Source organism: Brassica napus, chromosome C8 (assembly GCF_020379485.1).
Source record: "Brassica napus cultivar Da-Ae chromosome C8, Da-Ae, whole genome shotgun sequence".
In the NCBI taxonomy this organism is placed as follows: Eukaryota; Viridiplantae; Streptophyta; class Magnoliopsida; order Brassicales; family Brassicaceae; genus Brassica; species Brassica napus.
In genome coordinates, this window is record NC_063451.1 from 36940828 (window position 1) to 37009756 (window position 68929).

Sequence of the window (68929 nt, forward strand, 5' to 3'; positions counted from 1 at the left end):
CTAAGTAGAGGTTTGAGTATAGTAGTCAGTGATTTTATGTGGGTTTATTATGTATAGTTCTTACCGCATCTTGGGTGTTGTACTATGTCACTGAGATAAAATTGTACACTTGCAACATATGATTAAGATTATATTTGAGTTTAGATTTAGTAACTAGAGGGTTTGTCTAGGGTTTAATATTTAAGTGGGTGGGGTAGGATTTAATATGTATGTTCCATAATATGGCTGATAAATTTTAAATATATAGTAAAACAGTTATAAGTTATATTTGATTTATAATTTACTGATTATACAATATAAATTTACTAATTAGATGTAAAAAAACAGTGATGTCGATGATTTTAACACTGTCGTTGTCAATAATGTGCACTAAATTTTAGCCACATCTCATTTTGTTGACATCATATTTAAATATCTTATTCACCATATATTTTTTTGGCCACATCATCTCTAACAACACAAAGTCACTGGATGATTACACGAAGAAATCGTAGAACTAGATAATAAATGACATAAATGTTAATTATTACATTATGTCAAAATCAATTACATGCTCTTAATTTATTTTGCAATCTTAGACATCTAGCAAATTCTCTCTTCTTTTTAGTTGCAAATCTGTTTTTTTTTTCTCCATAGAAATATCAATTGAGTTACACTTGCTTCACATAAATTAGTGGAACAACCCGCCACAATAATGTGGGATAGAATAAATCCAAGCATATGAAAGTGGGCAAACCATTGAAAATAGGTTTTACTTTCTTGTTTATTTGTCAACTTCAAATAGGGTTTCTTTTTCTTTTACCAACAAATAAAAGTGTTAAACTTTTGTATCTTTTTTTTTTGTCAAAAGGGTTGCTGATAATGATTTTATATCGAATTTTTTTAATATTTTATGCTTTTATTCATCCAAAATCTTTACTTTTTATTTGCTTTTTCTTTTGGGTGTATGTATGGTGGAGTCAGTCTGGCTGTTAGCGTTGATGTCAAGCCAAACCGCAAAACCCATTTATCAAAAGAGAGATGGAGAGAGAGAGAGAGATGGTATGGGACAAATGGTAGTGGGGTTTACTCGTGTCGCTCTCTCATCCTTTCTATCTTTCACTCTTTTTCTTCTCTGGAAGATCCTATATTCGGTGTTCTACTTATTATAACTTGAAAGTGTACATAGTATCTTGCAAATATTTATGAGATTTTCGGGTTATTGATCTAACAAACAATGCTAGCTTTCTCATTATAGCACATGTCTTAACTTGTATCTAATTCCCATGTGTTGCTGGAAGGTATGCGCGTGAATATTGCTTAAGATGCTTAAGTTGAGATCTTCAAAAATGTGTGTTTCAGTTTTATTTCCTACAAGAATCTGATATATATATATATATATATATATTACGTACATCATAATGTTTGAATGAAGATGTTAACTTATATAAAATCAATCATAACCAGTTGACCAATCTAATAAACTATGGTTGAGTACACCACTATATGAAAATTCAGTTGAAACTTTTGTTGCTTTGTGTTTGCATGTCAATCTCTGACCTCTTCATTAGTCACTTGCATCATTGAGGACCACACTTTACTTTCACTTGTGTCAGAAGTGAATGCAACACTTGTAGTTGTAACAGAGAATAGCAAATGAAAATTTAGAGTAGAAAGATAATACGAAATATCTTTAATGTATAATGTTTTCAAATTCAAGAAGTCTAAAAAGCGATAGATAGATAACACGGAATCAACCCAAAAACAAAACACATTCTCACGCACAGATTAAATTAGGTGCATGTTTCACGTGAAATGCCGAGCCTGGAATTGGGAAGGTCGATGAGGACACGGTGGTTCTGTTGCTGCATGCTAGCAATGACGTTAAGGACGGAGTTTACGTTGTTCGGAGCTGCGGCCATGGCGAGACAGCTTGTGCTACCGGAGGAGCTGTGGATGAGAAGATTGTCCGGAGGCAGAGTCACGTTCATTCCCGCGAACATAAACGTGACCGATGGGAACACGACGGAGCCGGAGTAACAAGTGTCGAAACCTCCGAGTGATGTTGCGTTGGCGTTCTTGACCCGTCGCCTGAACTCATTTCTCACGGCAACGTAAGCTGGTTCCACTAGCCTCGTGTAGACCGTCCCTGCATAGGTACATTGTAAGTGTTTTTGTTTAACAATATACTTTTTTATTGAATATCTAGAAGTTATGGATAGGGAACTATTTTAAATTAAATTTTGTTATAAAATAGACTTAATCCAACAGAAATTCACTAGTATAAAATTTCTCTAGAATCATCGAAAACCTGTGGCTATACAAAAATGTCTGTACCTATGGACAAAATTTCTATAGTGAATTCTTTGTATAACCACGTTTTGTGAAAAGAAATTTCTATAGCCACAATAATAGTGGCTGATCCAAGAACTTTTAGCCACTATATTTACAACTAGGTGAGATCATATTTTTGTTTAATATATAAAATTCACTTAGTGAAATTGAACCCTTTAGATTTTTTTTTTTTTTTTTTGAAACTGACCCCTTTAGATTTCTACTAGGTAATTCAAGAGTTCTAGTTACTAGGCATGTTTAACAGTATTTACGATTAGGTGAGATCATTTTTTGTTTAACATATACAATTTTACTTAATGAGAGTTAAACAAACCCATCACAAGGTGGAGTGGAAGGTACCAGCCTCCCGGCCCTAAGATTATATGATTTTGTTCTTTATTTCAGATCACAACAAATAAAATAATAAAGAGAGGATTGAGAAGTCAATACCGGAGTCAAAGATGGTGCCAGCTCCTGTGGCCGGGTTAAAGGCAAGTGCACTTGGAGGAATATCCACAATTTTATTACCAACACGAATCCCAACCATGTTAACATAGTAAAGCGATGATCTCCTTGGGTTCTTTAACAATGGAGTGGTCTTGATCCTAACTGGTTGAAACTTAGGGCCTAATCTTAACGTTCCGGAGAAACTGCTTGACTTACTATTAGGCAAGCAATACGAAAATGTAGACTTGTAAAGGTTTTGCGTCTGTGAGATTAAAGACAATGGACCACGACCTAAACCCATGAGTCCTTGCGCTGGCAACGATGTTCCGGTGGCTTTGTTGATGCACCCAAAAGTGTAGCCTGGGATGGCGTCATTGGCTAATGTTAGCGTATCTTGTGTCAGAGATGCTGTGATGGTTGATCCACCGTAAGTCATATTGAAGCCACATGATTTGCTCACCGTGCACGTTGGATTTGGAGCCTGCAAAAAGCAGTTTTATCAAATTAATATTTGTGTCAATATTCGTACTATCGTACTACTTTACAACGTATTTCGATAAAAAACATGTTATGAATGCATTGTTAAATGGGTTACGTTCTTTAATTTGTAAATGAACAGTCTTTTAGCAAACACTAACCAGCGTGACGACAAAAAATATATATCATACAGTAAAATGTGCCCTGCTAGTTGGTACAGTTTATAAAGTTAACGAATCTTAATACTGTATATACAATACCCGTGACTAGCTAGAACTGATTTTTGTTATAAGTGGTACATAGGGCCCGTGACTAGCTAGACTTCTTTACTTTTAAAATTCATTTCTTCAACGAAAGAGTCTCAAAGTTCGAATCTCGATGAGTGGGGGAAATGATTTAAAGTTACATGAATTTTCTCACAAACCTGAACAAGTTATTGTCAACAATAGTTCTGGTGATCCCAAAATAATAGCCTAGTAAGAATCGATTTACTCTTTTGGTTCGGTATCAATATTACGGTTTAAATATGGTTTGGTTTTGAATAATACAATCAGTAAATTAAGTTTACAAAAAAACAATTAGCATATAGTACAACGAAGTGCATTTTGTATATATACATATTTTGTAAGTTGCATTATATATGTATACTGCTGTAAATTGCATTTTGTATATATATATATATATATATATATATATTTTTTTTTTTTTTGACTAAAACATTTTGTATATTTACTTCTTTTTAACAAAACATTTTCTGTTTTCTATGATTTTTATTAGTTAATAATGATAAATTATAATTTTAAAATAATAATTGTATTTATTAATTTATATTAGTTTAACATTGTGAAAACAAATAATCATAGAAATGATACATTCATAACTAAAATATGATATAGATATTTTTATACCAAAAAAATATGATATAGTTTTAAAACAAATGGAGTTAAAGTTTGATTATTCATTTCGGTTTGTTCTGTTTCAGAGTATCGTTACCGTTCTGATTTGAAGAATTTACGTCCATCCGCAAAAGGCTATGCATCTAATCTATCCCAAGAGTATATAATACAATAACTCATTACCTGTTTACATTGGGAAGCTTCGCATTGAACAGTGCGAGAAGAGCTTGACTTTGAAGGGTCAAAGAGAACAGAGGAAGCACAACCAACGCAAGCAGAACAAGGAACCCAAGTAACGTCATTGCTAGTGTCAAGAGCCACGAGCATGGGCTGGGCCGGTGTCCCAATGTTAGCCCTCACGATGTAAGTCGGGCTCTGAACGATGGAACGTCCCGAGGCGATTGGGACCCAAGGTTTCTTACCAACGGCGAGGCTTGACAAGTACTGGAGACGAGCATTGTCTTTAGTAAGTGTGCTTTCCCATGAGACAGTGTTTGGTTGTTTGTATGGAGAGCAAGGACTGTCAATGTGGAACACTCTTAGATCTGAGGGGTGGCCTTGTGGGCTATTTCCATTGCAGTTTAGTGATTCAGAGTTCAAGATTAAGAGAGAGATGAATAAAAAGAGGAGTTGGATTCTCATTTTCTTAGATCTTATTTTGATCTTTGTGGGTTTTAGTGTTTGTGACTTGTGAGTGTTTATATAGTGAATGATGACTGAGTGTGTAGAAAGTAATAAGAATTAAAAAATGAAGAGTGGGTTTACTTGAGAGAACAGACTGTATCCCATCTCCTTTTTTCTTTCTGATTTTTCCAGGTCCTCTAAATATCTCATTACTAAGGAGTTGTAATTTGTAGTTTGCTTTGTGTATTATTCAATTGTTTTGTGCACTGATAGTTTAATATTAGTTAATTTTCTAAAATACCATAAATTAGTAGTGCATTGGAAAAGGCTTTAATAATAGTTTAATAACAGATTTATTTATATATTTTCTAAACCTATATAAAAATTGAATCAAACATGTTATTATTGTAACAATTTTAATGATGTATAACATGCTAGAAACCGATTTTAGTATTTTTTTTTGGAACACAACTTATTTTCGTTGAAACTTTAACTTTTTAGATACAATAACAAGAGACAATTACTCATCCTCCTGGATAATAAACATAAACTACAACAACAAAAAACTAATGAGATAATTTTTCAGAAAAAAAAAGATAACATCGAATTCGAGACGAACCTTGAATGCGTTGATAAAACTTCTGTAACCATGTTGGACAACTAAAATTTAGTCACATAACGTGACATTGAAGGCCAGCTCTCACATGCTAAAGCATCGAAGTATTCTTGATTGCATTTTTGACCCCGTAGAGACCGTAATATCCTGTGATAATCTCAAATCGATAAATATTTTTAAAATTTTTGCTTGGAAAAAAAAACGATAACAGACTAAAACATTACAGTATTACACAATAGAGATAACCATTTATCAGAACGTTTAAAAGCATCCAAAAGCTTAAAAGATTTGGTAAACGATGCTAGATTTTTGATAGTTATTCATATTTATTTGGTTAGAAACAATTCTAAGGAGTTATCCAAATTCATAGGAATGTGTGGAGCAGTCTTGCTTAAGAAGAGATCCGAGAAAATGAGTTTGATAGTGTATTCTTGAAGAAATGTCAAAGGGAATCAATCACGTGAGTAAGGGCTAGTGATGTATCGAAATAAATGCATTATGTTTTGTTGCTTAATATGGAATGTATCAAACTACGCAATACTCATTAGTTATCAGTTATCACCATGTGGTGGGTTACATCTCACACTGGCCTCTTTTCCACTCTATAGTGCTGTCAATCAATGATTCATTCTCGTTTCAAAATTAAGAAAAAAGTTTGCCGCCTACACTAACTATAGTGTAATATGGTCGAAAACATATCTTAAGTACGATAATATGTCAATAAATTTATAAATTTTATGTTAATCCATACCACATTTACAAATAAAAAACATTATGGTGAGAACTATATAATTAGGTTTAATTGATTTTTACAGTCTGTAATTTATAAACTCGAATTCAATTTAAATAAAAAACAATTGTCTTTACCAAAAAAATTGACGCCATTTCTAAGATTCTTCCAACAAAATTGATTTGGGGATTTCTAACACAGAAAAAGAGAAAAAGACCAAAGAGAGAGATATTACCAATCCAACCAACATCATTTCTTTTTCTTAGAGTTGATTTGTTATAAAAACAAAATAGATTTGGAGAAAAATCTAAAATTAAAGTGTTATTGGAGAAATTCGTGTGTGGATAGTGTGATTTTGGAGGATTCAGTTGCAGGAAGAGAGTTTATCATCAGGATACTGTCGAGATGTAAGAGTCATATCATATCACTCACTCAAGGTCATATGAAGAGATTGTACGTATGTATCTTCATCTTTGATTGTCTTCTACCTGCAGATATCGAGGAGTCTAGGAGATGAGGAACAGAAAACGCTTTATGCAAAGCTCGGAGACATTCTTCTGACACAAACTGCAGGGGAGGTTTTAAGAAGTGAATGTAAGTTCTTTCACCTCTGTTAAGTGTAGGTTTGTCACTCTGTTCTCAGTTCCTGTCCTAAGTTTCTGGTTAGATTAGACCATCTAAAACCTTAATTTATGTCTGATTAATATTATCTAAAACCTTAACTTCTCTAGTGCTAGTCAAGATTGAGAAGCTTCAATTCAGCCTCATGAAGATACAGAAAACAGACACAAAAGCAGGACTTTCCCTGCAAGTGCCATGTCTAGCAACTTGTGGGAGATTTTGTTCATCCAATGAATAACCAAATGACAAAAGAAAACTATGGCTGTTGATTAAAAAGAAAGAACAGTAGGCTGTTGATTAAAAAGAAAGAACAGGAGCCGATGACTAGAAATCTTTTTGGAAAATTTTAATACATAAGATATTGGTTGGGGCCTTTGTCTTCTTTTTAAAATGATCTCACTAGCCTCGCTATATTCGATCTATTCATTTAGGATGGGCCTAGAATTTTCTTGAATCGCTGACTTTCTGTTCTAGAATGTGAACAGAAACACTTTTTTTGCAAAGTCGTTGAATAGAAAAAGTCAACTATGAAGAATGTAAAGGTCAGGTAAACATCTCCATCGCACAGGAGACGACTTCTTCAGACTGTTCGGCCCTCTCTTATTATGAGTTGAGAAGGTAATATCAGTGGCCCGAGCACGTTCACACATTTACATTACGACTTTTCATACATCATTTCACTTTTCATACATCATTTCACTATATTTAGGCATAACACCATTACTTCTTCCACCATTCTCCAAACAAAAATCAAAATGTTGACTCACGCTATTTCTAAACCCATCCTTATAGTAACCATTCTATTAGTTATACAAACATTCTATACCACAACAAAGGCTCAAAACTGTGGTTGTTCGCCAGACCTGTGTTGTAGTCAGTTCGGTTTCTGCGGTAGCACTTCAGACTATTGTGGTGTAGGTTGTCAACAAGAGCCTTGTTTTGCCCCTCCTCCTGCAAACGGTGTCTCGGTTGATGAAATTGTCACACAAGAATTCTTCAATGGAATCATCGACCAAATTGAGTCTAGTTGCGCTAGTAATGGATTTTACAGCCGATGAGCTTTTCTTGAGGCCTTAGAGTCATATTCCCGTTTCGCTAGGATTGGTTCGGTCGATGATTCTAGGCGTGAGATCGCAGCCTTCTTTGCCCATGTCACGCATGAAACTGGACGTAAGTATACTTGATGGTTCATTTTATATACATTTTTGTTTTATGATACATGCATGCATGATTGAACAACTTTGATTGTTTGTTTCAGATTTTTGCTACATAGAAGAAATAAACGGACCCTCAAGGGATTATTGCGACGAGAACGCGACACAGTATCCATGCAATCCCAACAAAGGCTATTACGGCCGCGGACCGATCCAACTCTCTTGGAATTTCAACTACGGGCCAGCTGGAACCGCGATTGGTTTTGACGGTCTCAACGCACCAGAAACAGTAGCCACGGATCCAGTCATATCCTTCAAAACCGCCTTGTGGTACTGGACCAATAGAGTTCAGCCTGTTATCTCACTAGGCTTTGGTGCAACAATCCGAGCCATCAACGACGCTCTGGAGTGCGACGGAGCCAACTCAGCCACAGTTCAAGCTAGAGTTCGTTACTACACTGAATATTGTCGTCAGTTAGGTGTTGACCCCGGAAACAACCTCACTTGCTAACAAAAAAAATACATCTAGTAGTAATCCATATTATTTGTCTACACATTACAGAAATAAAGACAATGCTCAAGAATGTAATGACCCATTTATGTTATACTCTTTTGCTTCATTTTAATTGATATTTTAAGATTTAGTTTTGTTTCAGTTTAAATGATTTTTTAGATTTTTTTTTTTGCAATACTTTGATGTTATTTGGTGTTTTTGATCATTTATATTCTATTATCTAATTTTAATTGGTTATATAAAAAGAAACAAAATGAATTAAAAAATTAACAACTTCTTAGCATGTGTGCAAAAATCTTAAACACCAGCTAATTTAAATGGGAGTAGATTTTTGGTCCCTTAATTATATAAAATAACTTGGTTAATGTTTTAATGTAACGGCCTATGAACTTGTTACATCATTTATTAGAAAGACAGAGAAATGATTTGTTGTGATCAACACCATAGTAATGAAGAAAGCCTTTGAAGACATGACCACTTATGGTTACAGTCGCTTGATAACCGATCTCTGCTTGTTCGTTGTTGCTTACCGCTGTTACTCTCGTCCGTTTAAAAACCGCCGGAGCTTCGATTTTTCCCGGTAATCTTTCCTTGAAGCTTGTCTCTACAGTTTCCACACAAAATAAAATCCCAAATTCAGATTCAAAAAGGTTTTTTTTTTTCGATTTTCAATTTTTCATTACCTTGGCGAGAAGTGGTTGTCGGAACGATCAAGACACTTTTGGGTTTGTCGGAAGAATCGATTTTGAGCTTCTTGTTCCTGTCGGAAGACGAAGAAGAAGAGCGGCTCACGGAGCGACGATGAGAAGAAGGAACCCACGTGCTCTTCACGTGAGTGGCACAGTTGTATCCTCTGCTTTTGCAGCAAGTCCTACACCTTTCGAACAGACACTCTTTCTTTGCTCTGTTCCCACAATCTTTGCATACTTTCTCTTCAACATTACTGTTCCTCGACGACTTGTTGTTAACGTCCCCCCCCCCGTGAAGTTTACCAGTCACACTGTTTCCCTTAATCTTTTCAACAACAGTTTCCTTAACTTCCACATGGCAGCTCAAGTTATCTTCTTCATCTCCTCCAGCAGTGCTCACGATTGGGCATGAGAGATGATCCAAAGGGTTTGTTTCACATTGAAGCACACATCCATCAATCGTTAGCCTTCCACTCCTGTGAAGCAAGCAGCAGCCAAGCTCGGCTTTTACTGTTAGATTCGCTAGCTTGCAGGTTGATAGCAACTCCAGGGCACTGCAAGGGAAACCCAACAACAAAAAGCCGTATACCAAAGAACTTTCTTTGTGATAAATAAAGAAACAGTAGCTTGGGGACATAGAACGGGATGTCATAAATGCGTTAAGCAGCAACTTCTAGGACACTAAACCTCCAATGAAGCATTTAAAAGAAAAAAACTGCAGAGTGAAAGAGATGACTTAAAAGGGAATATGAGCTCCAAACCTGTCTGATCCTCTAGAACATACAAGGGTGGTTTCATCAGGAATCTCGCCACTACCAATCTGAACAAAGAAAATATGAGATGAAAACTGAAATACTATTTGATTCATTGAACACTGGTACTTATGCCTTAGCAGCACACAACCCATTCCTCAGCGAAGAAGGTTAAATACTATTTCAGCCTCAAGACATTGGGGCCTCCACTTTACCGCAACTAAGGAGGTCACTAATAAGGCAACCGCTGACATTCTAATGTACGTGCATCAATACAGTACTGATTAAATAAGTACCATCCATATTCTGTAACTCCATCTATTCATCCTAAATCATGCTATACTCTCAATTTCTTTCCGTTACAGCTAACCATCTTCCTATGTGTTGCCCAATATGAGAAAATTAGAACTACTATGTGGGAGAATCCATTAATCAATGGCTTGAAGACTCAAAAGAATCCCAAAATTTTCTCAGACTTTGAAGCCAGACTGAAAGTGAAGTAGTATTATTCTGTCTGCCAAAAAGACAAACTTCTAATTTAAACAAATTAATGCAAAATGAGAAATGAAAGATCATACAGAAGATATGGAAAATATAATTTTTTTTTTAATTTGGTTAGATTGATTCACTACCCTTCAATTATATGGGCATCTGGAAGCAGGTCATGTAGCAACCAGTAGGGTTATCTTCAGACTTCAGGAACATGATCAGGAGGAATGGAGGATCATTGGGGAAAAGGGTGCGCAATATTAGTGTAGATAGGCCGATCAAAGAAGCAATACAAAATTTGCTAGATACCAGAAGATTATAAGTGGAACCAACTCTCAGGTTACAGAACCATAACACACTACGCAGCCTCACTAAACTTCTATAACTAAAAAAGCTCCGTCGCCGGGACTCGAACCCGGGTCTCTCGGGTGAGAGCCGAGTATCCTAACCAGCTAGACTACGACGGATTTGTTGATGGTCATAAATGAAATAGAATTAGTTATTTAGTTATCATGAATTTAAAGGAAGTTATGGATTACGATTTTGAATAGAATTCGATCGGCCGAGAAAAATATATAGTAGTTGTTTATTAATGTCAGTTTCATTCCCCATATTCAGTAATAAACTGAATTTAATAACTACATTAAAATCTGATTGCTGCAAGCTGAAGTGAAGTTTGCTAGTTTTGGCCTTGAGTGACTAGTGGTGATGTAAAATAAAGATTAAGATTTGTTATCTATCTCTCAAGTCTTTGGATATTGAAGAATCAATTATAAAAGTCTTTCCTTGATTTGCTTACACACACTTTTAGATTAGTTTAGTTATAGTCTCAACATCAACAGGACAACAACCTTATAGTTTGTAGGTTTGTACCCTATTTTGTTTTTATGTGTAATACTTCTATCCAGATTCAACATCGCATATACTGTAATAAACAATCACACATTTACGTAGATAAACAAAGTAGAAAACTATAGGTTTTAAAATTAATTATTTCTTACTCGGAAAAGATTAGACATCTAGCCACAATCAGTATGCATTTACAAGTGAAATTTTATAAAGCTAAACCTTTAGAAAGCTTTCCGCCAAAGACTCTCATCATATGCAGTTAATAAGTATATGTATATATATAAAGAAACACATACAGTAGAAAGTTTTTCAAAAAAAAAAAAAAAACACATACAGTAGAAAAGCTTACCTAGAGATTATAGTCAAATCTCACAATATAAAAGGACATCTTCGTGATCAGAACAATCTCCCAACCTTTAAGAGACCGTCTAGATACACCCATAACAATCTCTCGATCGGAGCTTCCACGAGAAAAAGTTTCTCAGCCAGGACAACAACCTTATAGTTTGTAGGTTTGTACCCTATATTTTTTTTATGTGTAATACTTCCATCCAGATTCAACATCGCATATACTGTAATAAACAATCATACATTTACGTAGATAAACAAAGTAGAAAACTATAGGAGCATGGAGAGTATAGTGGAGCTTAAATGAAATTTTATCATACGAAAACCTTATTCAGCAATGAGTCGACGACAAACAGACACACTCTATTTTCAGCAAGAAGAGGCTAAGATGGGGAAAAGCTTGCAATGAAGCAAAGATAGGGAAAAGCTTGCAACAAGGCAATATCAATTAAATATTATCATTTCAAATCACCTAAACAATTCTAAAATTTTTGGAAAATATTTTACCAAATCACCTATAAATTTCATTTTTATTTTAAACTTTTACTGAAATCACTCAAACAACTTTAAATCTCACTTAAATACCACCAAAATTAAAACACTCCAAAATCTCCCAAAACACTTAATTCAATACACCCCCCCCCCTAATATTATATGGTATATTTATAGTATGCTAAGCCTTGCAGATTAGGTTGTTATTTCTTCCTAATTGCAATTACCTTAAACATAGGGGATAGAAAATCATAAATTACTTTTAGAGTGTTATCACTAAAAATAGCACCTAAACAAATGATTAGTACATATCATCTATGATACCTACGATTAGTGATCACCATATTTATAGGCATTTTATAACCACTGGTCACGTGAATTATAAATGCTAATTTGAGATTAGAATGATTCGGTTCGTGAGTTCCGCTAGGATCTTGAAGAATCAACACACAGTTTGCAAGTCCGGTCCATATCTTGCTTAGTTGCTAATAATATGGGAGCCGATGACCAGAAATCTTTTTGGAGAATTTTAATACATAAGATATTGGTTGGGGCCTTTGTCCTCTTTTTATAATGATCTCACTAGCCTCGCTATATTTGATCTATTCATTTAGGATGGGCCTAGAATTTTCTTAAATCGCTGACTTTCTGTTCTAGAATGTGAACAGAAACACTTTTTGTGCAAAGTCTTGAATAGAAAAAGTCAACTATGAAGAATGTAAAGGTCAGGTAAACATCTCCATCGCACAAGAGACGACTTCTTCAAACTGTTCGGCCCTCTCTTATTATGAGTTGAGAAGGTAATATCAGTGGCCCGAGCACGTTCACACATTTACATTACGACTTTTCATACATCATTTCACTATATTTAGGCATAACACCATTACTTCTTCCACCATTCTCCAAACAAAAATCAAAATGTTGACTCACGCTATTTCTAAACCCATCCTCATAGTAACCATTCTATTAGTTCTACAAGCTTTCTATACCACAACAAAGGCTCAAAACTGTGGTTGTTCGCCAGACCTATGTTGTAGTCAGTTCGGTTTCTGCGGTAGCACTTCAGACTATTGTGGTGTAGGTTGTCAACAAGGGCCTTGTTTTGCCCCTCCTCCTGCAAACGGTGTCTCGGTTGATGAAATTGTCACACAAGAATTCTTCAATGGAATCATCGACCAAGCCGAGTCTAGTTGCGCTGGTAATGGATTTTACAGCCGAGGAGCTTTTCTTGAGGCCTTAGAGTCATATTCCCGTTTCGCTAGGATTGGTTCGGTCGATGATTCTAGGCGTGAGATCGCAGCCTTCTTTGCCCATGTCACGCATGAAACTGGACGTAAGTATAACTTGATGGTTCATTTTATATACATTTTTGTTTTATGATACATGCATGATTGAACAACTTTGATTGTTTGTTTCAGATTTTTGCTACATAGAAGAAATAAACGGACCCTCAAGGGATTATTGCGACGAGAACGCGACGCAGTATCCATGCAATCCCAACAAAGGCTATTACGGCCGCGGACCGATCCAACTCTCTTGGAATTTCAACTACGGGCCAGCTGGAACCGCGATTGGTTTTGACGGTCTCAACGCACCAGAAACAGTAGCCACGGATCCAGTCATATCCTTCAAGACCGCCTTGTGGTACTGGACCAATAGAGTTCAGCCTGTTATCTCACAAGGCTTTGGTGCAACAATCCGAGCCATCAACGGCGCTCTGGAGTGCGACGGAGCCAACTCAGCCACGGTTCAAGCTAGAGTTCGTTACTACACTGAATATTGTCGTCAGTTAGGTGTTGACCCCGGAAACAACCTCATTTGCTAACAAAAAAAAACATCTAGTAGTAATCCATATTATTTGTATACACATTACAGAAATAAAGACAATGCTCAAGAATGTAATGACCCATTTATGTTATACTCTTTTGCTTCATTTTAATTGATATTTTAAGGTTTAGTTTTGTTTCAGTTTAAATGATTTTTTAGATTTTTTATGCAATAATTTAATGTTATTTGGTGTTTAATTGGTTATATTATATATAATTAATATAAAAAGAAACAAAATGAATAATTAACGACTTCTTAGCATGTGTGCATAAATTTTAAACACCTAACTCTTCTTTTTTTTGTCAACAAACACCAACTCATTTAAATGGGAGTATATTTTTGGTCCCTTAATCTATATTATAATGAGCCAGTTTCATCACTCCTGATGCGACACGTCATCACATTTGTGGGCTCCACTTTTAAAAAGTGTGAAAAAAATGTCAAGTCTTTGGCTCGAATCCGGGTTAATGAGATATAAACACCAACATTTATACCACTAAACTAAAGGATACTTTGTACATTGATGGTCGAAACTAATATATATTTATGATATGATACTTTATTATCTCCTTAAGGTATACACATGCATTTTATAAATATTGTGGGGTCCATGATTCTCGGTTTGGTTTAGTAATTCTGTTATGGCGTTTGGTTTTTAAATTATATGGTATGATTTGAGTTTTTCCGTTCAATTAATGTTTTATTATGTTATTAAACACATCGTTTTGTCGATTAGGGTTTTTTTAATTGTTCTTTGTCTCTTTACATTTGCAATCTCCGTTCAGCTTCTCTGCAAACACCAAACATTAATCTTCCCTATTGTTCAACGTATGTCTTTTGATTTACCAATTAATGTTTTCGTCATTTAATTCAGAAGCGATGTCGACCTCTCCGTTTCCTTCACGCCAAACCTATAAATTATAGATGAATCTTCAGAACCTCTGTTAGTTAATCTTCTTTATCAAGCGTTCATTGTTGCTCGACTTCCCCCGTTTTTGGAACTCGAAAAACGTCAAGAAGCATGGTGAATTCATGGGAACCACTCTACTCAAGTATTGTATCGACAAAAAATTAAGAGATTATTTACTTTCTTTTTTTTTGGTTGCTGTATGTTTAAGATTGTCTCTCATCACACTGCATGGAATTATATGAAGTCAAAGAAGACAAATAAGAAGTTTGATTTCAAGGTGTTCACCGAGACCGGTCCAAAAACAAGTATGATTACGGATGGTACATAACAAAGTAAGCGTACAAGTCTGATTTCTTTTTATGAATTAGAATTTCAAGAAGAAAACATCAAAAAGAAACATAAGAATTTTATCTTATTAATTTTCTATATTATAGGTTCAAGATAGATGACAGTGACCTTAAGAATAAAGGAAGCAAACCTACTGTTAGAGTTTCTAACGTTAGCCACGCATTGCATGTCTGGCTCAATGGAGAATATCATGGTAAGATTGAGAAGCTACAGTATTTAGATGTTATGTTTAGAGAACTGGAATACTTAATGAATTTGTTCAGGAAACGGACATGGTAGCCATGATGAGAAGAGCCCATGGTCATTGTCAGGACCTTGCTTCTGTTACTTTCTCTGTGCTAAGCCTAGCGATGCATTTCCATGGCTGGCTCTCCTTCTTCATTACACTATACTATAAGTTGCCTCTCAAACAAGATAGGACGGGTTACTATGAATATGTTGGTTTCTGTCCATGAACTCTTGGTTCTGGAGTGCAGTTTTCCACACTCGGTAATCATCTACATATTACTTTTATCATCCACAATCTTCTGGTGATCTGTCTCTATGGTTTCTCAGGGATATTGACATCACAAAGAGGTTGGACTTCTCATCTGCAATAGCTGTTCTCGGATTCTCATTCATCGTATCCATCCTAAGAACCTTTGATGTTCGGGTGGAGGCTGCAAGAGTCATGGTATCCGCTCCAGTACTAGCTTTAGTCACCACCCACATACTGTACATTAACTTCTACAAACTTGACTATGGTATACAAAGAACTCTTTCCCCTATTTGAAACCAGTTCCATTTTTTTTTCTCCACATTCTCTGTGAGTTCAATGTTGTTTACAGGTTGAAACATGATTGTGTGTGTGGCCATGGGAGTCGGTCAGCTTTTCCTATGGGCAAGATGAGCAGCTATTTTTAGGCATCCTTCTAATTGGAAACTGTGGGTGGTTGTGATAGCTTCAGGTTTAGCTATGCTTTTAGAGATATATGATTTCCCTCCGTATGGAGGCTACTTTGATGCTCACTCTATTTGGCACCTCGCCACAGTTCCTCTAACCATTCTTTGGTGGAGCTTTATTAGAGACGATGCTGAGTTCAGAACTTCCAGTCTTCTCAAGAAATCTAAGACAAAGGCGAAGTAAGTTTACTTACAGATGCATAGGTTTCTTGAGCTTTTTAATGTTTTTATTCAAAGATTTGACTAGGCCTTGCTTTTGGTCAATCGAGTCTTAAGACTTTTGTCAATCTTTTTGGAGTCTTAAGACTTTTGTTATTATGAGAAAATCTTGTGATCTATATATGATTGTGTTAATAAAATTTGATTTTACATAAATTGTGTGAATTGTAGGGTTTAATTTAATTAAACAAAATTAGCTTTAATGACCATTCATACAAAATCTAAAGTATTTCAATAATTTCATGACACCATATTAACCTTTGCGTAAAGTCACTTAAAACACTTGCAGTAAGGAACCACAAGTCGAAAGCCTTGGTCAGTTTATATACATTTACTCATGTTTGATACAATAATGTTCCATATTGAAAAAAAAATATTTTCGGAAGCGCGGGACTACGCTCCTAGATGCCTTTGGCGGGGTGGACGATCATTGAGTTGAATTAATAACTGAAAACCTAGAAGCAGTCCCGACGATGAAAAATAAAACGACCTAACGGTTGAGTTAGAAGCAGAGAAAACTAATGTTCTAAGGTCCACCAAATTTCAAACCTAAAAAATTTAAACCCAGTTTATTTTCTTGAAACATAAAGCTATACCAATTTCTTTTTTTGGTCTGCAATTGATTTTTTTTTTAAAAACCACAAAACCATTTTTATTAAAAAAAAATCGCTAAACCTCTATACTAAATAGTTATATAACAATATAAATATATAAATATATTCACGTATTACTTTAATTTTACAAAAAATACTACATTTGAGAAGTTTCACAATAAAATCCGTGTAAACTAAGAAAACTATTTTATTTACTGTACATATACATTTAAAAATTTTAAAATCAAAATTTAAACCTTTTTCCTTACACTATTTTAGCTGTAACTTAACAACTACAAAAGTTCGGTTATCTTTGATCATTTTTACGCTAGAGGTCAATCAAATCTATACCAATATAAGATTAAAAAAAATAACAACGAAATGAATACTATGGTCATTGTTAGATCGACCTAATCAACATGTATAACTTTTAATCCTCCATTCGTAGACAATTATAGACAACATGACAAAATTAACTTTTATCAAAAAAACAAACAAAACAACACAGCATCGACAACATACCTAGCTTGCGCGGGGGCTAAACCCCTGGTTATATAAAATAACTTGGTTAATGTTTTAATGTAGCGGCCTATGAACTTGTTACATCATTTATTAGAAAGACATGGAAATGATTTGTTGTGATCAACACCATAGTAATGAAGAAAGCCTTTGAAGACATGACCACTTATGGTTACAGTCGCTTGATAACCGATCTCTGCTTGTTCGTTGTTGCTTACTGCCGTTACTCTCGTCCGTTTAAAAACCGCCGGAGCTTCGATTTTCCCTGGCAATCCTTCCTTGAAGCTTGTCTCTACAGATTCCACAGAAAAAAAATTCCCAAAATTCAGATCCAAATAGGTTTATTTTTGGATTTTCAATTTTTCATTACCTTGGCGAGAAGTGGTTGTCGGAACGATCTCGACACTTTTGGGTTTGTCGGAAGAATCTAGTTTGAGCTTCTTGTTCCTGTCGGAAGACGAAGAAGAAGAGCGGCTCACGGAGCGACGATGAGAAGAAGGAACCCACGTGCTCTTCACGTGAGTGGCACAGTTGTATCCTCTGCTTTTGCAGCAAGTCCTACACCTTTCGAACAGACACTCTTTCTTTGCTCTGTTCCCACAATCTTTGCATACTTTCTCTTCAACATTACTGTTCCTCGACGACTTGTTATTAACGTCCGCCCCCGTGAAGTTTACCAGCGACGGCTGCGTAATCTGCGACGGTGGTTGATTTAAGAAGACGGTGTTGCGGAGGCCTAGCATGTAGTCTGGAGTACTGATTACCGCGGCGGAGGAGTGATCAGGGACGGTGGAGGCGACGGCGGAGAAAGGAGTTGATGATGGTGAAGGTTGATGGTGCTGTGGCCATGAGAAGAGAGAAGGTGGGTTAGCCACTGTGGAAGTAATTATAAAGCGCGTGGAGGTAGGGAGCTAAGTTTGTAGGCTGAAGAGCTCGTAGACTCTCGTAGGAGCGGTAGCTATGGCAGTGACTACTGAGAAAGAGAGAGATATGGCAGTGAAAGATGAGTGAAAAAGAAAAGATTTTTTTATTTTCTTTTACAAAGTTTTGCGGTCACATCTTACAATACTAAAAGTAAGATATCAAGCCCTCTAAAGGCATCCACGTCAAATTAAAAAATCAACCAATAAAAATGCTTTTGACTGCCATGTCACTACCGCTTTTGTAGACTGAAGAGAAAATGGGCTTTCGTTTGGTTTTAAAAGTAGTTAACCATGACCCGTGTGAAGCCTACCTCTCTAAACCTAATCTTCTTCGACGTAGAGTCTGGCGTTTCCATTCCCTGCAATCTCCGTTTCTTCTCTGTATTTATCATCACAACCAGTCTAGATCATTAAGTTCTGTTCTTCAATCCTTTTATAGTGGTAAAACGAAACCAAACATCTGTAGCAACAATGTTCTCACCAAAGTGGAGATGATAAAGCAACTACTGAGATTACCAAAGATTGGAATGGCATTGACCAAGTCCTTCTCTGAAACCCTCACAGCGCTTCTGCAAAGGTTTCAACTTTCTTCTTCTTCTTACCTCTCTCTCTCAGATTAGAGCCTTTCGTTTATGTGTTGTGGGTTTTTATTTTGCAGATTAGTTTACATGGAGGACAAGTGATTTCGTGGAGGAATTACCAGGGCAAGGAGCTTCTTTTCACTAGCAACAAGGTATCTTAATTGTATAGACCATAACCCCATCAAAGAAGGAAGAATAATAAAGATCTGATTTTTAACAAAATGTGAAATTGTGTACGTTCTCTTCAAACACCCAAAATCAATGCGTAGAGGGATACAGATTTGTTATCCTCAAGTAACTTTATCCTCAGATTTCTCATTGTTTGATTTGAACATTGTAATTGAGTTGTTTGTGTGTGTGTGTGTGTTTGAAGTTTGGAGATTGTGGATCACTTGATCAACATGGGTTTGCAAGGAACAAAATCTGGCTCATCGATGAGAACCCACCTCCCCTTGCCTCAAACGAGTCCTTTGGAAAATCATTTGTTGATCTTCTTCTCAAATCAACAGAAGAGGACTTAAAGCAATGGCCTCACAGGTTAGAAAGCATCATCATTTGCCTTTTATCTTCTTTCTCTTTACAGATACTAATGTATGTGTGTGTGTGTGTTTCCCTATGCAGTTTTAAGTTCCGTCTTAAGGTTTCACTTGCCATAGATGGCGACTTAACATTGGTTTCTCGGGTTAGAAACATCAATGGCAAGCCCTTTAGCTTCTCATTCGCGTTATGCAGTCTCTTTACGCAATAGCTTGCTCAGAGTAGAGACTTCTGTCATGATAATATTCTTTTGCCAAGCCTAGAGTCTCAGAAACACAATTTCCCTAGAGTGATGGATTTTTTCAACCCAAGGTAATTAGTAGTTAATCTCATAGATACGTGCTCAAATCTTTTTTGTGTTTTCTGTTTTGATTTTTAAACACACGGATCCTAAAAAAATGATTTGAAAAGCATTGTTTAGTGGGTTATGGAGATGTCCAGCAACAGAGAAACAACAACAGTTGTAAGAGAAGATTTAGAGCCAAACTCTCTAATGAAGCTTGAGATTGTTAAGAAAATGTTATATTCTATTTTTATAACATGCCTATTTACCCTGTTTTGCAGGTGATCCAGTGGGCAAAAGAGGGAGAATAACCACACGCTCTTTGTTTAAAACTTGGGTTGACCACATTGTGAAGAGTCTCCACATTTTTAAAACCGAGAAGTCTCAACTTTGATTGATAATTTTCCATACTTAAATGATAGAAAAGAATGTGCCACTGAGACATAAGATATTTCTGCAGTTTTTTTTTTGTTTTTTTGAACATCAGTCTGCAGATTTTCTTGATTGCATAAAGATTATTTTCTGGTATGGTAGGTTACTTGCAGAAGAGGTTAAATTCTCATTTACTCATTGTCGCTAAAAGTAATAATGAAAGTCATTGGAAAAAAATTTGAACACAAATCAGTAAAAAAAATATGACTGAAATTCATGTTTTCTTTTCACACTCATAGCAGCCACTTATTGCTGAAGGAATAGAGAAACAAATATGTTAGTTTATTTTCCTGAAATTTATCAGATTTTTGTTAATAATGAAAAATTATTATGTTAAATGATAATGGACGGGTGTTTGGTTTGAGATAGAAGATAAACTGAGAGAATCTGTTTAGATTCATCCTACTCTCAACCATCTCTAATTTATAGAATTTGAGGTGAATTTACGGTTTTCATTGTCTAATATGGGAGACGGAGAGTTCTTTTTTTTGGTAAGAAAGATCTTACCGCAAAATATTCTGAATGGAAAAACATTCATTGTCAAATTAATTAATGAGGAATACGTTGAATGAATCCAAATATGGACATGAACAAAGTAATGTACTAATGTTCATGACAATAGGAAATTATTATGTTAAATGATAATGGGGGTCCTAACAAAGTAATAGCAAAATAAATTAGTATGTCTAATGCTTAGCATTTAACTTATGTTACACTGCTATTTTGGTATTATAATAAAGTACGTAATGGACACCACTTATATAATATCATCTACGTCCATAAATTTCTGACTTATATATTGATAAATCTATCTGATTTTCAGTTACCTAAGACCAATGTTATAGTGCAACGATTATCGAAAGAACATCAACAAATGAAAACTCCAAAAAAAAGGTGAACACTTAAAGAAAGGTAAGAAAGATCTTACCGCAAAAAAAAATGATTCATCTGCGACGATCACACAAATCTAATATCATCACTATAAAAGAAAATTTTGTATTCATGATATTAAGTAAAATCTAAGAATATTGTATTCATTCGAATATTTAAACCAACCGACTTGCACGATCATAAAGTCAACATATATAGAACATATTAAATAAAATTTATACAAATTAGTATAGTTAAAACATTTACAATTTACATATATAGAACCACATGAGGAGGAAATAAAGAGATTTCCAAATAAATCAAATAGAAAACACTAATGAAACATATTACTTTCGCTTCTATTTTTTAATTTATAAAATGATCGACAAAATGGCAGACCGCATAAAAATTAATACGGTTATGTTTTCATTAATCACATAAACACAAAGCCAAAAATATAATAGTTAAAATAGATTATCGATTAAAAAATATTTGACAAAAAATAACTAAAACCAAATATTTCAATATAAAAAAAAATGATAAACTTAAAATATATACACTTGCATAGTCTAACAAAAACATAATATAAAATAACCGGATAATAAACAAATATAACATAATGAAATTAGATAATTTAAAACAAACAAATTAAACTATTTATACCGACATAAAAAATAGAATTCAAAAAATTGATTTCACATTAAAAACTTAATCTATAACACAAGTGTAAGTGCATCATTTGAGAATTGTTTTCTTCTAATTTATTTATCTATGAGATAGTTTAGATCTTTTCAGTTAAGATGATATAAACTACCGGCAAAAATAACACAAAATTTTTAAATTAATTATAAAAAATTTTAAAATATAATATAATTTCTTTTTTTGTACGGAAAAATATAATATAATATAAAATGCAATAACTCATATATACATAAAATTATAAAATTTTAAAATAAATAAACCGCGCATAGCGCGGTGAGAATCTCTAGTGTTTGTAACTGTAATGGTTAAAAAGTCAGCAAGAAAATGAAATTATTATATTTTCAAGTGGATGGGTCCCGCATTTATTGGAAAAGTACCCGCCTAAATTGGCTTTTTCGCCACATTAAAAATTCCACTTTGTGTGTTCTATGCGCATAAGCTTTTACTTTTTAGATAGTTTATGAGTGTTTTACATGGTGAATGTGTAAAAGCTTTTTTATCGTTGAGTGTAACTATTTCATAGTTTATTAGTAGGTTTCTCACTAGAGCATACTTTCAAGTCTAACTGAATAGCATTCAACTTGTATCCAAGAAGAGATTCTAGCAGGGAAGTTGATCCTTGTAGATGTACAAGACCAAAGTCCCATGCAGTAATCGGACACAACCTGAGAGAGAATGAGTATGGTTCTGGTGGAATCAGATAGTTATCATGGAAACACATGGTGCCTAGATAGCTATCGTCTCCCCCAACCACTCTGTGTTTATGGTCCAGATGCACTTACACTATACAACACATTAAAATGCAAACAAACAAACAATCGATGCTTAAACGGTGCTCAAGTGCTCCATAAAGTCATTTCATCAAAAGTACGGATAGATATCAAATCTTGAGATGATCTAGAGAATGTGGACAAGAAAAAGATTACTACCTCGATGGTTTGTTCCTTGATAAGATCCTCTTCATGTGTTGCACGAGTCGTTTATTTACTCATAAACGGGCATATGTTTATTTAGCGGGTATACCCGCTAACGAGACGAACCTAAATGGACGGACCCGTATAAACCTATTTATTTTTGTATCATAATAAATGGGTCACGGGTCCGTCCGTTTATACTAAAGCCCAATAGGCCCGCGGGCTTCAAGCTCATTTTAACATCTCTATGCACGACGAAGCTCAATATAGGTTGTATGGCAACTAGATAAAGCCTATGAAGCTGATGTTTAGACACCAAAGCATATTATAAACTTTGAGGACATCAGATTTTCTTATAAGGCATCAAACTGAACGAACCTGAATATATTATAAACCTTATGAATTTCACCAAGTTTTCTCATTTTACTTTTTCTTATAGTACTCTACTGTATGTCTGAGAAGCTAAGCCAAGGCTTTAGGTTGCTGAACCAGAAAACCAATAGCAATAGCCAATGAGCTGCATGCTTACTTGTTCTGCTGACCAGAGATTTGGAGAATCAAGTATAGCCACCTTGGGAGAAGGTCAATACCAACTTCTAGTATGCAGCCTCTAGGATGAAGTAAGAAAGAACAAGATTAGAGATCCTTCGAGGACTCTAGCATGTTGTCCATGCAACAGCTTGAAAGTGAAGTAGTATTATTCCGTCTGCCAAAAAGACAAACTTCTAATTTAAGCAAATTAATGCAAAATGAGAAATGAAAGATCATACAGAAGATATGGAAAATATAATTTTTTTTTTATTTGGTTAGATTGATTCACTACCCTTCAATTATATGGGCATCTGGAAGCAGGTCATGTAGCAACCAGTAGGGTTATCTTCAGACTTCAGGAACATGAGGAGGAATGGAGGATCATTGGGGAAAAGGGTGCGCAATATTAGTGTAGATAGGCCGATCAAAGAAGCAATACAAAATTTGCTAGATACCAGAAGATTATAAGTGGAAGTACTAGGGCTGTTCAATATGGTAAAACCGAACCGTACCGAACCGAACCGAACCGAAATAGACAATATGGTTTGGTTTTGGTATATACCATATAAACCGAATGGATAAAATTTGATAAAAACCGCAGGATTTGGATATGGTTTGGTATATAACCGATTAAACCGAATAAACCGAACAAAACCGACTAAAAGTAGAAACATGTAAATATGTATATGTTTTATAACAATACATGAATATCTATTTGTTATATAAGTTAAATTTGTGTTAATAACTATTACCATAATGTTATAGTAATAAAGAACAATTTGTAAAACAATTGAACTATAATTAAATAACAATACATCGCAATTCAGACATCTTATTTTTAAGTTTTTTTTATCTTTTTGCTTTATTTTAGTATTCACTAAATTAATATGAAGATTATAAATTTGATAGAAAATAATTAATGGAAAATTTTCATAACTTTTTTCTTATCTATAAACAAACAGAGTTTCGTGTTCAATCGAAAATCATGACTTTAATGAACACTCAATATGGAAGAGTGGAAAAACTTTTCTTTCATGTTTCTGTTTTGTTTCATATTTTTATTTTCAAAATTTCAGGCTCTGATTTTAGTTATAGATTTGATTATTTTATTTGATGGTAAAAGCATTTTTACTTTTTTTGTTCATTTATTTGAACATGTAATATGTTTTTAATAAATGACTGTGTTGATAATATGACTCTAAAATTCATTTTATATGATCTCAAACTAAATAATTATGTTTTTGGTATAAAACCGAATAAACCGAAAACCGACGGTATATAAACCGAACCGAACCGAAGTAAATATGGATTTAGAATGGTAGTTATATTTTACTAACCGAAATACCGAAAACCGAAAAAAACCGAACTTAAACCGAACCGATATCCAGATTGAACACCCCTAAGTGGAACAAACTCAAAAAAGCTCCGTCGCCGGGACTCGAACCCGGGTCTCTCGGGTGAGAGCCGAGTATCCTAACCAGCTAGACTACGACGGATTTGTTGATGGTCATAAATGAAATATAATTAGTTATTTAGTTATAAAGAATTTAAAGGAAGTTATGGATTACGATTTTGAATAGAATTCGATCGGCCGAGAAAAAGATATAGTAGTTGTTTATTAATGTCAGTTTCATTCCCCATATTCAGTAATAAACTGAATTTAATAACTACATTAAAATCTGATTGCTGCAAGCTGAAGTAAAGTTTGCTAGTTTTGGCCTTGAGTGACTAGTGGTGATGTAAAATAAAGATTAAGATTTGTTATCTATCTCTCAAGTCTTTGGATATTGAAGAATCAATTATAAAAGTCTTTCCTTGATTTGCTTACACACACTTCTAGATTAGTTTAGTTATAGTCTCAACATCAACAAGACAACAACCTTATAGTTTGTAGGTTTGTACCCTATTTTGTTTTTATGTGTAATACTTCCATCCAGATTCAACATCGCATATATACTGTAATAAACAATCACACACTTACGTAGATAAACAAAGTAGAAAACTATAGGTTTTAAAATTAATTATTTGTTACTCGGAAAAGATTAGACATCTAGCCACAATCAGTATGCATTTACAAGTGAAATTTTATAAAGCTAAACCTTTAGAAAGCTTTCCGCCAAAGACTCTCATCACATGCAGTTAATAATACCATCATTAACCCGGAGTTCTTAGAATATGATTTTTAGCGGAAGTTAAGAAACTGTTTCTTAACTTTTAACTAAAAAAACTAAGAACCGGTTCTTAAAGTCCTTATTTAAGAACCGGTTCTTAAAGTCCTTATTTAAAAACCGGTTCTTAGCTTTTTTAGTTAAAAGTTAAGAAACAGTTTTTTAACTTCCGCTAAAAACTCCATCCTAATAACCCCGTGTTAATCATGCTCTAAGTATATGTATATATATAAAAAAACACATACAGTAGAAAAGCTTACCTAGAGATTATAGTCAAATCTCACAATATAAAAGGACATCTTCGTGATCAGAACAATCTCCCAACCTTTAGGAGACCGTCTAAATACACCCATAACAATCTCTCGATCGGAGCTTCCACGAGAAAAAGTTTCTCAGCCATGGCAGATTCTACTTCCCTCATTGTCAACAAACAAACCAAAGGAGGATGGAACGCTGCCGTTTTCATCATGGGTAACACATCAAATGAGATTTGAATTTTCTTCTCAATATCGGCTGATCATTTGTATTTACGTACCTATATTATTGTCAAATCTTTGCAGTTGTGGAAATGACAGAGAGATTTGCGTTCTACGGTCTCGCAAGCAACTTGATGACATTTCTAACGAATGAGCTAGGCCAGTCCACGGCCACGGCAGCCAAACACATCAACACATGGCTCGGCGTTTCTTACCTTTTCCCCATTCTCGGGGCGTTTCTAGCTGACTCAATCCTAGGCCGCTTTAAAACCGTTCTCTTGTCGTCCTTTGTTTATCTCCTGGTCTGCACATATATACCTCTCTCTCTCTGTGTTTCAAAAAAAAAAAAAAATCTCTCGATCTCTTTTTTGAGATCTCAAACAAATATGAACGGCTACTAATATATATGAACGTTGATCTTAAAAATTAAAGGGAATGGTAATGTTACCATTGTCGGTGACGGTGGTGGCACCACGGCTAAGAGAAAAAGCGTTCTTTATGGCGTTGTATGTGATGGCGGTTGGAGAAGGAGGGCATAAGCCATGCGTCATGACCTTTGCGGCTGACCAGTTCGGAGAGGCTAGTGCAGAGGAGAAGGCAACCAAGACATCATTCTTTAATTATTGGTACTTGTCCATTGTCCTTGGTTCTTCCATAGCTGTTCTTGCCCTCATCTTCATTCAGGTATTATAATACTTCTCTAACTTTTTTCTTATTATGTAAAACCTTTATGTCTTTCGTTTATATATATCCCAAACCAAAACATCAATTTCTTCTTTTTCAATTTTATTAAAACTGTTGATTCTAGAAATGACTTAAATCTCAATGCACAGGTAGACCACATTCGTTAGTACTGAATATCTTTTAGGATTAGGAAATATTACTTTTAGAAGATAAGTATTTTTTCTAAAAGGAAATAGAATATCGAATTTTGAGTCTGTATAAATACATGTCTAATCGATTGTAAATTATTCATTCACATAATCAACCGCACTGGTACCTGATTTGTATTTTCTCTAATGTGTTTTTGTTTTCTTTTCTTTGTTATTGATTCGTGTTTGTTCATATATATTTATTTGTTTTTATAAATTACAAAGGAACGAGTGAGTTGGTTAGCAGGATTCAGCGTAATAGCAGGAAGTGTAGGAATAGCTGTACTCATATTTCTGATCGGTATTCCGAGATATCAAAAACAAGTTCCGGTGGGAAGCCCTCTCACGAGAGTTGCTCAAGTCATCGTAGCTGCTTCTAAGAAATGGCGACTAAGCACCACACGCCACCACTATGGCATATGCTACGAGGAAGGCACGGAGGAGGACAAGTCGGAGTCAACGAATGCCCATCTTCTTGCCAGAACCAATCAGTTCAGGTACTTGCTTAATTACTTTATTTCTATATTTGATCACCTCAGTTTCAACAACTGTTTGACATCTAAAGTGGTCCAACATGTTCGTTTTATGGGCACATCATATGCATTTTAATGCTAATATATTGTCATAGAATATTTACCTAAAACTACTTAATCCAACTGGAACCGAGTCATCGGACTAACACCTGTATTTATATTGTTTAAATATACATATACGTATTAATATTTAGAAAGGGTTGAGTTGTAGACGTCGAAAAAGAAGAAGAATGAATATTCTGAGGATTTATTTATCTTCCTTTGAACGTGCATGGAATCATGTGAAGCCACTTAATTTGAACTTGTACTATATACTAAACATTCAAAATGAAATGAATTAATAATTACGTATTAAATAAGGTTTAATGATTATTACATTTTACTCATGAAAACGTACAACGCCATGTTCCTAGTCATGATGATCGTTAGATGGATAATGACATTGGGTCCTGGTTTTAAGCATTGAATATATTGTTCTGAGTCATAACCCAATAAACATATATATGTATAATATAAATTAAACTCACAGAATGATATCTACCACTTATCGTATGATATCATTTTTACGTAATGCAGATTCCTGGACAAAGCTACAATCATTGATGAGGTTGATAATACGTCGAACAAAAGTAGAAACCCATGGAGATTATGTCCCGTGAACCAAGTGGAAGAAGTAAAGCTAATATTGAGGCTCGTACCGATTTGGATAAGCTTGATAATGTTTTCTGCTACACTTACTCAGCTCAACACATTCTTCTTAAAGCAAGGAAGCATGATGAATAGAACCATTGGTGACCACTTCACCATACCTCCTGCTGCTTTCCAAAGCATTGTTGGTGTCACCATCCTCATCTTCATTCCCCTTTACGACCGTGTTTTTGTTCCTAATGTTAGAAAGATCACGAATCACCATTCTGGAATCACATCTCTCCAGAGAATCGGCGTTGGCTTATTTATTGCTACTTTCAACATGGTAAAGTGTATCATCCTAACAACCTTCTGCCTATATTGCTAGCTAGTACTTTAGGTTTTGAATAGCAGACTATAACATTTTTTGCCTTGTCTTTTATGTGAGAATATAAAAGACGAGGCATCGCCAGAGACAAGAGACCGACACATCATGTGGTAACACATGACTAGTCTGGACCAATTCTGTGGGGCCAGAATACTCTTGTATAATTATAAAAAAAAAATATAAACTCACACATGGGAAGTTTCGATATGTCAACTTATATCTCACATGTTAAATATTCTAGGATTCTAACACAAATTCAATTGACAATAAATGAATGGTCTAAGTCACTTATATATATTTATATCCCATCGAAACTTCCGGTGCATAAACGTATATTCTTACACAGCCCCTGCGGAACATTACTCTGTATATATATTAATCTCGACAATATCTCAATCCATAATTCAGTTCGGTCAGATTGATCATACGAATTGAGGTCATCTCGGTTGAAGATCGATCAGGCCTGTTTTGATGGACTTGATCGATTTTGGTTCTGGGGTGGACATCGTATGTTCGGGCTCTGATACTATATTATATTTTCTGGACCTCCAATTTAAAATCAACAGATTATAAATGAATGGGTCTAAATCTCATATATTATTAGTGGGAGCTTATATTCTCACATTTTATTACTTTTAAAATGAAACTTATGAAAGTTGTGTGTTTTTAACAGATGTTGTGTGGTTTTGTGGAGGCAAAGAGACTTAGAATTGCGAGAGATCATGGACTAATTGACTCTCCAAAACAAGTTGTTCCAATGAGTAGCTTGTGGTTACTTCCACAATACATACTAGTGGGTATTGGAGATGTATTCACTATTGTTGGTATGCAAGAGCTTTTCTATGATCAAATGCCTGAAACTATGAGAAGTATCGGTGCAGCCATCTTCATGAGCGTTGTTGGAGTTGGGAGTTTTGTTAGTACTGGAATCATATCTGCCGTTCAGACTATCAGCAAAAGCCATGGTGAAGAATGGCTAGTCAACAACCTTAACAGAGCACATCTTGATTACTTCTATTGGGTCATCGCGTCGCTTAACGCTGTGAGTCTCTGCTTTTACTTGTTTATGGCTAACCGATTTGTCTACAAGAAAGTTCAAGACAAAGATGATGATGATGTTGAAGGAGAAAGAGAAGAGTGATCAAAAATTGTTTTCAAATGAGTAGTAGCTTCTTAATATTCTATGGATGGTTGTATACCGGCTTTATGGTTTATATCCATGATTGCTGTGGTTGTTCTTGTTGAAAGAAAAAATGCTTTAATTCTTTTTTATCTTTTTTTTTATAATACAAGTGCAGGATCAAAGTTCATAATCCCTCGGACCCAAAACCACATAGTATAATATTAGTTTCGTTTCAGCGGTTATTCGAACCGAAGATCCCTGATATAGTGGGTACAGTTTTTCTAGGTAAGCTAACAAAGAAAGTGTGGAAGCGAGTTTGTAAAATTTTCTTGAGGAGAACAATAGAGTTAGTCCAAAGCCTAAGCCTGGGTTTAAGGAAAGGTCGGAGATGTCTAAGAATCTGATTGGTCTCCTTCTTCATCATAACCTAATTGCTTCTTTCCCATCAGATTCTTAGACATCTCCGACCTTTCCTTAAACCCTAAAGGTTTAGGCTTTGGACTAACCCTACCATTCTCCTCAAGAAACTTTTACAAACTCGCTTTTCCACCTTCTTGAATCTCCTTCAAATGTTATGATCGGTTCTTTCGTTGGGTTTTGAAATATTCGAAATAATATAATTATAATGAATTTTAAAATGATTTTAGGAATATTGTGAAATTACAGTGATTTTTGTTTAAAAACATTCTAAAATTTCACTTAAACCTATAAATTTTTAAAATATGATTTTTGAAACTACACCAAAACACATTTCAATCACTATAAATCTGTTCAAATTTACTATTTAAGATATTTTCAATAACCTTCCATTTTAAAATATATTAAAATTACAAGTTTAGTAACAGTAAATTTTCATTTAAAAATATTATATTTAAATAACATCATTTATCATTTTAGCACAAATCAGTTTAATTGAAAATTTGAATACACTCCTTAATAATTCCTTTCTATAAGAGCGAAAAATATTTATTGTGTAAACACTTTCTAAGTTAAAAATATACAAATTTGAAAAAACTATGTATTATTTTTATATGATTATGTTAAGTACATTATTCTTAACATAATCATACACATTATGTTTTAAAAAGAAAAAGTAACAATAAAGAACAAAGGAGATAATAATGATAGATGGCCAGTTGACCACCATCCCACCTAATGTTACAAATGTTGCAGGTTGAAGAAAAAGGTGCAAGTAATTAATCTAACATACAACAGAGAGATCACTCTCACTCCTGATCTACATCAAACCAGAAATAGAGGTAATCCTTCGAGTACATGACTCGAACACGCTGCAATACCAAGTCTCCGCTAGTAGCAACAGCCTTTGCACCTCCCTCAATCCTTGTCTGCAAAACAGTCACACTGTTTCCCTTAATCTTTTCATCAACAGTTTCCTTAACTTCCACATGGCGGCTCAAGTTATCTTCTTCATCTCCTCCAGCAGTGCTCACAATTGGGCATGAAAGATGATCCAAAGGGTTTGTTTCACATTGAAGCACACATCCATCAATCGTTAGCCTTCCACTCCTGTGAAGCAAGCAGCAGCCAAGCTCGGCTTTTACTGTTAGATTCGCTAGCTTGCAGGTTGATAGCAACTCCAGGGCACTGCAAAAGAAACCCAACAACAAAAAGCCGTATACCAAAGAATTTTCTTTGTGATAAATAAAAAAACACTAGCATGGTGACATAAAACATGATGTCATAAATGCGTTAAGCAGCAACTACTAGGACACTAAACCTCCAATGAAGCATTTACAAGAAAAAACTGCAGAGTGAAAGAGATGACTTAAAAGGGAATATGAGCTCCAAACCTGTCTGATCCTCTAGAACATACAAGGGTGGTTTCATCAGGAATCTCGCCACTACCAATCTGAACAAAGAAAATATGAGATGAAAACTGAAATACTATTTGATTCATTGAACACTGGTACTTATGCCTTAGCAGCACACAACCCATTCCTCAGCGAAGAAGGTTAAATACTATTTCAGCCTCAAGACATTGGGGCTTCCACTTAACTGAAACCAAAGAGGTCACTGATAAGGCAACCCCTAACTCGGTGAACACACTAATGTGCATGCATCATTAGAGTAGTGATTAAATAACTATTATCCATATTGTGCAACTCCATCTATTCATCCTAAATCATGCTATACTTTCAATTGCTTTTTATTACAGCTTTGAATATGAGAAAATGAGGATTACTAAGACGCAGGTGGGGGCAGAATCAATTAATCAATGGATTGAAGACTCAAAAGAATCCCAAAAATCTTCTAAGACTTTGAAGCCAGACTAAGTCCTTTTTCTTCGAGTCCTCACATGGTCAAGGAACTTTAGTTCTCAAGTTTTTAAGTTTTTCTAACATTCATTAGTACTCTCACTCGTGCTGATTTCAGAAGCAACTCTGAAAATAATTTACCAAGTCACAAACAGCTCGTGCATAGTTTCCACTCTTACAGTTATTGGATTCCAGTATTAGCTGTCTTTCAACCCTATTTGGTACCTAAAATGTGAGATTGTTATCTTCTAAATCTTTTCAATGCATACTGATCTCCGTACCAAGAGCTAGGAGTAGATCTCCATCCTCTAATCAGATTAGATAGGTGGCTATTCATTCACATTTCACATGTTTTTTGGATATAAATTATTTACTTTACAGAGACGTTGGTACAAAAACTTTCACATATTTTTATTACTTTTGAAGATGTAAAACATAGGTACTTCAGTAATTCTAGATGAAGTTATATATATCATGGAAATGCAAAAAAAAAACCCATGAAATTAGATTAGAAATATGATAAGACATACCAGACAAAGGGGCTTTTTAATCTGAATATTGGAAACGCGATGACTTCCACCAGCCACTATTAAAATGGTATCGCCAGGTCTAGAGGTGACAAAATGGTCAGGGACACTTCATCTACTAATACCAAAGAGGTGTACATCACAAACCTGGCAGCAGACACAGCTGATTCAATGCTGTGGAAAACTCCAGGGAGGGATAAATCCTTCACGAAAGGGTCGACTCGTAGCCACAAGCGAGGGTGACAAGCCAGATATCTCCATCTGTGGCAAACGAGTGCTGTGTTATACCTATCTGCAAACTCATACCAGATACATAGAAAGCACTGAAAACAGATTGTAAATGGGTAACAAAATATGCCAAGTCTCATGCAAACAAACAAAACAATACAGATCAAAACATATGTATTCAATACAAAAAAATGCTGTCTTAGTAGTGAAGTTACATTGATATAAAGCTACATAACCGCAAGTGTTGTCTGAAAATGATCTGGGGCGTTAAAAATTTACAAATTTGAGTCTAAAGTTAAAAAAAATTAAGCTACAGAACCGTGATGGTGATCTGAATACGATCTGAGGAGTTTCAAAGTCGCAACCTTTGGGTCTTAAAAGTTTGAATTTTTGAGCTAAAGAACCGTAATTGAGTTGGTGTTAAATTCTAATTAGGAAAGACAATACAATTGAATCAATCAAGAGCGAAATTGAACAGAGAAACATAAGGGTATCGTTTAAAACGAATAGATATGCGTATGTTTACCAGGAATCGGAGAGAGGAAGCTGAGGATGTGCATGAGGCAACCATCATCGAGATTGTTAAGAGATGTGAGAGATTCAGGTTTCATTCTCTTCTTCTTCATCCTCGGCTCGGCGATTAGCTTGTCAACCTTTGAGATTTTAGGAATCTCCATGGAAGCAATCGATGAACCCTAAAGTCATCCCCCGTCGTTAATAATCGATCAGCCGACTCAATTATCTACCATCCCTGACTTCAACATGCTTCTCCTTTTGGTATAAGTTCGGTTTACCGTTTTTAAACCGGAATAATCGATTTTATTCAAAAACTAGCGTATTCGGTTTTAAAATACAACCAAAAAAAAAATCGTTAATTCCGCTGCCGGGCTTCGAACCCGGAATTCATCGATTTGAAGTTAACCTGTGTGCTACAGCGGATCTGTTGGTACCTCTGTTCCGCTAATATATATATATATATATTAAAATGAAACGTTTTAGAAAAGGCACAACAGAAAGAGATGTTAAATGGGCCAATCAGACTTAAAGTCTAGAAAGCCTCTCCTTTGCGTCCGAACATCCTCACCGTTGGTTGTTTTGATTATGTGGACTATCCAGGTCTCTGCAATCGGGTCAATTTAAATAATTAGGAGAACAATAACTTTTTCTTACCCATTCAGACTAAACCGGAGTAATCGATATTATTCAAAAAGTAGCAATTTTTAAATACAAAAAATTATATTCCGCCGCCGGGCTTTGAACCTGGATTTCAGAATCAAAATTAACCTGTGAGCTACAGCGGATCTGTTGGTACTTTTGTTTAACTAATATTATATAAATCGAATGAAACATTTTTGGAGAAGCAAGACGAGATGTTAATACACGACAAGAAGAAAAAAAGACACAAGAGCGTCACATGAAAGACGAGTTTGTTCAAAGAGATGCTGAGAGATGTTTGTCTACTCTGCTAATTTCCTCAAGCTCTCCTCTCTAACACTGCAACCTAAACTTAATTGACAACAAAGGCAAAACCTGTGCATCAGATACCAATGAATCCATATGCATATGAACCCTATGAATGTATATAATATGGGGGACATAATACACAGCAAGGAATAATGGTTTACCATTCTAGATTTCACAACTTTCTTTTGTTTCCTTGGGATGACTCAACAACCATCTCACCAACAGTACTATTGTATCCAGAGTTGGGTTCATTCCCTAAAGCAAGTGAACCTGCACGTATCACCTCCTCCTCTCATGCTTTCTGCTTATTTATGTGACTCTCTTGTCTGCCGCATTTAGAAAAAATCACTTTGTCTTCAGTTCCCGTCTTCGAAGAAGCTGGTTATTCTAATCCTCCTTCCATATGCTTTGCCGCCAACATATCAAAAGGCCTGCGAAAGAGCAAATGAGCCACAGTTCTGTCTGTGGGATTGGTCACTGTTTCTCTGTCTAGCATTCCGCCATATCTGTAAGAACAAAAAACCAAGAGCTAGCTATGTAAACCACCTACTGATTTTGACGATAAAGTTTATCAAAAGGACAATATTATAACATCACATAAAAGAGTGGTAATATTATTATATACCATATTGATTAATATGCATAAATTTGTCTCACCTATATCTGGATTTTTTTTCAGGAATAACCACCTCCTGGTCATCCTGGCTAGTCTTATCACTAGTGTGTTGTCTCTGACCAGCGCTATCAGCCAACCGGAATAAGCTATCTCGTATACAAGTCCTTGTTCCCATATCCAACTGCATGTCAATAAAGAGTATTAGTTACTCCCAACATAAAGGTCACCTACAATTAGCTTCATCTTTTTTTTATAACATAACAACCAACCAGCCATTTGAATACCTTTGCTACAACATCTTGAAGCCGATAAAGAACCGAGAATTCTGATGAACTATCAACACCATCAGCAAAGTTTCCAGAATCACCTGGTTCCAAAGATGAACTAGGATCAAAGGAAGGCATTGCAGTTAGACCTTGAAGATTAGCTGTGTCGACAAGCTGTAGTGGATTATCTTGACAACAGTTCTGAGTAATGTATTGATCTGCTAGAGGAACCTGATGGCAAAATTGTCTCTGAATGGCAAGCATTGCCTGCATTTGTTGTCTGCCCCTTAGCTTTTCTAGTTTTTCCTGTGGCGTCATTATTGAATGTCGTGCAGAGGCATCTGTTACCATGTTTAGGGAGATAGCAGTAGCAGGATTGTAGGAAGGATGCATCAGCTGATTACCAAAACCAGAAGTAGCCATGTATTGGTTTGATGGCATATGTGGATAGTGTCATGTCATAGCCCCTTGAGACTCACTCTGCAGATTAATAGCAATCAATGATGATCCTGACGGTGCCAACTGATTTACAAATTTTCCAGGTGAATTCCTGTACAGTGTCCTACGACCGTATAGATCATGAAATGTTCCAGTCCCAGACATTTTCAAAAACTTCATTTTATCTTGTTGATATGGCTGGATAGAAAAAGGAAATGAAACAAATGAGACTCAATGGAGCTGTACATATTAGTCAGTGCTCTAAAAATCGGTCTACGCAACACCTAGGCCCCTGCCTAATCTGCAAATCGGACTTAAACGAAAAAACAATTTGAAAAAAAAATCAGTTTATGCGTCTGCATAAGCAATAATCCCCTATAAAAGGTCCAACGCCTAGCTGTTTCTTGAACATTGCATATTACAATACATAAGAATCTATACTTATTTCCGTTCACTTTATCATAAACATGTGAGCAATATTCAGCAGTCTGTTGTGCATAGTACCTGGTCCTCATCTGAGGGTTGACCCTTATGCTCATGATACTGCTCAGGTCTTAGGGATACACCTACACTAGGGACACACTGGGATGATGGACCATTGGCTTTTCCAGTCAATGGGAATTGCTGGTTCTCTTGTTGCTCAAACTCAGCTCTAGTATCCAATCCTAGATCTTGCGAGTCCAAAACTGATGGTAATGGTTTTGATGGAGTATTGGATACATCTTTAGAAGAAGACCATAACTCATCCGCACCGCTGAGACTGCCACCGCCAAATATAGGGACATCATCATTGCTGCAAAGTCACCACTTGTGGGGATATTGTGTTAGATACAGACCGCATAGCTCAGCCAGGAAGCGAACAAGCTTTACCTGAACATTCGATCAAGATCATCAAAGCTACCAATGTTAGCCCACCCGCTCTCATCAAAAGCACCTTCCTCTTGACTCTCATCAGTGGCAGTGCTATGAAAAATATGAGGGCCTTTCCAAAGTTCAGATGTTTTCTCTGGTAAAACAGGGTGAGTGAGCATATAAGTTTAAACATGATTAGATTTTGAAAGAACGTACCCAAGCAAAACAGCACTGTTTCAAGAAACGCACCACCTGTCTTTGAACTATATCTAGCATGGGGAAGCGACAAGTCAGGCCATGAGCTCATACAGAAACCCGTTTGAGGAATCCCCTCATCGGTGGCATTATGTCGCGAACTGCTCCCCAATTTGATATCATGGAATTCAACTTTAGTCCCAGTTAATGTTTGCTAAGCTGGCTTAACTGCCTTATTAGATTCGTCGATGTGTTCCTTCCTCTTAAGTTGTTCACTTCTTACTTTAAAGGGCACAATATGGTCGCCTGTCTCACCGTCATCACCCCATATCATATTAGTAAGCTGAAAACACAGGTTAAGACCATAAAAACAAAATAAGAATCAGGCACAAGCAAGTATTAACATCCACATGGGAACAAAACCGAAGGAAAGTAGAATCATATAAGAACATGAATGTTAAGAAAAAATAGGCACACTTTCCACACAAAAAAAAACTGATTGATCAATGAAAAGTGAAAAACTTGAATATAAAACTAGATAACATAAGTAAAAGACATCTTTCCCAATCATTAGTCTCTCTGCTCATATGATTCTAGTACTCAACTACCAGACCCTAAATCCAATACTCAAGAAAAGCTAGCTCAGATCATTCTTTGTTTATGTGGGCAATGAACCTCCTTAACTTCTAAGATTTAAGTTTTATCCCTTGAATGCAGTCAAAGCCTAAACGTCTCGTTCTTCTCTGTTACTATGAAAAACTACAGAACAATGAAATGTAATCAAACCACTTAAGCTATCTCTCTTCTCCACCAGAAAATTAGAGATGGGCTATAGAGAAGCATCAAAGAAGTTGACTTTTATGAATACAAGACAAAGAGCTTAGTTGCTTACACAGAGAAGGGCACTTCATACCCAGAATGGGTATGTATAACAAAGGAAGGAAACTCAGAATCATCAGCTCAGGAGTGATTCAAAAACTGATTGATAATCATATTCAGAAGTTGGAAGTATAGCAAAAGATTGAGACTTTTACCTCTTCTTCGTCCAAATCAAACATGACTCGAGAAACAGAGTCGAATCACATAACCCAAATCACATTCCCTGATTGCTCCACACATCTGAGATAGGAAACCTGGATAGATAGATCCCAAACTAGAAACCCTACTATGGATTCGAAGAACGGGTAAACAAAGACTTAGGAGGTGATCACGAAGTAGAAGGATCAACCTGAAAGACTGAGTTTGAATACAAAGCTCTTGTAAGAACTTAAGTTGCTTGAGAAGGAAGTAATAGGTTTAAGAAAGCGTTTATTGATTGTATGAATAAAACATTGCTCTAAGGCTACATATATATAGCAAACCTAGAGGAGGTTTAACTACTAGGAAAAGGAAAATAGAAGATAAAGCCAAGTATTAAAAGGAAAAATAGAAATAAGGAAATCGGATAATGAAGAACCGACATTGTGACTTTCCTGTCACAATACTCCCTCCTTCAGAATATTCTTGGCCTCAAGGATGGAAGTCTGGATACTTGGCAATGAAGTCTTGATAGAACTCCCAAGTAGCTTGTTGAGGTGTAAATCCTTTCCATTGAACCAATACTTTCGTGACAGCTTTGTTATGCATGTTAACCATTTTATTCTCTAGAATCAATTCAGGTTCCTTGCTAGTACCAACATCATTGAGATATTGAGGAAGCGTTGGAGTTGAAGCAGGAGGATTAGGGCAAATCTTGAGTTGACTGACATGAAAGACATTATGGATAGAAGTTGTTGGAGGAAGCTCTAGCTTGTACGCACGAGATCCAACCCGATCGAGCACCAAGAAAGGACCATAGTACCGAGGTGAAAGCTTATGGGGAATATTTCGACCCTTCAAAGAATGTTGACGATAACGCTGCAATTTTAAATAAACATAGTCACCTATCTTGAATTCTCGGACAGAACGACGAGCAGCTGCGTATTGCTTCATCCTGTTTTGTGCTCGTAAGAGATGGAACTTCATGAGATCAATAACAGGTTCACGTTTCTGAAGTGTTCTGTCGACAGAAGGAGATGAACTCTCGCCTGGAAGGTATGGCATGTGAACTGGTGGCTGTCTGTAAATGATCTCGTAAGGTGTACTGCGTATAGCTGAGTGAAACGTGGTGTTGTACCACCATTCGGCCAAAGGAAGCCACGAACTCCAAGAATGTGGTGAATCGGACGTCATACAACGTAGATAGGTCTCGAGAGTTTTGTTTGTAACCTCTGTCTGTCCGTCGGTTTGTGGATGGTAAGCAGTTGAGAAATTGAGGTCAACGCCATGTACGCGAAATAATTCTTTCCAGACTTCGCTTAGAAGCGTTGGATCTTTGTCACTTGTAATATCTTTTGGCATACCGTGGCGACGAAAAACTTGATCCAAGTAAAGCTTAGTAACGTCCATGGCTGTATAAGGATGTGATAAATCCAGGAAGTGAGCATTCTTACTAAGCCTATCAATAACGACCAAGATACAGTGCTTTCCAGAAGAGGGAGGCAATCCTTCAATGAAGTCGAGACTCACTGACTCCCATACACCAGCTGGGATCGGTAGTGGTTGCAGTAAACCCGGTTTCGCCACGAGATCATATTTGTTTCTTTGGCAGACAGAACAATTGCGGACATAGTTTTGTGTTTCCAAGCTCATCTTAGGCCAGAAAAACATAGATTTAATGCGTTACAGGGTAGAGTCCCTTCCTGAATGACCACCAACGGCTGAATCTTGTAACCATTGAAAGATGTGGAGCTTTATTGATGGATCGTTACCGACCACAAGTTTGCCTTTTCTTCTCAGCTCGCCATTAGTGAATGAATAGGCTGAGTGTTTGGACGGTTCTGTTTGTAGCTCTTGAATGATTTGGTGAAGATTAGGAACAGACTCCCAAAGGCGTTGAAGGTCTTTGTAGAAGTCGTGGTGTATCTGAGATAAGGCGAGATGAAGAAGCTGAGAACCAGAGACCCGCGACAAGGCATCTGCTGCAACATTTTCTTTACCTTCCTTATATTGAATTTCGAAACTATAACCCACTAGTTTGGATAACCACATGTGCTGGAACGGTGTGGTGATCTTCTGTTCTAAAAGGAACTTTAGACTTCTTTGATCTGTGCGAATTAAAACTTGTTATGGGCGAGATACGAGTTCCATGTCTGAACATCGTGGACTACTGCAAGAAGTTCTTTCTCATAAACAGAGAGGTTTTGATGACGAGGACCCAAGGCTCTACTGATGTAGCAAATAGGGTGGTTTTCTTGCATAAGAACCGCTCCTATTCCTGTTTTAGATGCGTCTGTTTCAACGATAAATTGTTTAGAGAAGTCGGCAAAGCAAGAACTGGGGCTGATATTAGAGCATCCTTAAGTGTTTGGAATGCTGCGGAGGCTTCAGATGACCATGAGAAACCGTCTTTGCGAAGGAGCAATGTCAATGGTCGTGCAATAATGCTATGGCCTTGAATAAATCGGCGATAATAGTTTGCAAGACCGAGAAAGATTTGTAGTTGTTTCTGGTTAGCAGGCGTGGGACAGTGTGCCACGGCTTTAATCTTTCAAGGATCTGTACTGAATCCATCAGAAGATATAAAGTGGCCGAGGTATTCTATTTTTGTTGCTTCGAAAGTGCACTTGGATCTCTTGAGGTATAATTGTTGATGTCGTAGAATTGTGAAGGTCATATCCAAGTGAAGCAGATGATCGTCCCATGTGTTGCTATAGATTAGGATGTCATCGAAAAAGACCAAGAGGAATTTTCGTAGGACAGGTTCAAAAACGTGATTCATGAGACCTTGGAACGTGCAAGGGGCGTTTGTGAGGCCAAACGGCATCACGAGATATTCGTAATGACCAGAGTGGGTGCGAAACGCTGTTTTGTGGATGTCGTCTGGTGACATTCGCAGCTGATGGAAACCAACACGGAGGTTTAATTTTGAAAAAAATTTGGCGCCGCCGAGTTCATCAAGTAGATCTTCTAGGAGAGGTATTGGATATTTGTCTTTGATGGTTTGTTTGTTGAGACCTCTGTAATCGACACAAAGACGCCAAGACCCATCCTTTTTCTTTACAAGAACCACTGGAGATGCATACGGGCTCGAGCTATATTGAATGATTCCTTGAATTAGCATCTCCTGGATCATTTTGTCGATTGCATCTTTCTGTAGCGACGAGTAGCGATAAGGCCGTAAGTTGACTGGATTAGCTCCGGATTCCAAAGGTATTTTATGGTTAAGTCCCTTACGGAAAGGAGGGAGTTCGGTGGGTTCACCAAAGATGTCTGAATAGGAATCGAGGAGGATCTGTAGTGAGCCTGATGTGTCAGGTTCGGTACCGCTGGCTTCAGTGTGGTATATAATCGTTTCGGGGTTGAGTCCTTGTGATGACTCTGTATTGTCGACTTCCTGAAGGTGTAGAAGTGCCAGTTGCGGTTCATGTAGCATTAACTTATTTAAGCTACTGCTGGAGATGACTTTTGAATCGTTTGGAGTGATTCCCCGGAGGACGTGCTTCAAGCCGTTGAATTTGAATTCCATACGGAGGTTCAAAAAGTCCCATAAAATTGGTCCTAATGTGGAGATCCATTGAACACCGAGGACGAGATCGCTACAGCCAAGGTCCTAATTTGGAATTTATATCCTTGTGTCTTCCATGTGAAGTCGCTGCACTTGTAATTGGTGATTAAATCTCCACTGGCCGCGAGTACTGTCATTGGTTTGATTGCTTTGAGATTGCAACCTAAAACCTTAGCCATTTGTAGATCGACAAAGTTATGGGTACTTCCTGGATCGATGAGTGGGTGTAGTTTTCTCTTCCCGTATTGGCCCATGATTCTCATGCAGTTATATGTCGGTGAGCCATTAAGAGCATGGACTGAGATCGTGGGGACTTTATGATCCTGATCCTCTATAGTGACGTCAGTGGCGGGTGCGTCATCTTCTTCGTTTTCAGAAAGATCTCCTTGGTCGACATCAATATATAGTATCTGAGCGCGTTTATGTTTCAGATTGTGGCCCGGGGTGAATGTTCCTCGCAGAACAAACATAAACCTTTCCGTTTACGTTCCTGCATCTCGTCGAATGTGAGACATTTGTGATTTGTATTCGGGAGGAGAGGTTTCGGGTTAGGTGTTGTGTTTGTAGTTGTGGTTTGGTTTGAAGATGATGAATTGTGCTTCTGATAGGGGTTGAAAGAAGATCGAGTCGTCTTTGCCAGGGTATGTTGAAGTGAGAGCTCATGAAGTTTGGCTATGCGTGCTGCTTCAGCCACTGTGGTCACGTTAAATTGTCGAACGTGTAGGGCGAGATGTTGGTTCATCTTGGTTAAGAAGATGCTCAAAGCATGCTCTGGTGGAAGTGTGAGTCGTGTCATCGCACAATCAAACTTTTCCAGATAGACATCAATAGGGTCGCTTGCTTGTTTTAAGCTAACAAGTTCGGCGAGAGGGTCGTAGTACAGGTCGCCAAATCGTGAAGATATAGCGCTGACGTAATCTGGCCATAGAGGATATATGTTGTAGCGATTTGCAATATATCCATGGTGCCATTGGATTGCTTTTCCGGTCATGTGAAGAGAGGCCAAACGGACTTTTAACTCTGGTGAGGTGTTATCGATGGAAAAGAATTGTTCGCATCGGTAAATCCATTCTTTGAGTTCTGTTCCGTCGAACATAGGAAATCCGACCTTGGTCAAGCGAGATGAGAGTTTGTGGGGGTAGTGGTGGATAGTGTTCTGCATCGGATGGAGTAGTTTTGATGTTGCTCTGGTCTCATGAAGAGGCGTCTGTTGGCTTGGGTGTAGAGGCGGATTGAGTGTGTTCGAGAGGCGAAGCCTTTAAGATTTGTGAGATCATCGTTTTGAGTTCTGCGATTTCTCCTCCCAAATCTTTTCTTATTGCTTCTGATTGCTGTGATTGTGATGAACGGATTTCTTCGAGCTGTTTGTTCACCTCAGACATAGCGGTTGTTGATCTGGTGTCCATGATTTGGTTCGAAGAAAGTTGTCACTGCTCTGATACCACTGAGATAGGAAACCTGGATAGATAGATCCCAAACTAGAAACCCTACTATGGATTCGAAGAACGGGTAAACAAAGACTTAGGAGGTGATCACGAAGTAGAAGGATCAACCCAAAAGACTGAGTTTGAATGGAAAGCTCTTGTAAGAACTTAAGTTGCTTGAGAAGGAAGTAATAGGTTTAAGAAAGCGTTTATTGATTGTATGAATAAAACATTGCTCTAAGGCTACATATATATAGCAAACCTAGAGGAGGTTTAACTACTAGGAAAAGGAAAATAGAAGATAAAGCCAAGTATTAAAAGGAAAACTAGAAGTAAGGAAATCGGATAATGAAGAACCGACATTGTGACTTTCCTGTCACAACATCGCCCGACTCCACCACGAAAAGAAGAAAAAGAAAAATCTCTTAACGTAATTCTCGAGATTAAAAAACTGATAATTAATTAAAATTAAACGGAAAAAGAGGAAGCTTTCAAAAACCTTATTAGATTCAGAAGAATACTTCATTCTTCTTCAAGCTATTAGATCCTAATGGTGGGAAAAGCAAAATGAGTTACACTGTAGAGGAAAGAGTTTTCGGGTGAAGAGTGGGCCCCGTTTTAGGAACTGTCACGTGCCGAACGAGTGGCGGACAAAGAGTTAGGCGTCGTTTGGTTGCCACCTCAGACGAGACGGCGTATCTAACCATGTGGCTGAGAGACCGTCTATTTATTTTTGTTATTTAAATAACTTTTCTATAAAAAAATCTTATCTACACTATTATTTGGAAAGTGGATTTTTTGATTTGTCATCTTCTCCATAATTTTAGATAATTTAGCTTATTTGTCATGTTTTTATTAAGTTTTAGCTAAATTGATTTATTTTTAATTAATTTAAAAATATCCTTAATTTAAATATATATTTTTAGATAATTTAGCTTATTTGTCATGTTTTTATTAAGTTTTAGCAAAATTGATTTATTTTTAGTTAATTTAAAAGTATCATTAATTAAAAAATATCCTTAATGAATCTTATATATAATTAAAAACGAATTTTATTTTATAATAATATTAAATGTATATGTTATATTAGATATTTAATTAGTTTTTCTTATTTGTCATATTTTTATTTGGTTTAAGACCTTTAGCTAGGTTATTGATTTATTATTATTTTCTAACTGATTCACTAATTTATTAATTTAAAAAATACCTTTAATGAATTTTATATTTATTTGAGAAGTCAATTTGCTGATTTGTCATCTTCTCCATAATTTTATGTAATTTAGCTTATTTTTCATGTTTATATTATATTTTAGCTAAATCGTTGATTTATTTTTAGTTTTTAGCTAAATCACTAATTTATTAATTTAAAAATAACTTTAATGAATCTTATATATAATTAAAACGAATTTTATTTTAATAATAATAAGTTCATATGTTATATTAAATATTTAGTTAGTTTTTCTTATTTGTCATATTTTTATTAGGTTTAAGATTTTTAGCTAGGTTATTGATTTATTATTCGTTTCTAACCGATTCACTAATTTATTAATTTAAAAAATACCTTTAATTAATTTTATATATAATTAAAAGCGAATTTTATTTTAATATTATTAAATTTATATATTATTTTTAAATATTAAATAATTGATTATAAAATAATATAATATAATTATCAAAACATATTTAAAAATAAGACAATTCTTATATATATATTGTGCTCCTATCTGAAAACAATATTTTTGTTACAAAAATTAAAAAATTAAGATACAAAAAAGTTTATAATTAAATATTAGTCAATCAAAAACATTTATATAAAGATATTTCATAAACTATTTCTAAGATATGAGTGTTTTAAAAAATTTAACACAAGAATATGTATATATTTTGATGAAATATATTTGACATATATAAATACTTTGATATTTAATTTAAATATTTGAAAACATAAATAATAACTTATAATGTTGGTTTTAGATTAATAAGACATAAACTAATAAATATTCATAAGAAAATTATGCCCGCATGTGCAGGCAAAACTATTATTTGAGAAGTCAATTTGGTTATTTTTCATCTTCTCCATAATTTTAGGTAATTTTATTATTTGTCATGTTTTTATTAAGTTTTAGCTAAATCATTGATTTATTATTAGTTTTTAGCTGAGTGGCTAATTTATTAATTTAAAAAAATACCCTTAATGAACCTTATATATAAACGTCTTTCGTCGTTCACATGGATCAACATCTCTCGGTGTGGTTTACAGATTCAATATGAGTCTATAATGTTGTCGACAAAAAAAATGAACCTTATATATAATTAAAACAAATTTCATTTTAACAATATTAAATTTATTATGCTAGATTAAATATTTAGTTAGTTTTTCTTGTTTGTCATATTTTTATTAAACTTTTGTATTTAATATTTAATATTTAATTATAAAAAGAATTATCTTAATTTTTAACTTTTATAATAGAAAAATATTATTTCCAAATAACAACATAATATATATAAGAATTATCTTATTCAAAAATATATTTTCACAATAAATAAATAAATCTACCAATGTTTTGAAATATTTAGGAGATCTCTTATGTTTTAAAATATTCATCTTTTTTTTTGGAGGTTTGATTTTTTTATGTTTCTCGTGGGACATGTAATCATGTATTGCTTTTGTATCAGTAAGAAAAATTATCTTAATTTTTAAAATTTATAATAGAAAAATATTATTTCCAAATAATAACATAATATATATAAGAATTATCTTATTTTTGAAATATGATTTAAAATAAATAAATAAATGTACCAATGTTCTGAAATTGTTTAGGAGATCTCTTACGTTTTAAAATATTATTCTTTTTTAATTTGCAAATTTATTTTTTGTATGTTTCTAGTAGGACATGTAATCGAGTACTGCTTTTGTATCGATAGAACATAAACATGAGCTTTTGTGGTAACCAGTTGGTGGTAACACATATTAGAAAAATTTACACATGTTAGAGAATGTATTCTTTTAAAAACTAAACATTAATAAATTAAAATAATAAACTGTATATGCTATTGATGAGCTTATATTAACAAAATCCAAAAATATATAATCTTTTTGATAACAAAAATAAATATATAATCCTTTCACGCCATATAAGAAAAAATCTTCTTATATAATATTCATAAGATAATATGTCAAATATAAATATTATTAAAATTATCTATTAAAACAAATCATATTTTTCTTAAAACTGTTTATTATCTAATATAAATATTATTAAAATTATCTATTAAAATCATCGACTCACCTAAGAAATTTTTATATATCATAATAAATAAGATAATATCAAATATTTGTATAGATGATATATTGTAACTATCATGTTTCCAAAACTGTTTATTATTAAAATATATAATAAAATATTTATAAAATCTACTGAATAGATCTAAAATTATAGAAAATATGACAAATCAGCAAATTCACTTCTTAAATAATAGCATAGATAGCCTTTTAGGCTTATAGTTTTATTCAGTTCACTGATGGATTTATAAAAGATTGGTTTGAAATCATTATTTTCTTTGTTACGACTCGAAATTGAGAATTCTCAGCGAAACAAGAAGGCAATGACTCGAAATTGAGAATTCTCAGCGAAACAAGAAGGCAATGATCTTAGACATTTTTAGACTTGTTAACGTAGCTTCCACGACATCAGTTAATATTAGAACCGGATTTTATGATAATCTACTGAATATTTATTATATTTATCATATTCACCAAATCAGAGCAATCAGTTTTAGTTTGTATAACTGAAACTTGAATATCTCGTAAACATATCATTTCCCAAAACCTGAAGCATAGTTAAATTAAGAGTGGTGATTTTCATTAAAATAATAAATTTAATATTATTCAAACATATATTTTTTTAAATCCAATGTTTTGAATTTGTTATTTGATAAATAATTTAATTTCTTTATGTTATTCATAAATTTAAAGTATTTAGTCTATTTTAGTAGAGTTTTTTATTTAAAAATAAAATAAATCTCAAATTTTATAATTTTAGATGAGTTTCTAAGACTATTTAACAAAAATCATTTCAAATACCTGATTCAATTAAAATTACTAAAAACTTTAAAAATGACTTCAGATTATAGGTTCAATATGCCCCTTAGATTCATTTCTCTTTTTGGCAACCATATACAAGCAACTATTGAGTTAATTAGTTAAAAGGAAGAAAATATAATTTAATGCGTATTAAAAAATTCAAACACTTAGGGGAATTACTGGAAAATGAATTTTTGTTAAATTTGATTATTCTAATAGTTGAAAAAAATTTACAAGTTAACTAGATTTACATAGATTTCACTAATTGTATATAGAATTCTATCGATTGTTATTAATTTTTAAAATAAGAAATTGACGGTGGTAAGAGAAAAGGAAAGAGAATCTTTCCAATTATTTTGTTCTCATCAAATTATCATAAGAACCCAAATTTCTGAGTTTTCAAGACTTTTAATGATGACTTTTTTTTTTTGTTACACATCTTTGTAGCTTTTGTTTATTTATTAACAAATACATATTATGATATTAGTGGTTGATTAGTAGTTTATGTTCTATCAGTTTTTTATTATTTTTAATTTTGTTTTTTTTCAGAGTTCATACATGTAAAATTACAGAAAAATTGAAGTTGTGTTTGTCAATTATGTTAAATTGTGACTTTGTATTATTTCATTATTCAATTTTGTGAGTTTTTGCATGCAAGTTTATTTTGTTACATTGATTTCAAAAATGTTATGTGTATATATGATATTTTCAAAGTTGAGTCTTATTAGGAGTAAAAAATAAAAATAAAATTACATCCCAATAACAATAGATTTTAATAGAATCTTAAAATAAATGAAAACTAAACTTTTGCAATAGCAAATGAGTGGAATTTAATAATCTTCTCCCCAATCAGATTTTAAAAATTCATAAAGCAATAAAATCTTAAAATTTTGATAATTCTTCTAGAATTATTTTACCAATAACCTTGAGTTTAATGTTATGCATCATTTTCTAGTCACTTTAGATGATACAAAATATATTTGTGTTTAGAAAATGAAATATGAATTTAGGGTAAATAGAGTTTTATTTAGTTTAAGTGTGCTAAATTTGTTAGTAAAAAAGTGTGACAAAAGTGGAAAGTGTTTAGTATATATTAGGCCTGGGCATTTTAACCTAGACCCGAAGATCCGAACCAGAACCGACCCAAAAATACCTGACCCAGAACCGGACCGAAAATTTACAAATACCTTTTGGGTCTACATTTTCTTATCCGAAAAACTGGAGCAGAAAAGGAACTGATCAGAATAGACCAGGACCCGAAAAGAACCGACCCGAATAGATCCGACCCGATAAGAACCGATTTGTACCCGACTTAAAAACATGTATATCTAAAACTATGACGTTTTTGTGTTTAATTTTATATATATTATTTTATGATTTAGTTGAAAAATCTTTTGTTAACAACATTTGTTATTATTTTTTAACATTTTTAAAGTAATATAAAGCTTTAAAATGTAAAATTTAGAGTTTTAAATTGTTTTATTTTAATTATTAATAGTTTCATTTAAGTTGTTTTGTAAAATTTTAGATATATATGACAAATCTTTATATATAAAGTTGGCTTTTTCCCTTCTTATGACATGTGGAAGGGGGGTTTATTGACATGTGTCCTTATGTTTTTTTTGTATTTAAATTCTTTTTCTTTTAAATTATTGCAATTTTCTCCATCAATTTCTAATTGTGTATTATCTAATCCTTCTCACACTTATTGGTCTCTAAAATTCAAGAAATAAATAAAATAATATAAATATATTTTAAATATTTAATTTATTCACACCTAAAAATAGCAAGACTTTTCATCATTTTATTATTTTTACTAATTTTTATTATTTCATTTACAAATTATATTTATTTCAATATTAGTATCATCAGATAATCAAATTAAGAATAAGAAACTAGACAACCAACACATAAACTAAGAAAGCGGGCCAAAGGAAAAATAATAATCGAAAGGCCAAAGCCACCAAAAAACAGGAAAATATATGCCTAAAACACCGGAATCACAACCAGTAGCTAAAAAGAAAGAAACACCTCACAGACTAAAAAATAACATACAATACGGCATGCAACTGAAAAGCCACAAAGCTCTGGATAGAAGGGACCAAAGCTCCAAAAGACTAACTCCGCACACCTATACCAAGGAAAACATGGAAAGAAAAGAAACAACTTGAGAGAGGGAGAATGGAAGACAACCACAAAAAAATCAGAGACTAAACTTGAGACCAGAAATAACCTTCCAAACCCACATAGCATACACGAACGAAAACATTATCCAAATCTCGACTGGCAAACATGGTGAAAGGGAGAGCCACCAGAGATGCGATGAAAGCTGCAAAGAGATGCAAGAATAGAGAGGGAAAGGGAGACGGAGCAAAATCAGAAAACTATGGAGCCGTCCTCGAGCTATATATGAAAGAGAGCATAGAAGTCAGAACACCAAAAACTGGATCTTGAAAACCAAAACGAGCAGAGACTATTGACCGTAAGCCAACGACGAGGAATACAAAATCAAAGACGAATAAACTCTGACCCAACCAAGGAGATGCAGTTCCTAACATCAGATGAAATCTAAGGAAGAAGAGGAGCAATCAATATTGACTGGAACAGCCTACAATGCCGTGGGAAGCAACCGAACAACTGAAAACTCATAAACCCGATCTGCAACAAATACCATATAATCTCATAGGTGAAGAAGGCAAGAAGAACAAGAGAAAAATGTGAGTCTTTTTCCGGTGATGGTGAGAAGCACCGCACACCAGATTTGTAACGAAATACATGCACGGTGAGGGCTCAAGTTTAAAATATGAGGAGAGGGCAAAAAACATCTTAAAAATTATAATTTTCAAAAATATGAAAAAATTATAATACAATTTTGACGATGAAACCGTTAATCTTAGAATCAACAAATGCGTAGATGCAAAGTTATTGAAATTCAATATTAGTTTACGTTAGAGGCTCATTTGACTACTAACAAGTACTATACACACAACGACACATTATTCAAAAAAAAAAAAAACGCAAAATATATTAACTTATCACCTACTACATAACAAACTAAAAACATCAAATAATGATCTTAACAAATAAAAACGATAACATAATTACATTATCCAAAAAAAAAATCATGCTCTTAGCAATAATAAAACAATATTCCGCGCGAAGCGCGGACACCCCCCTAGTATTCAACTAAAGTTGATGGAATTGGGTATATCATGTCCTTTTCAGATCCCAAATACCCGAACCCGATCCGGACCCGATATGGACCTGAAAAATTATGGGTATTTTATGGGTATTTTAATTATAGACCTGAACCGACCCAGACCCGAGAAGAACCGACCCGAACCCGAACCAAAAATTTCTAAGTACCTATTGAATCTAAATATTTAGGATCCGAAAAGACCCGGATCTGAAAGGAACCGACCCGAACCCGATCCGATGACCCGAACGCCGAGGCCTAGTATATATATATTGTATAAGCGTAATTATCTCTAACTATGCGATATTGGTCGGTGGTCAATAAAAATCGAGGCAAAAGCGGCGTGGAGGCATTACGTTACATGCAGAAAGGCCACGTAATGCGACTCTGTTTTCACATAGCAGTGAGAGAGAAGAACAGAGAAAAGACGAGAGATGACGCCAGAGAGCTTGATAGCGTCGGCGTCGATCAACATAGGACTCGCCATCCTCGCACTCTGGCTCTTCTCCGTGCTGAAGAAGCAGCCACGCAACGCCGTCATCTACTACGCTCGCCTCCTCTCCGATCGCCACCGCGCTGATCTTCCTATCCACTCCTCCTTCTCCCTCCCTCGCTTCGTTCCTTCCGTAGCCTGGATCCCACGAGCCTTTCGTGTCCCCGAGGAAGACATCCTCCGCCGCCATGGCCTCGACGCTCTCGTCCTCATGAGGCTCTTCAAATTCGGGTAAGGATTTAGTTTCAATGAAAACATTGAGAACCCGCATGTAATGATTCTTGTAATGTTTTGCAGAACCAGATTCTTCATGTTGTGTTCGTTACTTGGAGTAGCACTGCTTCTTCCTGTTGATTATTACAGTGAGTCAGATTTGCCTACGAGAAAGGAGTACTCGATGGATGCTTTCACTATATCAAATATCACTAGAGGTTCTAACAAGTAAGCCTTGTGTCCTTTTCTTGCATCATCTTAGAGTTATTTTCTTAATATTTCTCATTTGTCTTAAAACTATCCTAGGTTGTGGGTGCATTTCTCATGCTTGTGGTTCATATCATTGTATGCGTTGTTTTTGTTGCATAAGGTAAGCTTTTACTCTTGTCTTTCTATTATGGCATCATTCGACAATCTTGTTCTTTTAGTAGAATATATATGTTAATTTACATGGATCTTCCTATCTAGGAATACAAAGAGATTCTTGTGAAAAGGCTTCAGCAAATGAAAGAACTAAGCCATCATGCTGACCAGTTCACTGTTCTTGTCCGGCAAGTTCCAGTCTGCCCTGAGCATAACACTCTTAGCTGCGGTGTTGACCACTTTTTCTCTAAACATCATCCTTTCAGTTATCATTCGCATCAGATGTTGTACGATGGGAGAGATATTGAATACCTTTTGGTATGGTTTGGCACTATTGGTATCATCTTTTCATATTGTTACACCAGAATGGTTTTTTCTTTTAATGAAGACTTCTCTCCATTGTCAAGTTTTAGCATCTTCTTTTTCCTATGAAAAATCATGTAGGGGAAGCAGAAGAAGCTTAAGAAAGAGCTAGAAGAAAATAGAGACACAGAAGAACATAAACATATATCAATTTCCGAAGAAAAGTTTCGAGAATTTGCTCATAAGGTTTCCCACCTTCAAAGTGAAACTATGCTCAGAGAGAAGGTACTTTCATGAGTTCAGAGTTTACGTTTATAGTGGATTGTGCTCAAAAGTAGACAACTTTGATCCTACAATTATTATAGTGTCTTGCATGAATCCTGAAAATACTTGTATAATTCTACAGTATTTTGCTTTTTGTCTCCATGAAGGAGTTACCTGTTGCGTTTGTCACCTTCAAATCACGAAGAAGTGCTGCACTGGTAGCTCAAACACAGCAGCACTCAAACCCTCTAGAACTGATCACTGAAATGGCTCCTGAACCAAGAGATGTGTCATGGAGAAATCTTGCTATCCCTCAACAGATATTACCTCTCAACAAAATCGGAGTCATCCTTGCAGCAGCAGCACTTACAATTTTCTTTGCTATTCCAGTCACAGCTGTCCAGGGGATAGCAAAGTATGAGAAGCTTAAGAAATGGTTTCCTCCAGCCATGGCCGTTGAATTCATGTAAGCTTTCTCTTCTCCATAGACATTTAGTAAAAACTTTAATAAAAATTAAATAAATAATTTGAAGCCTATATTTAGAGAAAAAGACAAAAATAGCACTAAATCAAGTTTATGTTCCCAAACTAGCATTCAAGGTCAAAAGTCACAAAATAGCACTTAATGTTTTATCAAAATCCACAAACTTAGGGTTTAGAGTTAAAGAGTGGGTCTAAGTTTAGAGTTAAAGAGTGGGGTTTAGGGTTTAGGGTTTAGGGTTTAGGGTTTAGAGTTTAGGATTTAGGGTTTAGATTTTAGGGTTTAGGGTTTAGGGTTTAGGGTTTATGGTTTAGGGTTTAGGGTTTAGAGTTTAGGGTTTAGGGTTTAGGGTTTAGGGTTTAGAGTTGAGAAATGAGGTTTTGGGGATAAGATTTCAAATTTTGAAAAATAAAAAAATTAAAATTTTCAAAGGATAAACTTAGAAAGGTGCTATTTTGGTCATTTTAGTTTTTGAGTGTTATTTTTGTAATATAAACTTAAAAATGTGTTATTTTGGAGATTTGCCCCTATATTTACCTCGTAAAGATCAAGGCCAATGTTTTACTTGGTTGTGTCGAGACCGGCTCTGCTTCTCGTTTGCTATTATTATTCTATATTGCTTTTGTCTTGATTTGGAAATACACTAACAAGGTAGGTATGTTATATATAACAGACCAGGGCTCAGCTCGGTTGTGACAGGGTACCTCCCAAGCGCAATACTCAAAGGTTTCATGTACATTGTCCCCTATGCTATGCTTGGAATGGCTTATCTCGGCGGTTCTATCTCCAAGAGCAAAGAGGAGATAAAAGCTTGCAATATGGTCTTTTATTTTCTAATGGGGAATGTTTTCTTCTTGAGTGTCATATCTGGTTCATTACTAGATGAAATTGGTGAATACTTCACTCATCCTAGAGACATTCCTAGTCACCTTGCTGCTGCTGTTTCAGCCCAGGTAAAAGCCCTTACGTGCTCTACAAGTATATGACTTGCTTTGTAACTTCGTTTTCTTGCTTTTGTATTACAGGGAGAGTTTTTTATGACATACATCTTGACAGATGGGCTGTCTGGATTCTCTTTGGAGATTCTTCAACTGGGGCTGATAACATTTGATATCATAAGATCATGCACTTACGGAAGAGCAAAAGAGAACAACACTTATCTCTTTTCGTTTCCATATTTTAGGGTTATCCCCACAGTGTCCTTATCGATATTGATTGGTATGATATATGCTGTGGTAGCACCATTGATGCTACCTTTCCTGGTTGGCTATTTTTGCCTTGGATATATTGTCTACTTCAACCAGGTCTAGCTTTTCTAAAACCCTTTTCAGATATGTGATTGTTTTGACATTAACTTGGCATTTCTCTTTTCGATTTTTCCTCAGATGGAAGATGTGTACGAGATGACATATGATACTTGTGGTTGCTTCTGGCCAATCATTCATCACTATATCTTTGTATCAATTATACTTATGCAAGTGACCATGGTGGGTCTCTTTGGGCTAAAGTCAAAGCCATCTGCAGCTATAGCTACTGTACCTCTCATATTGATCACTATAGCTTACAACGAGTACTGCAAGATCCGCTTCCTCCCATCATTCAAACATTTCCCAATACAGGTATTTAAATTAAATGATATAGTATGGATAAGCGTACTGGTTAATAAATTTAGAAAGAATATATGTTGTTTCTTGGTGTAGACGGCAGTTGAAATAGATGAAGTAGATGAAAAGAACGGGGAGACTGAAGCACATTATGTTGATGCTGCAACAGCGTATAACCGGCATCAACCTTGCTTAGAGCGTGTAACTTTATCAGCGGAACCAGCAACGAACTTGAACCAACCGTTGCTTGGGACCGGCTCAATTTGAGGCAAACAAATGTGATGAGCTGGTTTGAAACTTTTGTCATCTTAATTAGTATTATAAATATAGATCATGGATGTGATGTGGGATTTTTAAGCTTCTCCACGTACGTCCTCATATATATGTGTTACCACTTTGGATATCATGGTTACAAGTACATAGAAATTGAACGCTGTCTATATAAATGGCCAGGCGTAGTAAACTATACAGTATGCTTATAAAAGTCGAGATAGCATGAGAATGATGATATATGCTATTTTTGTGAGTGGTTTAGAATGAAGACTTGCAAAGATTATCCAAACACAAAGCAAACTTTTGGGTTTATTATTGTCAGATAAATAAACAGAAAACATACATGTTTGTCAAAAGAGATGAGCTATATTCTGATTTATGGATTTACCTTCCTCCAAATCTGAAGTTTATCATCATCTATGACGTGGGCGTGACATATTACAAGTTTACTACAACCCATATTTATGTATTTTCTTCAACTCGACGATATAGTTCTCTTGTTCATCACATTTCTTCTATATCTATTCACATTTTTTTTTTGTTTAGATGCCTCTTCATTTCCTCGTAACCATTACCAATCATTGACTCTTTCCCTATTTCTTTTTCAAGCTTTTTAATTGCCTTTCTCAGAATCTGTTGGAAAACAAAGATTTGAAAGGAAGTAGACAGTTAAAAACACAAAGTCTCTTAAGAGTAAAAATGGGGGACAGGGCCTTGATTTTGATTACTTTTATAGAAATTGTCAAACTGCCCCGAGTTGTTGGGTTGTCACCATTGGCAGTGGCTTTATCCTTCAATTTCTCTGTCTTTGAATCTCCTCAGCAGATCATGTATTCCCTTGCTGCTGCTAACTTTTTGGAATTTTGCTTTGATAGTGACTGAAGTTGATGATCTGTAAAATTGTAAAGTATAAAGGCCAATTTAGTGATTTATATAAACGAAGACTGTTATTAAAGTACCAGTTGAATCATTGCCAACTAATCTTTAAAAACCAGGTCATTGTTTTCCATTGTTGTTTTAAAAAGTTTTGGCTATGTCTTCTTGTTGCAGCGTCGACCTTTATACTATAGTTGGTCGCAAACATATATGATTTTACCTATCTCTAATATCTCTGATAGGTAATCAGCTGGTCATCACTAGTAGGCAGGCATTATGCTATGAATTAAGCTTTGGAAAAACAAAACGAATTAAACTTAATTTTGTTTGTAGAAAAGGTATTCGATTAAAATATAAAATTGAAATTGTGAGAATATGGTGTGTGATCCAGCTCGACTCCTTCTGATGGACTTGGGCCCAAAGCGCAACCTAACAAGAGTCAACAGAAGCAGTGAGGAGATGGGCCTCGGTGGGAAAAAAAAAAGAAAACAGGTCCAAAAGGAAGTCGACTTACCCTTTATAAGGAATGGATAAGGTTGTTGTGTAACAACTTTGATAATCTTCTTCATCGCTAAGTTTCTGCAACGAGATTCCTTCATTGTTAGCTAGAGAGTTGAGCTTCTGAAAACACCATAAACACTAAGAGATAATGAATTATTAGGTCCCGATCCTGAAGGAGATGTACCTAGTCTATTGACAGAGAACTCTAAAACTTGCTTGTGTCTTACATTTACTTTCTTGCTTTCATTCTTCTACGGTTACACACACACACGAGAGAGAAGAGTCGCGATCTGATCAACCGTGAGAGTACCTGCTAGAAGAAACAAGCACAGATAAAGGCGTTAGAACATCAAATCAATCGAGTTGATACGAAGCAAAAGCCGATCGAATCTTCTACAATTGGTATCAGAGCTCTGGTTAGAGCTATAGAGGAAGATCCGAGGAGGACGTCGGGACGAGTAGGTGCTTTACAGGAATGAGTCAAGATCGAAACAAGAATCGATCGAGATCTACAGATCTCATACGATAAAGGAAGTTTCTAAATCAAACTTATCTTTCTCGATGTCATACAGCGTTGATACTGTGATCGTTGGGAGTTTGCTGTGGAATTGTCGTTGTGTTATCTGCAGGTAACAGAAGACAAGGAGACCTGCAGCGAAACAAGATGGATCCAACGCGAGGGAAGTTCGAGATCGAAAAGTTTGACGGCAAAGGAGACTTTGGACTCTGGAAGTTCAAGATGCTGGCTCAGCTCGAGATCCAGGGCCTACTATCAGTCTTGAAAGAAGAAGTAACGTCTACATCAGTAGATGAGAAACAAGCAGAAGAAGAGGATGTAAAGAAGGAACCTAAGAAGGCAGAGAAAGACTTGCGAGTTCGAAGTTTGCTCAGCATTTGCTTGAGCGATGTGATCTTGAGGAAGATCATGAACGAACCTACAACTCTAGGAATGTGGAAGGCCCTAGAGAGAGACTACCAGACAAAGTCACTGCCAAACATGATATACTTGAAGAAGAAATTCTCTTGTTTCAAGATGGAGGAGGAGAAACCTATGGAAGAAAATTTTGATCAGTTCTTGAAGCTGGTTGCAGATTTAGCAAGCATCAAGATCGACATTTCAGATGAAGATCAAGCGATCCAGTTGCTATCAGGGCTGCCATCAGCATATGAACAGCTTGTCCATACCTTACAATATGGAACAGGGAGAGATACTCTGACTGTGAACGAAGTTATGACTGCTGCTTACTCCAAGGAGGGAGTAAACTCGAAAGGGAAGACATCAGAAGGGTTACACACTGAGTCAAGAGGAAGGTCAACAACGAGAAACGACTCTAGAGGAAACAAGCCATGGCACAACAAGTCTGGAAACAAGTCTAGATCGAAGTCTAGAGGGAAGTCTAACGGGAAAAATGACAAGGCATGTTGGATATGCGGAAGCGACAATCATTGGAAAAGAGACTGCCCAGAAAGGAAGAGGTTTGCTCAAAACGAAAGATCTCAAGGTTTAGCAAACGTTGCCACTAACCTACCAAGACCAGTGGCTCTCACAGCAAGCCTAACAGTGTCCCGAGACGAGTGGGTCTTGGACTCGGGGTGTACGTTTCACATCACCCCTAGGAAAGAGCTGCTATCAGAGTTTGAAGAATTTGATGGTAACAAAGTCATGATGGGTAACAATACATATTGTATGGTTCGTGGAATGGGAAAGATAACTGTTGATAACCTAGACGGATCAATGGTTACTCTCAGCAACGTAAGGTACATTCCAGAAATGGGAAGGAACCTAATTTCCTACGGCCAGCTAGAACAATCAGGATGTAGCTACAGGGGACAAGACTACATGATTCACTTCTACAAAGGAGAGAAGAAGGTCCTCTCAGGAAAGTATACAAATGGATTGTACTACTTACAAGGAAACGTTAGGACAGCTGAAGCAAACTCTGCAAAGGGAACGGTGGATCTAACAAAGAGATGGCACACAAGATTAGCTCACATGAATCACAGATCAATGGAAGCATAAGCGAGGAAAGGACTTATAAGAAAGGAAGAGATTGGAAAGTTAGAATTCTGCGAGGCATGCGCAATGGGAAAATCTCACAAGCAACGATTCAAAAGAGCTAAACACACCACCAAAGAAGTCCTAGAATATGTTCATACAGATCTCTGAGGATCTCCAACAACAACAGAGAGCTTATCATGGGCTCATTATTTCCTAACTCTAACTGATGATTATTCTAAAAAGGTTTGGATATTCTTTCTCAAAACTAAAGATGAAGTGTTTACTTGTTTTGCAGAATGGAAACTACTTGTAGAAAATCAAACAGGAAAGATGATAAAATGCTTAAGGACTGACAACAGACTAGAATTCTGTAAACAGAAGATGGACAAACTATGTAAGGAGTCTGGAATTAAACGCCACAAGACGTGCCCATACACTCCACAGCAGAACGGGGTTTCCGAAAGGATGAATCGAACAATAATGGACAGGGTCAGAGCAATGCTAAACGAGTCGGGTTTAGATGGAAGTTACTGGGCAGTGTGGTAACCAAAATTCGCACTGTCGATTTCCGTTTAAATAAGGAAAGTTAGGAAAACCCTAATTTCCCAGAGGTCCCGGATATCTGTTAAACCACACGCCAAGCAATCAGAACACGCAATTAAAGACGAAAAGAAATAAGAAATCGTAAAAGAGAGCAAAAGGAGTTTTATTCCGAATCCGCGTATGAGCGTTACAACAAGGTAGAAGCCTTGGCCACGAGAGCTGTCGGCGAGATTCCTAGTTCTAACAACCTAAGACTGCAAAACCTAGTTGAGTCGCAGCTCGAAATAACAAAAACGGAAAGTTGCCTAATTGCTCTATGTGCTAAGTTTGCTCTGAAAAAGTTCCTCCTTATGCCTCTCGCCTAGGACGCCTTATATACTGGCTCCAAGGTTGGTTTACGCTTTTCCTCTTCTGACCTTAAGCCGCCATAGCATAAAAATGGAGATATTCCATTTTGTCTGATCTTCGTAATTATCTTCCAAATTTCGTATTTATCCGCGGAAGCTTGACATTTATCTTCCCTTACGAACCAAGCGTAAACCGACATGCGGTTTACGGGCTGTTGGTTAAGAAATCATAAGTCGGGCCTCGAGTCATGTCTTAGGTCCCTTTGGTCCGTCTTCCGACTCGAAGCGTTTATTACGGCTTCTTTAGATAAAGAATGAACTTTCCGCGGTTTTAACGGTAAAGTTTGATTGATAACTTAGAAATGGCGGGGAATGTGAGATGGGTTCGCTACGGTATTCGGGAGATAGCATCGAAGGGTAGACGAGAATGCATGGACTGATGTCGTATCGACGTTTCGGAAGAGCTCGGTCGCTACGTAGCGACCAAACTTTGGTTCGAGCTCGGTCGCTACGTCGAGCTCGATCGCTACGTAGCGACAGAGCGGAATGGGCGTTTGGTCGCTACGTAGCGACTGAGCTTTGGCTCGAACTCGGTCGCTACGTAGCGACCGAGCGGAGCACGCGTTTGGCCGCTGCGTAACGATCCTTCTCGAGCTCTTGTCCGATGATTCGCGTTTCTTCCGCAAAGGTTTTTCGTAAAGAAGAATCTATTTCGAAAAAATATTTGTCGAAGAATTTTTCTACGTTTTTCTTCTTCGGGGATTTGGACGTTAACTTCGTCTTAACCGTTTTTGACCCCAACAGTTAGCCCCCAGCACATTGGGAACGTGGATTTCTAGTGAGGTCCCAATGCGTGGTATGGTGAGTTTGGACGAGATTGGTGTATTTGGGCGAAGTTCGTGTCAAAAAATCCGCAAATAAATAGTAATTTCTCATGCCTATAAGAAGGGAGGTAACTTCTTCATAACCTTCACACTTACTCATTCTCATTGAGAGGTTTTTCTTGAAAAGTTCTTTCTCTCTCTCTCTGTCATTTCCTCCTTGATTTTAAAAAAGAAAAAACACGAGATGTCGAGTAAGAAGAGGAGTTCGAAGAAAGGGTCTTTGCCCGCGAATGTTTCTGAAGAGCTTTGAGTGCCGAAGATGGAATTCATTCCTCATTTGGTAGACCCCGCCGAGAACGAGGCATGGTGGGTGGCGTGTTACGGTTCGATCACGCCTCCCATAGAAAAATCGTTCCCGGTCATGAACCATCGCCCGGTGGAGGCAGGTGCGCCGAGTAGGAGCACTTGCGGATTTCTCGAGGTCATGCGGTCGTTCAACCATATTTCGGACGCGGTGGAATTCAGGGTTCCTTCTCAAGGAGAGTGCGCTAGTAGTCCCCCGGAGGGCTTCTTTACTTGTTACGAGGCATTTGTAGTGCGTTGCCGTTTATGGTTTCCGATCCCCGAGATCATCGTCCGTGTGTTGGATCGCTTCGGGGTGGCGATAAGCCAACTGAATCCTCTTGGCATCCAGCACCTCATAGGGATCCTGGTCCTGAGCTACGAGCACGGTCTTTCACTCACCGTTGATCACTTCGAAGCGCTTCTTCGATTACAGATCACCAGGGAAACGGACACGTACAGGCTGGTTCCTCGGAACTTCATGTCAGTGGTAAAGGGGTTCACTTCTAACTTCAACTCATAGAGGAAGTTTTTCTTCTTCGTTCATGTAGACACAGCATCCGTTGAGGAGAGTTGTATCCCACTGTTTCGGAGGTTGCCGAACGATCGTCCCTTTATCAACCCTCTTGCTCCGTTTCCTGAGGACATTATTGCGACGAGGGATCTGCTCAGGAATGGTCCTTTTTTCTGGACTTCTTTTACGCCGAAGAGAGTTCGAAAGGCGTTGAGGTTTGTGCATCCTGGTCCTGCTTTGGGCGGAGAAACAAGGAGTGATTCCGAGCCTGAAGACCAAGGTCCCAACGCCGCTCCCACTATTGTGACGGGGCCGAATTCTTCGAAGGGGAAAGATATTGATCTCGGCGACCTAGAGTTTTCGGTGGACGATTGCATGCTTCCAGGATGGGATCCGAACCTTGCTTTTGGAGATGGAAGTGGTACGAGCGAGGTCTCTATTCCGGACTTTGATGATTTCTTCGCTGGTCTTCCGTCGGGCTTTGACGCTCCTCAGGCCACGAGCGGGTCAGGGAGGCCTAAAGTTGTCGTGGAAGGATCTCGCATCATTAACAGGGTATAAATTTTAAGAATGCTGACGATCGTTATTATTATTTTTTGCTTATAACGTGTCAATCGGTTTTACAGGGTTTGAACTTGCTTGGATCGGCCATTGAGGCGAGCCATAGAGAGGCCATGATCTATCGCTTTAAAGCGGAGAAGGCGGAAAAGGATCTTGCTCGCATGCGAGACGAGATGTTGGCGCGAGACGCCCAACTCGTTCGTGATCATGCCAGGGCTGTTCGCAGGGCGGAACGAAAGGGCAAGAGGGAAATTGTCGAGGTGATGAAGACTCGCGCTTCTCAATTCCAGGTTGAGTACGGGAATCTTAATGGTGCTTTCAACTCGCTGGGCGACTTCCGCGAGTGTCGCGGCTCTGTCGGGAGCCTTTGGAAGACGCAAGAAGATGACTACGTTTTCGAGAGGGAGATGGACTTAATGAAGGGTGGCATGAAGGATCATGCTCACGCTAAAGCGACCATTCCTTCGATCGATGGGAAGATCCAGGGATTCTGGGATCCATCCCGGTTTCCCCTGACACCGTAGAAACTACGACTGATTTTGCCGGTGACGACGAGGAAGTGAACCTTCCCACGCATGCATTCAGAGCTTCCTTGTCCGGGAGTTTTAACTTTGACCTGTGAGCGTTTTGACGGGAAGGAGTTTTTCCCTTTATCTAGTATTTAGCGGCCGAGTGTGGCCTTTGTTCATATATGTCTGGCCGAGTGTGGCCTTGAACCCCTACCGCTATGCGGTTTATATAATGGATGTTTGTTTGGGTTACTTTGTTTAGAGTGGGTTTGAAGTGAACATGAGTTGTCGTCTCATATTTATCTTCGTTGAGGCGTTCAATCTGTTAGTTCGTTCGAGACGTGAGTTTTCGTAAAAATCATTAACGATTTTTCGGGAACGTTGAGTTATGAACGAAGAGACATGTTTTAGGAATCTCGTATCGTTTAGATATCATGTCTTTGAGATGTTTGAGACCAATGCGATGGGTTTAGGGCAAGACCTAGGTTTACTCTCGGTTTAAAGGTTTGTGCGGTGACTAGCCGGCCATCGGTTTTCCTGTTGCGATTTCTACCTGATTCGTACCGATTTAAAGTCTGCGATAGGTTCTCGGCTTATACGACTTGTATGGTACGAATCGAGCATCTTTCCAGAGACAATTTTTAAGCCAACTAGAAGTGCTAGACCAAAATTTTGGACTTTTTTTTTTTAGTGCGCTTTAGTCCTTGTGTTGGACGTTTGAAGATCAAAAGAGTGATCATGTTGCGTTTGCTTAAGACGGCTGATGTGTTCGTCGGGGCCAATCGACGAACGGAGTGTAAGATTTGTAGTGGTCGCGTTCAGACAATTTGTTCGTATCATCTCGATTTTTAACTTGGCGACGTCTCGCAGTTATTTCGAAGACTATACGTATATTGCTGAAGTGAGATTGTTATGCGATTTTTTCTTAAAAGAGCGACGCATATTTCGTAAAAAATTTCGAAATCTTGATAGAATTCGATTACAATAACGCATCTTTTTCTATGTGAGAGTATACGAGTATGCGCACCCACTCCCCCCCTTTTGGAGAGGGGGATAGCTGAACTCGTCCTTCGACGAGCTGCCTACGTACCCCTTTCGAGGATCAAGCCATCTCGTAGTTCTGTTTTATGCCGCGAGCGTTTTTACTCGGCGGTTGTCGCCGTTCTGACCGCCTTGATTAAGATGATCGTGGCAGGGTCAGTGTTCTTTTATGGATGTTCCGGTTGAATTGTAGTGTCGGCTCCGGCCTCGTGTCGAGTTTCGACACCCAAAACGTCTGCGTCGGCAGACGATGTGAAATCGTCTTTTCTCGAAACGTTGTTGGTCGAAGATTTATCGATCTTCGTGCGTTTGCGATTTGCCATTGCAGAGGCTGTCATCTGTCTTAACTTGTGTTCTGCGAGGAAGCACAGTCGCGACTGTTTCTGACATCTCCAGATAGCTGCAACTCCGTTTGGGGTCGGGAATTTGACGCCCAGGTGGTACGTCGATGGAACGGCTTGCATAGCGTTGAGCCACAGGGTTCCCATGATCACGTTGTAGATGGCAGGATGATCGACTACCGCGAACTATACGATTTTTGTGGCCTCCTTGGCCATGACAGGTAGCTGAATTGATCTGAGGGTCATCGATACTTCGCCAGAAAAGCCTGTGAGCGGTTTCGGAGTTGGAGTTACTTCTCCGAGTTCAATGCTCATCCGATTGAGAGTGTCGCAGAAGATTACATTTACCGTGCTCCCTGTGTCAATGAGTACTCTTCCGACTTCCAGATCTCGTATGACGAGGTCTATGACGAGCGGATCGCAGTGAGGCTGATCGATCCCGCTGGCTTCCTCCTTTGTGAAGGTGATTGAGCAGTTCTGATCATCTTTGGTAGGAGACCATGTAGGCCAGTTTGCGCTCGACTCCGCCTTCCGCTGGTAAGCCTTGATGGCGGAGACCGTTTTGTTGCAAAATTGCGATCCTCCGATGATCATGTTGACTCTACGACGATTGTTATCGTTCCCCTTGTCGTCTGGCCTCCTGCCGCGTTTATCCCCGGATTGGTTTCTTTGGGGAGTTCTCTCCACGGGGAGATTTCTGTTCGGTTTCGGGGGGCGATCGGTCTCGAGGATGAGATCTTTTACGCTAGTTACTTCCGAGAGTTCTCCGGCTAGTAGCTTCGCGGCCAGCCTCGCTCCCAAGACCTTGCAGTTAGTCGTGGAGTGTCCTCGGGATAGGTGGAACTCGCAGAAGATGTTTTCGTCATATCCTTGGTTGCGAGTCCACGTATTACCCGTGGTTCGGCCCTGCTCTGAGCCGTTCGCGTAATTATGTGCTCCTTGGAGTTCTTCCCCCTCGTGATGGACATACTTGTCGTTACGAGGGTTCTTTTTCTTTGTTTTCGGGTCTACATCTTTCGAGGACGATCTCGCCGACTTATGCTTATGCGATAAGATTTTTGTTTCTTCCTCGATCATGATGTAGTCTGTCGCCTTGTGGAGGGCGTCTTGGATCGTCCGCGGTTTTTCGAGGGATATCCATTTTCTGAATTTCGACTTGTACCAGAGCGCCTTCCTAAGCGCGTCGATGGCCACCTTGTCACTTATCCCGCTGACCCTGGACATCACCAACTTGAACCGGCTGATGAACTCGCGAAGGGGTTCCTCTTCCCTCTGGGACAGACTCCAGAGATCGACATCGGAAGTTTCTCTATCTATGAACATAGAGTATTGCATGAGAAATTCCGATACGAGCTGTCGGAAACTCCCGATAGAGTTTCGTTTAAGGCGCGCGAACCATTCGAGAGCTGCTCCTTCTAGATTCTCGACGAACATGCGGCAGTAGCCGGCATCTCTCTCGCCATCCTTCAGCCTCGATCTTCCCTTCGTGATGTGGAAAGCCTGAAGGTGCGCTCTCGGATCGGTTGTACCATCATATTCCGGTACTTTGATTTTTCCTAGATCGGATACAATCGTATATGAGATGCGAGCGGTGAAAGGGGTCTTCCGAGCCCCTTCCAGCAGTCTGTCGATCTCGGGGGGGGCACGCTTGTAGCATGATGGATTTGAGAATTTACGGCTCTTACTTCTGCTGCAGTCTTGGTGATATAGTCGCGAGGATCGCGTATATCCAACGTCTCGTCAGTAGGTTTCCGCGCTTGTCGGCGTTTACTGCTAGTGAGCTCGGTTTATTTTTCAGCCAGCTCTTCCTGTTAGTTCCAATAGAGGATTTCCTCCTCTTCTGTCATTGGTTTATCGTACGGAGAGTTTTCCCGAGTGAATCGGCTTCTGGTCCTTCTTGGATGTCTGTCGGCGTCCTCATCAGCATTATTGGAGACATCGCTAGGATCCAGGTCGACATGCTCAACTCCGTTGTCCTCTGAAGCCTTCGCGGGAGGCGGAGGGCTTTCGGAGTTTCCCCTTTCGACGGGAGACTTCTCGCTAGGGTTTTGACCCGAAGGTCGTTCCTGGGCGGCTCCAGGGCTGTCGAGTGGGGTCGCAAAGTCGAGTCTTTTCCCGCGGACTTAAGTGGTTCCAGGGGGGCAGATTGCTTGAGTCCTTGCCGTTAAAGTTTCAACCAAGGTGCTCACGAGCTTATCCTGTTCTTCCGACCTTTTTTCGTAGGTGGCGAACATCTTTTTGAACTCCTCGAGCGCCGCGGCGTTGGCTGGTGCGTTGGTCGCGGATATGTTTGATGCCGGAGTGTGGAGATCAGTGCCGCTGCCTCCGTTGAGAGGAGTCTGCACGTTATCCGTGTCATCAGTTAACATGTCTGGTTGAGCGCGATGTGGTCGAGAGTTAGATTGATCCGTGTATCCCCCTCCTTCTAGCGCCAAACTGTGGAAACCGAAATTCGCACTGTCGATTTCCGTTTAAATAAGGAAAGTTAGGAAAACCCTAATTTCCCAGTGGTCCCGGATATCTGTTAAACCACACGCCAAGCAATCAGAACACACAATTAAAGACGAAAAGAAATAAGAAATCGTAAAAGAGAGCAAAAGGAGTTTTATTCCGAATCCGCGTATGAGAGTTACAACAAGGTAGAAGCCTTGGCCACGAGAGCTGTCGGTGAGATTCCTAGTTCTAACAACCTAAGACTGCAAAACCTAGTTGAGTCGCAGCTCGAAATAACAAAAACGGAAAGTTGCCTAATTGCTCTATGTGCTAAGTTTGCTCTGAAAAAGTTCCTCCTTATGCCTCTCGCCTAGGACGCCTTATATACTGGCTCCAAGGTCGGTTTACGCTTTTCCTCTTCTGCCCTTAAGCCGCCATAGCATAAAAATGGAGATATTCCATTTTGTTCGATCTTCGTAATTATCTTCCAAATTTCGTATTTATCCGCGGAAACTTGACATTTATCTTCCTTGCGAACCAAGCGTAAACCGACATGCGGTTTACGGGCTGTTGGTTAAGAAATCATAAGTCGGGTCTCGAGTCATGTCTTAGGTCCCTTTGGGTCGTCATCCGACTCGAAGCGTTTATTACGGCTTCTTTCGATAAAGAATGAATTTTCCGCGGTTTTAACGGTAAAGTTTGATTGATAACTTAGAAATGGCGGGGAATGTGAGATGGGTTCACTACGGTATTCGGGAGATAGCATCGAAGGGTAGACGAGAATGCATGGACTGATGTCGTATCGACGTTTCGGAAGAGCTCGGTCGCTACGTAGCGATCGAACTTTGGTTCGAGCTCGGTCGCTACGTAGCGACCGAGTGGAATGGGCGCTCGGTCGCTACGTAGCGACCGAGCGGAATGGGCGTTTGGTCGCTACGTAGCGACTGAGCTTTGGCTCGAACTCGGTCGCTATGTAGCGACCGAGCGGAGCACGCGTTTGGTCGCTGTGTTACGATCCTTTTCGAGCTCTTGTCTGATGATTCGCGTTTCTTCCGCAAAGGTTTTTCGTAAAGAAGAATCTATTTCGAAAAAATATTTGTCGAAGAATTTTTCTACGTTTTTCTTCTTCGGGGATTTGGACGTTAACTTCGTCGTAACCGTTTTTGACCCCAACAGGCAGAAGCAGCATCAACAGCAGTATGCCTGATAAACCTATCACCAAACGCATCTATTGGCTTCGAAGTACCAGAGGCAAGATGGATGGGGAGAGATCCAGATCCAGAGTATGGTCACTTGAGAAGATTTGGTTGTATTTCATATGTGCATCAAGTGAGAGAGAAGATTAATCCAAGAGCTGCAAGAGGAATCTTCTTAGGCTATGCACAAGGAACGAAAGGATATCGAGTGTGGCTCCTTGAGGAAGAGAAGGTCGTTATTACTAAAGATGTAGTATTTTACGAAGACAGATTCTTCAAAGATATTAAGAAGGTAGAAGATCAGGAAGTGCTACACAAGGAATCAGAGTCCAAACCAACAAAGAAGAAGGTTACATTCAGTAGCAAACTAGAAGAATTTGAAGGAGAAAGTTCAAATTCAGGTGGAGTTGAGGAGACTCAAACTTCACAAGTTCAGGAGACAACAGAAGAAGAGATAGGATCAGGATCAGACTCCGAGACAGAAGAAACTCAGACACAGGAGCTGGATAATTACTTACTAGCAAGAGATAGAGAGAGAAGGACTATCAAACCACCTTCAAAGTTCGAAGATGCTGATTACTTGGCATATGCTTTGTCTAGTGCCGAAGACTTGGAACTAGAAGAACCTAGAAGCTATGCAGAAGCAAGGCGAAGCAAATATTGGAGGCTTTGGACAGGAGATCCAGATGAAGAAATGATATCTCTTGAGAAGAATGAAACTTGGGATCTTGTAGAGAGACCAAAGAATCAGAAAGTTATCGGTTGTAAGTGGATTTATAAGCTAAAGCCTGAGATTCCAGGAGTTGAGCCACCGAGATATAAGGGCAGGCTGGTGGCAAAAGGGTATGCACAAATAGAGGGAATATATTACAATGATGTGTTTGCACCAGTGGTGAAACACGTTTCTATTCGCATACTTCTCTCAGCTGTGGTGAACTATGATCTAGAGCTAGAACAGCTTGACGTGAAGACAGCATTTGTACATGGAGTGCTAAAGGAAAGAATCTACATGGATCAACCAGAGGGATACGTGGAGAAAGGAAAAGAGAAGATGGTGTGTCTTTTGAAGAAGTCACTCTACGGACTTAAGCAGTCACCAAGGGAATGGAATCATAGGTTTGACACCTTTATGATGAAGCAAGACTACAGAAGGAGTGAGTATGACCCATGCGTGTACATGAAGGGGTCGACAATAGAGGATATGGTTTATCTTTTGATCTACGTTAATGACATGTTGATAGCAGCTAAGCAGAAAAGTAAGATTCAAAAGCTAAAGGATCAACTAAGCACGGAGTTTGAAATGAAGGATCTAGGACCCGCAAGGAAGATCCTAGGAATGGATATTCTAAGAAACAGAGCTAGTTGTTCTCTAGTTCTGTCACAGAAGGACTATCTAAAGAAGGTCTTGAAGAACTTTGGAATGGAAGAATGCAGAGCAGTGAGTACACCGCTTGGATCACAGTTTAAGCTAAAGTCTATAACTAAAGACGATGAGGCAGAGCAGACCAGAGGTATGGAAGACATACCTTACACCAGCGCAGTACGAAGCCTCATGTATGCAATGGTTGGTTCCAGGCCCGACCTTGCTTACGCAGCTGGAATGGTTTGTCGGTTCATGAGCAAACCTGGAAAGGATCACTGGTTAGCAGTTAAATGGATAATGCGATATATAAAGGGAGCTTTGGATTTGAACTTAACTTTCATGAAGGAGGAGAAGTTCGAGGTCAGAGGATATTGCGACTCTGATTATGCAGCAGACCTGGATAAAAGGAGATCAATTGCGGGCTACGTCTTCACTGTATGAGGAAACACAGTGAGCTGGAGGTCCTCGTTGCTCAAGGTCATCGCATTGTCTACAACGGAAGCGGAATACATGTCGTTATCTGAGGCAATCAGAGAAAGAATTTGGTTAAAGGGTATTTGCGAAGAGTTGAAGCTAAGTACATGAGAGATTGAAGTTCACTTCGATTCTCAAAGTGCGATTTATCTATCGAAGAACTTTATCTACAGAGAAAGATCTAAGCACATGGCAGTGAAGTACAATTTCATACGGGAGATCATAGCAGATGGAGTGGCAAAGGTTCTAAAGATACACACATCAACCAACCCAGCAGATATGTTAACTAAAACCTTACCAGTAGAGAAGTTCAATGGGTGTCTCACTAGTCACCTTTGGAACTGAGAAGGTGACAGAGGAGCCGAATTGAGTCTCGGAAGTCAGAGAGACTAGTGGAAGAGATCTGAAGATTCAGAGAAGAAAGACTAGCAAAGGAGTGAGGAAAAAAGAGGCTAGGACCAGGATCGGGAACAATCGAAAGGCTTGTAAGAAGTCTGTCGGAGCAGGAAGACATGGCTGAGTAATTTCAGTGGCCGGGTTGCGAATCGTTGGTGGAGTCGCACACCAAGGTGGAAATTGTGAGAATATGGTGTGTGATCCAGCTCGACTCCTTCTGATGGACTTGGGCCCAAAGCGCAACCTAACAAGAGTCAACAGAAGCAGTGAGGAGATGGGCCTCGGTGGGAAAAAAAAAAGGAAGCAGGCCCAAAAGGAAGCCGACTTACCCTTTATAAGGAATGGATAAGGTTGTTGTGTAACAACTTTGATAATCTTCTTCATAGCTAACTCTCTGCAACGAGATTCCTCCATTGTTAGCTAGAGAGTTGAGCTTCTGTAAACACCATAAACACTAAGAGATTGTGAATTACCAGGTCCCGATCCTGAAGGAGATGTACCTAGTCTATTGACAGGGAACTCTAAAATTTGCTTGCGTCTTATGCTTTCTTTATTGCTTTCATTCTTCTACGGTTACACACACACGAGAGAGAAGAGTCGCGATCTGATCAACCGTGAGAGTACCTGCTAGAGGAAACAACCACAGATAAATGCGTTAGAACATCGAATCAATCGAGTTGATACGAAGCAAAAGCCGATCGAATCTTCTACAGAAATTGTTTATAATCTCGGTTTTAAGTGTGATTAAAACGAATAACTCGAGTTTGGAACCCAAGGAAATTAACCAGAGATTTTCACTCCTTTTTTTTTTGTCGGTTCCGGTTTAATATTATTCCTACAATTGAAAATTTTGTACGGGTCCGGTTAAAGATTGAATTTGGGCCGACACATGGTTACGAACCCAATCTCTTCAAACTTTAAATTGTACGTCTTAATATACCACAAGAGCAATCATCAACTTCTTGTGCGCCGCGTGTTCGTTATTTACCAGATTCAATCTTCCTAGCTTCACATCTCTCAGGTTTGTCCCTAAATCTCAACGTAAATAAGTTAAGACGGGTAACTCTTATTGTTCTACTATATTCACAGCTCGTAGAAACTTTACCTAGATTTTGTATAATCGTATATAGCTTTCGAATCCAAACTTTTCGAGTTAAGATATTACTTATTAGGTACGCGAAACCCTACCCAGTAG

The 68929-nt window shown here is 37.3% G+C and overlaps 8 protein-coding genes, 2 long non-coding RNA genes, 2 other non-coding genes and 2 pseudogenes across 15 annotated transcripts; 7 read left to right on the top strand and 7 right to left on the bottom strand.

The window, feature by feature from the left end:
* Positions 1-1657: 1657 nt before the first annotated feature.
* On the bottom strand, positions 1658-4958 carry LOC106415755 (aspartyl protease AED3). The gene is made up of 3 exons (XM_013856523.3): positions 4317-4958; positions 2764-3241; positions 1658-2128 (listed from the first exon to the last, which is right to left on the bottom strand). Exons 1-3 carry the CDS (start codon positions 4773-4775, stop codon positions 1773-1775), a joined length of 1293 nt encoding a protein of 430 aa, XP_013711977.1. The 5' UTR covers positions 4776-4958; the 3' UTR covers positions 1658-1772.
* Positions 3239-4571, top strand: LOC125591124. Its single transcript, XR_007327112.1, has 2 exons — positions 3239-3713; positions 4220-4571. It is a non-coding gene; the product is annotated as an uncharacterized LOC125591124 (long non-coding RNA).
* Positions 4959-5183: 225 nt separating the features above from the next.
* On the top strand, positions 5184-8522 carry LOC125591123 (annotated as a pseudogene).
* Positions 8523-8745: 223 nt separating this feature from the next.
* On the bottom strand, positions 8746-10053 carry LOC106415444 (protein SHI RELATED SEQUENCE 5-like). Its single transcript, XM_048764630.1, has 3 exons — positions 9843-10053; positions 9076-9635; positions 8746-8996 (listed from the first exon to the last, which is right to left on the bottom strand). Exons 1-3 carry the CDS (start codon positions 9986-9988, stop codon positions 8791-8793), a joined length of 912 nt encoding a protein of 303 aa, XP_048620587.1. The 5' UTR covers positions 9989-10053; the 3' UTR covers positions 8746-8790.
* Positions 10054-10716: 663 nt separating this feature from the next.
* On the bottom strand, positions 10717-10789 carry TRNAE-CUC. Its single transcript has one exon. It is a non-coding gene; the product is annotated as a tRNA-Glu (tRNA).
* Positions 10790-12857: 2068 nt separating this feature from the next.
* Positions 12858-13968, top strand: LOC106415442 (endochitinase EP3). Its single transcript, XM_013856155.3, has 2 exons — positions 12858-13344; positions 13430-13968. Exons 1-2 carry the CDS (start codon positions 12930-12932, stop codon positions 13834-13836), a joined length of 822 nt encoding a protein of 273 aa, XP_013711609.2. The 5' UTR covers positions 12858-12929; the 3' UTR covers positions 13837-13968.
* Positions 13969-15193: 1225 nt separating this feature from the next.
* On the top strand, positions 15194-16222 carry LOC106413103 (post-GPI attachment to proteins factor 3-like). Its single transcript, XM_048766962.1, has 5 exons — positions 15194-15289; positions 15360-15519; positions 15573-15585; positions 15652-15839; positions 16038-16222. The coding sequence occupies exons 1-5, from the start codon at positions 15194-15196 to the stop codon at positions 16220-16222; spliced, it is 642 nt and encodes a 213-aa protein (XP_048622919.1).
* Positions 16223-17236: 1014 nt separating this feature from the next.
* On the bottom strand, positions 17237-18412 carry LOC106414258 (protein SHI RELATED SEQUENCE 6-like). Its single transcript, XM_048764631.1, has 2 exons — positions 17740-18412; positions 17237-17661 (listed from the first exon to the last, which is right to left on the bottom strand). The coding sequence occupies exons 1-2, from the start codon at positions 18110-18112 to the stop codon at positions 17456-17458; spliced, it is 579 nt and encodes a 192-aa protein (XP_048620588.1). The 5' UTR covers positions 18113-18412; the 3' UTR covers positions 17237-17455.
* Positions 18413-18440: 28 nt separating this feature from the next.
* On the top strand, positions 18441-20221 carry LOC125591125. The gene is made up of 5 exons (XR_007327113.1): positions 18441-18869; positions 18951-19025; positions 19247-19410; positions 19495-19722; positions 19975-20221. It is a non-coding gene; the product is annotated as an uncharacterized LOC125591125 (long non-coding RNA).
* Positions 20222-24565: 4344 nt separating this feature from the next.
* On the bottom strand, positions 24566-24638 carry TRNAE-CUC. Its single transcript has one exon. It is a non-coding gene; the product is annotated as a tRNA-Glu (tRNA).
* Positions 24639-25506: 868 nt separating this feature from the next.
* On the top strand, positions 25507-29474 carry LOC106414347 (protein NRT1/ PTR FAMILY 5.4). The gene is made up of 6 exons (XM_013855016.3): positions 25507-25781; positions 25871-26088; positions 26219-26470; positions 26884-27155; positions 27768-28164; positions 28880-29474. Exons 1-6 carry the CDS (start codon positions 25709-25711, stop codon positions 29345-29347), a joined length of 1680 nt encoding a protein of 559 aa, XP_013710470.2. The 5' UTR covers positions 25507-25708; the 3' UTR covers positions 29348-29474.
* An 859-nt stretch (positions 29475-30333) lies between these two features.
* On the bottom strand, positions 30334-33133 carry LOC106416327 (F-box protein SKIP5-like). Of its 3 annotated transcripts, none has more exons than XM_013857184.3 (5): positions 32887-33127; positions 32280-32424; positions 32136-32214; positions 31141-31199; positions 30334-30934 (listed from the first exon to the last, which is right to left on the bottom strand). In XM_013857184.3, exons 1-5 carry the CDS (start codon positions 33035-33037, stop codon positions 30556-30558), a joined length of 813 nt encoding a protein of 270 aa, XP_013712638.2. In that variant the 5' UTR covers positions 33038-33127; the 3' UTR covers positions 30334-30555. The 3 variants fall into 3 exon arrangements, 2 of the variants coding, with proteins under 2 accessions (XP_013712638.2, XP_048620589.1); XR_007327114.1 differs by having other exon boundaries at positions 30626-30934; positions 31141-31345; positions 32887-33133; XM_048764632.1 differs by having other exon boundaries at positions 30334-31345; positions 32887-33133.
* Positions 33134-33542: 409 nt separating this feature from the next.
* On the bottom strand, positions 33543-38101 carry LOC106413106 (annotated as a pseudogene).
* Positions 38102-49782: 11681 nt separating this feature from the next.
* Positions 49783-53581, top strand: LOC106414978 (CSC1-like protein At3g54510). Of its 2 annotated transcripts, XM_013855567.3 has the most exons (10): positions 49783-50204; positions 50271-50414; positions 50493-50556; positions 50655-50867; positions 50994-51137; positions 51284-51582; positions 52271-52550; positions 52623-52901; positions 52983-53216; positions 53298-53581. In XM_013855567.3, exons 1-10 carry the CDS (start codon positions 49915-49917, stop codon positions 53466-53468), a joined length of 2118 nt encoding a protein of 705 aa, XP_013711021.2. In that variant the 5' UTR covers positions 49783-49914; the 3' UTR covers positions 53469-53581. The 2 variants fall into 2 exon arrangements, with proteins under 2 accessions (XP_013711021.2, XP_022563497.2); XM_022707776.2 differs by lacking the exons at positions 49783-50204; positions 50493-50556 and having other exon boundaries at positions 50273-50414.
* Positions 53582-68929: the final 15348 nt, after the last annotated feature.

Bases quoted from the DNA above. Each gene is read 5' to 3' on its own strand.
- LOC106415442 (XM_013856155.3), top strand. From the start codon at position 12,930: ATGTTGACTCACGCTATTTCTAAACCCATCCTCATAGTAACCATTCTA. The intron at 13,345-13,429 runs GTAAGTATAACT...TGTTTGTTTCAG, and splicing joins TGTCACGCATGAAACTGGAC to ATTTTTGCTACATAGAAGAA.
- LOC106414258 (XM_048764631.1), bottom strand. From the start codon at position 18,112: ATGCTAGGCCTCCGCAACACCGTCTTCTTAAATCAACCACCGTCGCAG. The intron at 17,662-17,739 runs GTAATGAAAAAT...TGGAATCTGTAG, and splicing joins GACAACCACTTCTCGCCAAG to AGACAAGCTTCAAGGAAGGA.
- LOC106414978 (XM_013855567.3), top strand. From the start codon at position 49,915: ATGACGCCAGAGAGCTTGATAGCGTCGGCGTCGATCAACATAGGACTC. The intron at 51,138-51,283 runs GTACTTTCATGA...GTCTCCATGAAG, and splicing joins AAACTATGCTCAGAGAGAAG to GAGTTACCTGTTGCGTTTGT. The intron at 53,217-53,297 runs GTATTTAAATTA...TTCTTGGTGTAG, and splicing joins TCAAACATTTCCCAATACAG to ACGGCAGTTGAAATAGATGA.
- LOC106414347 (XM_013855016.3), top strand. From the start codon at position 25,709: ATGGCAGATTCTACTTCCCTCATTGTCAACAAACAAACCAAAGGAGGA. The intron at 26,471-26,883 runs GTATTATAATAC...TAAATTACAAAG, and splicing joins TTGCCCTCATCTTCATTCAG to GAACGAGTGAGTTGGTTAGC. The intron at 27,156-27,767 runs GTACTTGCTTAA...TACGTAATGCAG, and splicing joins GCCAGAACCAATCAGTTCAG to ATTCCTGGACAAAGCTACAA.
- LOC106415755 (XM_013856523.3), bottom strand. From the start codon at position 4,775: ATGAGAATCCAACTCCTCTTTTTATTCATCTCTCTCTTAATCTTGAAC. The intron at 3,242-4,316 runs GTAATGAGTTAT...TGCTTTTTGCAG, and splicing joins AAGCTTCCCAATGTAAACAG to GCTCCAAATCCAACGTGCAC. The intron at 2,129-2,763 runs GTATTGACTTCT...GTACCTATGCAG, and splicing joins TGGCACCATCTTTGACTCCG to GGACGGTCTACACGAGGCTA.
- LOC106416327 (XM_013857184.3), bottom strand. From the start codon at position 33,037: ATGGAGATTCCTAAAATCTCAAAGGTTGACAAGCTAATCGCCGAGCCG. The intron at 32,425-32,886 runs GTAAACATACGC...ATGAGTTTGCAG, and splicing joins CTTCCTCTCTCCGATTCCTG to ATAGGTATAACACAGCACTC. The intron at 30,935-31,140 runs GTTTGGAGCTCA...TTTCTTTTGCAG, and splicing joins TGTTCTAGAGGATCAGACAG to TGCCCTGGAGTTGCTATCAA.
- LOC106415444 (XM_048764630.1), bottom strand. From the start codon at position 9,988: ATGGGTTGTGTGCTGCTAAGGCATAAGTACCAGTGTTCAATGAATCAA. The intron at 9,636-9,842 runs GTTTGGAGCTCA...TTTCCCTTGCAG, and splicing joins TGTTCTAGAGGATCAGACAG to TGCCCTGGAGTTGCTATCAA. The intron at 8,997-9,075 runs GTAATGAAAAAT...TGGAAACTGTAG, and splicing joins GACAACCACTTCTCGCCAAG to AGACAAGCTTCAAGGAAAGA.
- LOC106413103 (XM_048766962.1), top strand. From the start codon at position 15,194: ATGACAGTGACCTTAAGAATAAAGGAAGCAAACCTACTGTTAGAGTTT. The intron at 15,290-15,359 runs GTAAGATTGAGA...GAATTTGTTCAG, and splicing joins GCTCAATGGAGAATATCATG to GAAACGGACATGGTAGCCAT. The intron at 15,840-16,037 runs GTATACAAAGAA...TGGTTGTGATAG, and splicing joins CTTCTACAAACTTGACTATG to CTTCAGGTTTAGCTATGCTT.